The sequence below is a fragment of the Perissodus microlepis genome, chromosome 14 (assembly GCF_051167445.1).
Source record: "Perissodus microlepis isolate ML-2025 ecotype Zambia chromosome 14, ASM5116744v1, whole genome shotgun sequence".
Lineage (NCBI taxonomy): Eukaryota > Metazoa > Chordata > Actinopteri > Cichliformes > Cichlidae > Perissodus > Perissodus microlepis.
In genome coordinates, this window is record NC_140474.1 from 27,598,852 (window position 1) to 27,650,544 (window position 51,693).

The following is a 51,693-nucleotide window of genomic DNA, read 5'->3' on the forward strand; positions in this document are numbered from 1 at the left end:
TTTCTTTCCAAGCTCCTTTGACTATGATGACCTGGATGACTGAGAACCTTCACAGACATACCCACCTCCTTCACTGCTTACCTTTATGTTAGTCCCTTCAAACCCCCTAGACTAGCCAGGGGACGTAACATAAATTGGGCGCTCATCCGGGATTAAATCCTGTTCAATCCATTTTTAGATGGTGAATGTTTGGAGTTGTTTGTTTCTGCTGGTGTATTTGCAGAGGTAGTTAGTATGGCAACTGGTGTTTTTTTTTTTTTTTGCTGTTTGGAATAGAAAAATTAAAAACATAAACATGCACAGGTGAACACCAAAAATTTATATATTAAAAGGTTATTGCAGGCCAAAGGGGTTCTAAAGAAAGAAGGAAGTCGACGCAGACTGCTCCCTGTCCTGGAATCTTTGCTAGTTTGGCAGCTTTTCTTAGAAACAGGTTTCAGTGTTGCTTTTGTGCTGGCTCCTCCCCTTCAACTCAACTCACAGAATGCTGTGAGTTGAGTTGATATATCTGGTGATTCACTGCTGTTGAGAGGAGAAATGGCACAGAGACTAAATCAGTTGGATTCAGAGAAATTCTCTTGTTCAATCTGTTTGGAGCTACTGCAAATTCCAGTGACTATTCCCTGTGGACACAGCTACTGCTTGAACTGCATTAAAACCCACTTTGATGAAGAGGACAGGAAGCAAATCCACACCTGCCCTCAGTGCAGGAAGACTTTCACACCAAGGCCTATCCTGGAGAAAAACATCTTGTTAGCAGAGCTGGTGGAAGACCTGAAGAAAACTGGACCCCAGGCTGTTCTGGCTGATCACTGCTATGCGGGACCTGAAGACGTGTCCTGTGATGTCTGTACTGGGACTAAGCTGAAAGCCAGCAAAACCTGTCTGGTCTGTTTAGTTTCTTACTGCAGGAAACACCTACAACCTCACCGTGATGTTGCCCAACTAAGTAAGCACACACTTGCTGGGCCATTCAAGAAGCTCAGAGAGAACATCTGTTTTCGCCATAATGAGGTGATGAAGATTTTTTGTCGTACTGATCAGCAGACTGTCTGCTATCTCTGCTTGCTGGATGAACATAAAGGCCATGAAACAGTCCCAGCTGCAACAGAAAGGACAGAGAAACAGAAAGAGCTCGAGGTGAGACGACTAAAAATCCAGCAGAGTATCCAGAACAGAGAGAAAGATGTCAAGCTGCTTCAGCAACAGGTGGAGACCATCATTAGCTCTGCTGATAAAACAGTGGTGGACAGTGAGAAGATGTTCACTGAACTGATTCGTCTCATTCAGAATAGAAGCTCTGATGTGAAGCAGCAGGTCAGATCCAAGCAGGAAACTGAAGTGAATCGAGTCAAAGAGGTTCTGGAAAAACTGGAGAAAGAGATCGCTGAGCTAAAGAGGAAAGATGCAGAACTGGAGCAGCTCTCACACACTGAGGATCACAACCAGTTTCTACACAACTACCCCTCACTGTCAACACTCACTGACTCTACACCCTCATCCAGTATAAGCATCTGTCCTCAGAGGTACTTTGAGGATGTGACAGCAGCTCTTTCAGAGGCCAGAGATAAACTACAGGAATTTCTGAGAGAGAAATGGACAAATTCCTCACTAAAAGTCACTGAAAAGGATGCTCTGCTCTCACCACCAGAGCCAAAGACCAGGGCTGGATTCTTAAAATACTCCAGTGAAATCACACTGGATCCAAACACTGCATTTCCACATGTGTTATTATCTGAGGGCAATAGAAAAGCAACAAGAGTGAAACAAAAACAGGCTTATTTTCATCATCCAGATAGATTCAGTGTATGGGAGCAGGTCCTGAGTAGAGAGAGTCTGACTGGACGTTGCTACTGGGAGGTGGAATGGAGAGGGGGAGGAGTCGGTGTAGCAGTTGCATACAAGAATATCAGAAGAATAGGGAAGTCATATGAATGTTTATTTGGTTTCAATGACAAATCATGGGCATTATGTTGTGACACAAACAGTTATGTATTTTGGCACAACAATGTACAAACTAAGCTCTCAGGTCCTCGGTCCTTCAGAGTAGGGGTCTACCTGGATCACAGTGCAGGTATTATGTCATTCTACAGCATCTCTGAAACCATGACCCTCCACAGAGTCCAGACCACATTCACTCAGCCTCTCTCGGTTGGACTTTGGCTTTGGGTAGATGGAGTCACTGCAGAGTTGATTCGAATCAGATAGAAGGACAAGTTCATTTTGATCCCTGATCATTATATATACCTCTAAATGAGGCTTTTTCTGAAGCATTCAGTGGTCGACAGATCTGAGAATAATTTTGCAGTGATTACAACTGTACTTATATTTATATAAATCAGAATTTGCTATTATAGCTAACATGAGTTAATGTGAGTTTAAATTATGCTACTTTTTATATTCAGCATACTTTAAATCATTAATCTGTCTACTTTAGTCTGGTTTGTGGTTTTATTCTATTATTGTAACCCTAACCCTTTTTTTCCCCAAATGTACAGATACACACATCTACACATTAACATAGACTGTGCAGATGTGTCATTTAGGTTTTACTTACCCTTTAATTTACACTCTATAATGTAAAAAATAAAGAAAGAATTAAACAAAAAAGACAACAGAGTCAGGACATTTATCAGAATTTGTTAAAGAACACTTAATTACTGATCACAGCAAAATCTCCAGTGTTAAATTGGAATATTTCTAACATTTTGAGTTATTTTCCAGTGTTAGAAAATCAGCACTGCTCAGTGTTAGCCATTGTTAATCTTCAAAACTGACTAGGTTACTTTTAAACATATAACACTGTCAAAAGTGTTAATGTAACACTCAACAGTGTTGTATTTAACACTCAGAGGTGTGGACCCATATAGACACTCTCTAGTGTTAATTTAACACTGGAGATTTTGCTGTGATGTGTTAAAATACAAATAGAAAACAAATAGTATAAAAGTATTTAAATGTACATCACTGTCACCTTTCTAATCCAAATCTTGATTTCTTGTAACAAATACTTTAAAGTCAATGTCATTTTTTGCTTTTGGATCATCTGAACCACACTCAGATATTCTGCTCTTAAACGTATCATTGTACTTCACATTCATCTGTCTTTATCTTTAAGGAAAGCAAATAACCATGAAAAAAACATTAATCTTAGGATGTAATTTCTTCACATCATACTAAGTTTCTGGAGTCTTACAGCAGGTTAGACTATTACTACAATATTTAAACTATATTTAAATCTACATGTTGATAAACACCACCTATATTTAATCATTCAAGTTTGGACACATTGACTCATTAAAGGGTCTTTTTCATTGTTTTTACTCTTTTGTGCAGTTAAGAAGAAAACAGCTCTTTATTGAAGGAGCTACATGTAGATATACGACCTTCTATGAATTGTAATAGAATCACATATTTAATATATTACATTTCTAATTATTTAATAATTTAAAAAAATTCACAGGAAGGAATTGTTTGAATGCCTTTAGTGGCTGACTAAGGACACAGCCAGTTACAGCAACTATCAAACAGCAAAGAAATACTGCAGCAAATGTGCAGTAAATGTTCGACATTTAACATTTAAAATCAGCTCAAATACTAATATGTTTGTTTCTTTGTTTTGATTATCAGAAATGCACATGTGTGTAGATGTGTGTTGTCACTCAGCTTCTACTTACCTGGAGCACCACGTAATGCTATGTAAAAAAAAAAAAAAAATCAGGTTTAAAGTTTACAACAAGCTGAACAAATTAGAGAAAAATAACAACTGGCATTACCACAACCTCCATCTTTTAAATTTATTAATGAACCTTAAACAGGTTGAGGTTTTCAGGTAAAAAGCTCCACTTTGGGACACAGCCCATTACAAAGGCTATTAAAGCAAATACTGCAGCTATTTGCATTTAACATTTCAAATTAGTTCAAATACAAATGTGTTGGTTTCTTTATTTTTATTCTACAGAAATGCACGTGTGTGTGTGTGTGTGTGTAGATGCGTGTTGTATCTCAGCTTTAACTTACCCCACCCAAGTGGAGCCAAACTTGGCACTATGCAAAAAAAAGAAAAAAGAAAACAAGAAAAAAACAAAACAGGCGGAACATATTAGAGAAAAATGAAAACACCACATCCAGCTTTAAAATGTATTAATCAACCTCAAACAGGCTGAGGTTATCAGGTAAAAGTCTTCACTTTGGGACAAAGCCCATTACAAAGGCTATCAAAGCTATATACAGTATTGAGCTCCTTACTATGTAAACGATAAAAAAAACAAAACGGTCCTGGATATGCAAATACAACACAAATAGTACAAACACCTATAAATATACACAATGTTTATCTGTTTAGTCTGATTGTTCCATTTTCATGTCATAACCAGAGATGGACAGTAACAAGTTACTGTAATCTGAATACTTTTTTCAAGTAACGAGTAAAGTAAGGGATTACTATTGCAAAAAAGGTAATTCGATTACTGATACTTTCCCATAAGCACGCTGCGTTACTAAAACCGTGATTTTTTTTTTGTGAGTGTCTCATGACAATGACGTAAGCGAGTGTGACGTTCGTGGCAACAGCTGTGTGCAGATCAACAAGGGATAATATATCAAGTGCGGGAGAGAGTATAAGCGTGCAGTGTTTAAAATGTGGAAGTACTGACCTTACTTTGAGTTTGATTCCGTAAAAAGTGACAAAAACATCAGTGTCCCTGTTCACTGCATGGGAAGAAACCTAATCTTCTTTTTACAGCGAAAAAACCCCTAAACTTCCAAGCAAGCAACGAGTACGCTACCACGGAATGGGAAATTCACAGAGAAAGTCCCCGATTCTTCAATTGACATGACCGCTGCGACACACCTGCACCAGGGCAAACTTCCGCCTGCCCCACTCCTGCTATACAGGTGAAAATAAGAGCAACAGGATCGCTAGTCCTTGATTTTACTCATTTTCTGCTGTGTTTTACTTGCATCTATTGAAAGAGTGAGTGTAAACACAAAAAACCTTATTTTATGTGCTGGAATGTGCAGAAAATAGGTTTAAATGTTAAACAAATTTCTTCCAGTCAGAGAATGTTGCATGTAATTTAACTTTTGCTTGATGCATAAAGTTAAAAGATTAAAACTCATAAAACAAGTTTTTTTTGTTTTGTTTTTTTTAAAAAGAGAGTTTTCCATTTGATTACATTTTGTATGATGGATTATGCAGAAAAAGTAGAATTGGGCTGAAAGATCTATCGCTTTATCACCTATTCAGGTTGTAAATCATGTTTTTAAAAAGTAACTAAGTAACTAATTACTTTTGAAATTAGGTTATCAGTAAAGTAACAGGATTACTTTTTGGGGGAAGTAATGAGTAATTAGTTACTGATTACTTTTTTCAAGTAACTTGACCAATACTGGTCATAACTTTCCTGACATGTCTGCCAGTAAAGTTTCCTCACCTGCATCCTGTTCTCTGATTGGTCCCTGCTTTATGTATACATCATGCTTAAAACTCTAGTTTATGTAATTATCAATTTCTAATGTGTTCTCTAGTGTTTTTTCTTTCCACGTGGACATGATGCATTAAGCACTGTCTGCCACAAAACCACTCAGCCTCGGATCATAATAATAAAAAAAAAAAATCTCCCCACAGGAACAGATAACAAAAATAAATAAACTGGTAAAAATAACTAAATAATTCTAATATTAATGCAGTGCCTCACATGTAGTATTATAAGTAGTATTTAAAGTGTAAAAGATGTTCACCAATATTCAGAAACTTAAACTCTCATGGAGTCCAGATGAAACATATGAGGTTAACAGTTGCATAAGAAGTTGAGTATTGACTTATTCACATTGTTTAGTTTTAAAGAAAAATAATATAAATACTACAAACAGTATTTAAAATATATAAGATCTTTTTGTGTTTAATCTGGTTGTTCTGTTTGCATGTAAGACAAAATAAACTACTACTGGATTGTGATATTACCGCAATGCCTCACAGGTTAGTAGCATTTAAAGTATAAATGATGTTCACTAATATTCCAAATATAACAACAGCAACATTTTGACCTAGGATACAGCCCATTATAATGACTATCAAAACAACTACATACATACGCAACTGTACATGCAATATTTATTATATATCATTTTGAAAAAGTTAAAACAGAAATTTATTTTTAGAAATGCATAGATGTGAAGATGTGCATTATACTGATATTCAGCTTCTACTTACTTGCACGTGGTGAACCCTTTAAATATGGGAAAGCACCTGGGATGTAAAAAAAAAAAGTCAAAATATTTCATTAGAATTTGTTAAAAGGAATGTTATTTTAGGGATGTAGACATAACACAAACACTACAAAGAATATTTAAAGGTTGATATGATATCATCCTCTATTCAGACTGGTTGTTCTGTTTTCATGCCCTAACTCCTCCGTCATTTCACAGCTTACTGCTCTCACCTCTTCACCTGAACTTCTTCTCCACTTAACTGCATCCTCCTGTCTTATTCGTCGCTGAAGTATTTATGCGACTTGTTCATTATCCTTTACATGGCCTACTCTTAATTACTCATTGCTGCTCGGGCACACATTGGCATGGATTTACACACTATTATTTAACCTCCAAAGACTCGAACTCTTCCACGGCATGCATTTTTAATTTCTCTTTGATATTTGGGCATATTGGGGCCCAATGAATGTAAAAAGAAAGAATTACCAGATTTTTTTTTTACCTTATTTTTGTTTTTAAGAAAAATGAGAGCCACGTATGAGGATATTCATTTAAAATTTTGATAGAATATTAGCAGTATAATGTCCTCATAAGTGGATATCAGGCCCTTGTAGAGCAAAACTGAATATTTTGGTCTAAATACCCCAAAATGTGACACCAGGTCCTAGGAGGTTAAAGAAAGGAAATGTAATTTATTTTAACCACCCCCCCAAAAAAAAACAAAAAACAGAATAGGTCAAGGTATTTATTTTCTTAAAAAGAACAAATAGAGTATTCACTTTGAACATTATTAGAGTGATATACAAATACTACAAACCGTATTTTTTGTTCTTTCGTGTTTACCGTTTTTTCTCCTATCGATATCTCGATTCCTTTTTTCTACTAAATCTCACGTTTTGCTTTAACCAATTTTTCATAGTATTTTTATTACAACTGGATCCTGTGAACTGACTCTGTTAATCTGCTATTTTTCTCTTCATTCAAGTTCAGCTATCTCCATCTTCAAACTTTGGCTTACAAAGTTTTAGATTTTTTATTTAAATAAACTCACGGGCTGTTGGAATATTTCTGCGCACAAGAGGTCCTTGAATCACTTTGCTGTTGTCTTTGTTGACAGCAATGAAGGCAGTGAAAGAACTGCTCACTCCTGATTGGACACTGAGCTGCACCACTTTCTCCTTCACTCCTCCATCTTGCTGTCCTCTGTGATCTCTCGCTTCCATCTCCATGGAGCGAATCAGAGTCAGAGCACCCAACCTGTGGACTGTTAGTCTGCAGAAAAGAAGGAAAACATTACGGAGTCATAATGTTTGTCATTTTGCTAAATTACATTTTGTTAACTACATTACATTTTTGTTACACTCTGGGTTTTACCTTTGACACTGGCACCCCAATAGATTCTTCCATATGCTAGAAAAATGCATGAAAATATACTACTCAGTGCTTTTGCACAAAACTATAACGATTTCCTTTCTAGACAGGGTCTAAGGTTTCATCACTTTGATACAACAACAAAGTTTACAAACAAACAAGTTAAATGGTCCGCCTCCGTCTCTTGCTATATCTATCTATCTATATAACACCCATCTCGCCCCTGCGGGCGGTTTATCCTTCAAGCTCGGGTCCTCTACCAGAGGCCTGGGAGCTTGAGGGTCCTGCGCAGTATCTTAGCTGTTCCTAGGACTGCGCTCTTCTGGACAGAGATCTCCGATGTTGTTCCCGGGATCTGCTGGAGCCACTCGCCTAGCTTGGGAGTCACCGCACCTAGTGCTCCGATTACCACGGGGACCACCGTCACCTTCACCCTCCACATCCTCTCGAGCTCTTCTCTGAGCCCTTGGTATTTCTCCAGCTTCTCGTGTTCCTTCTTCCTGATATTGCTGTCATTCGGAACCGCTACATCGATCACTACGGCCGTCTTCTTCTGTTTGTCTACCACCACTATGTCCGGTTGGTTAGCCACCACCATTTTGTCCGTCTGTATCTGGAAGTCCCACAGGATCTTAGCTCGGTCATTCTCCACCACCCTTGGGGGCATCTCCCATTTTGACCTCGGGACTTCCAGGTTATACTCGGCACAGATGTTCCTGTACACTATGCCGGCCACTTGGTTATGGCGTTCCATGTATGCCTTGCCTGCTAGCATCTTGCACCCTGCTGTTATGTGCTGAATTGTCTCTGGAGCATCTTTACACAGCCTGCACCTGGGGTCTTGCCTGGTGTGATAGACCCCAGCCTCTATGGATCTTGTACTCAGAGCTTGTTCTTGTGCTGCCATGATTAGTGCCTCTGTGCTGTCTTTCAGTCCAGCTTTGTCCAGCCACTGGTAGGATTTCTGGATGTCAGCCACCTCCTCTATCTGCCGGTGGTACATACCGTGCAGGGCCCTGTCCTTCCATGATGGTTCCTCGTCTCCCTCCTCTTTCTTGGGTTTCTGCTGCCTGAGGTATTCACTGAGCACTCGGTCAGTTGGGGCCATCTTCCCAATATATATATATATATATATATATATATATATATATATACACACACATACACACACACATAGTCCAAACACAATAGTGTTTTGGACTTGAATTCAAGACCGCCTAAACCAAGACCAAGACAAGAGGGTATCGATATGGGCAGATCATGGCTAACGCGGCTCATCTCGTTGCCGGTTCGAGCCCTGGCTTGGACAGTCTCGGTCGTTGTGTCCTTGGGCAAGACACTTCACCCATTGCCTACTGGTGGTGGTCAGAGGGCCCGGTGGCGCCATTGTCCGGCAGCCTCGCCTCTGTCAGTGCGCCCCAGGGTGGCTGTGGCTACAATATAGCTTGCCATCACCAGTGTGTGAATGGGTGGATGACTGAATGTGTAAAGCACTTTGGGGTCCTTAGGGACTAGTAAAAGTGCTATACAAATAAAGGCCATTTACCAAGACAAGACCGAGTCAAGACCAAGACAAAGTCGGGACGAGAACAAGACAGAGACAAAAAAGTCTTTGAACTGCAGCCAGATGCTGCTTCGTTTACAGGTGTCGGGCATATTTATGTGTTTTTGCGATGCACTCGCACAGCCCTCCTCACCGTTGTCTACTGTCTCACTCACTTACTGAGAGTGTACACTTGACTGTCGCGTCTCTCACCCTTTGTTTTTCACATAATGACATTACCCTATATCCTCGCATGCGATTGGCCACAATATGGAGCGATTGGAGCATAGCTGAGCCACTGTGTGAGAGCTGAGCAGCGAAAGGAAATTAAGTGAGGAGCCGGCTCTTGCCCAATGGGAGTCGACTCTTCTGATTCACTACAAAGCACTCTAAGCACGGCTCTTAGAGTTGATGCTTTTGCGCATGACACATTATCAAACGTTACGTTGTGTGTCATGGATACTGTTGACTCCAAATCTCCCGACCACTATTTCAATCTGAGACAGCAAGACCAAGACAGTGAGACCAAGACAAGACCAAGACCAAAGTCCGTCGAGACCAGGACGAACTCTACAATGTCGCCTTTATTTCTCACAAACAGCAGACTGAGATTACTCTGTCACGTCTAATATGTTTGTGATCAGTAATGATATACTATTAGATGTTATGATACCCCTAATCCAAGAAATAATCATTAGGAAAAAGTGAAACATGTTTAAAACTAGACACACAGCATTAGGCTTGGGTATTATTAACTGTTTTCCAGTAAGTACAGTTATGTTTCTGAAACTACTGTTTTGAATTCAATACGTGGAAACTCAATTTAAAACAGAAGTGTTGTTTGTGTTAAACTGTTTACCCAGTGTCCTCTGCAGGTCTGAGACTGAAGTGCAGCTGGTTCTCAGAGCGATGACCTGCCAGGCTGTACTTCAGCGTCACACAGCCCTCTGCTGCCTCTGAGCTCTGACACAGAATTACAGTGTTAGAAGTCACGTTAATTACTGTCATCAATTACTGACAGACACTTTCTTTGGTAAATCCCATGTGACTGAGATGTCGACCACAGCTGGCTGCAGAGCAAATCGCAGCGACTGCATCACCTGAAAAATAATGAAAAACTCGCCAAATATACACAAACAGCTGGAACAGACATTTTACTCACTGCAGGTCTGATCTTAGTGAGTATCTGCTGCTGCTCTAATTTTTAACTTGAAAAGTTATTACTATTATTATTATTATAAATGTATAGAACTTCATGGTTTGAACAAGAACCAAATATTAAAGATAAGCATACATGTTTAAACATACGTGCACATAATCATGGGGCATTAAAAGAAATGGTCTGTGTTAGAGTGAATTGTTAAATGTTGTCATTTTTATGCTTGCCAACTCTGCAATTCCACTGTCCTTCCCCCCAGATTCTCGAGGTTCTGGGTGGGGGGTGGGGGGCTGTAGTGTTTTATTGTAGATACATCCTATCTGGAAGATCTGTTTCTTGTGTTGTAAGCTTCCTGCTTTTATGACCCTTTTGGTCAGCAGGAGGTCACACAAACGCACCCCCATGACACACACACACACACACACTCTTATGCCATGTTATACCCCTAATTAAAGATTGTGAAATCATTATGTAGTTTTAGTTTGCATTATTCTCCTGACTTAGAAGAAGGTGATAACTATTACAGTTATTAAACTGATTTGTATTACATTAGACTGCTGATTTATTGTGAATGAATGATATTGTTTTATGATGCATGCTACTGCTGAGGTATAAGAAATACTGTTTTCAGAGAGTCATTGCCTTATTTGTCTGATTAGAAAAGAACAGAACATACTGCACGGGTAGCCAAGGTCATAACTTAGGCTCACTGAGAGAGAGAAAGAATGTGGATGTTTAGGTTTTATGACTTTGGAGGGGGGCTGAAGGTATAAGAATATGAGAAACGCTCAGACACTACGAGATCTGGCGGACACCCTCCCGCGCTCATCTCCCCTCCGGATGGTTTATGCTCAAAAGTGTTGTATGGAATAATGAGAATTGTATGGAATAAAATGATTGTTGATTGAGCATTTATACACCGAGTGTTGTCCTTCCTTCAGCCCAAAGATCAAAAGAACTGGAGATTTTAACAGCATCAAACAAAAACCTTGGATTAGGTTTATTACCAATAATTAAACCAATAAAATAAGATGATGTAGTATCTTTTATGAATTTGTTAAATATGGTCCTTCATATTCATATTATTCACATATTCATAATTGTGTTTAATGTCTTACTTTTGGTTGCATCCTGTCAGTCCCTGTGATGAACTGAGTGTGACCTCCTCCTTCCTTGGCCATCCCATTAATGAGGGCAGAGCTGGCCCCTTCCCCAATCCCAAAAGAGAAACACCTGCAACACAACATGTCTGTGAAGGTTCTCAGTCATCCAGGTCATCATAGTCTAAGGAGCTTGGAAAAAAAGCACCTGGTCTTCTTTACGTTTGTTTAAGTTTTCTTGAGGATGTTTCACAACTGACAAAGCTTCTTCAGTTCTAAGAGAAATTGCTCTTAGAACTGAAGAAGCTTTTTAGCTTGCTTTTCTTTCCAAGCTCCTTAGCCTGCAAATACAACAGTTTTCTTTAAATCCACAGAGGACTCTTATTCTGAGAACTGTGTAGATATTGTTGTGTGTTTGTGGTTTCACCTGTGAGAACCTGAGTTCTGTGATGAACTGAGCGTGACCTCCTCCTTCCTTGGCCATCCCATTGATGAGAGCAGAGCTGGCCCCTTCCCCAATCCCAAAAGAGAAACACCTGCAACACAACAGCTGTTTTTAAAACACACAGGCTTGGTACACAGCACATGTCATCATCTTTTTCTTGTTTTACCTGTGGGAGCCTGAATTGTTTTTCACCAGATCGATCACTTCTTTGGTGTTCCCCACCTCTCCATCAGTAAAGACAAACAGCTAGAGAGGAGAGTTGGCACATAAGGACATAACATGAAAAAAAAAAAAAACATCTTTTCTATGTCAAAGTGGTTTTTATCTAGCTAATGTTTCTTTTTTTTTTTTTTTTTTTTTTTTTTGCCTGTCCCGTTTGGCTCTTTTGCCATCAGAATTATTGTCTAAAGGCGAAGAAAGATGCCCAACGGATTTACTTTACCAAATTGACCATCCCAGCCTTGCCGTAATGGTCCATTTGATTCACTTTTTATTGTTTATTTTATTTTCACTTGCTGAATACGGGACAGACTTGACTGGGGGAAAGAAGGGGAGAAAGAAAGAGGGAAAGAAAAACAGCTGAGAAGAGGGACGGGGGAGAAGGGCAAAAAACAAAAACCAACAGAATAAGCAGAAAAAAAAATGCATATATCGATCACCTGGATCACCTGTTGAGAAAGAAAAAAGAAAACAAGCAGAAGAAAACGAGAGTAATAGAATAAACAACAGCACAATGATATATGGGAATATGACAGTAAATACTAAATATTAAACATTATTGTGCAGCACGTAAGATCGACAGCACACAGTGTGCTTTGAGGTAGGAGCCAAAAAGGGTGTAGTTTTGTGTGTGTGATCACCCGTGTGTACACCTGTGAGCATGGACGCGCTTGTTTTTTTAAAAGGTTCCTTCATGTAATGATCTGCTAGAGGGTGTGGGGAGCCACTGCCCCGTCCTCCAGGGCATGAAGCAGGTATGGAGGAGATCAAAACTCCAGACATCCAGAGGCCCCCAGAACACAAGAGACCAAGGAAGACCAACAGAGGGGCAGCCGCGCCACTGTCCCAGAAAGAGCTGAGGAGAGTCCCAGATGAGGGGTCACTCAGCAGCCGCGGAGCAGAAGCCAGGGGGGGTTGCAGTGACGGGCCCGTGAGCTCCGCCGGCAGCCAGCTGTGCCTGAGTGACCGAGCCCCAGGCCGAGAGGCCGGGGGCACCCCACCTCCGAAGTGGCCCGAGCGAGCCCCAGGCTCCAGGCCCCGATAAGCGGCTGCCAAGGAGTGAGCCGGTGTGCACCTGGACGCCCATCCCCGGACACAAAGAACCACCAACGCACCGATGTCTGAGGGAGTCCGCCACCGGCAGGGGAAGTGGTGGGGGGAGATAGGCCTCCAAACCTTGGAGGGCCTGAGATGTCCCCAGAGAGGTGGCGTCTGATACCCAACCTGACATATAGACACAGACATACAGGCACACACAGATACAAACATCCATTCCCACCCTCATGCTCTCATATGCACTTACTCCACACTCAACCAACGTGGAGACAGACATAAAGAGACGCTGTACACACAATCACACTCCCCAAGCGTACTCTACGAACCGGGTCTAGGTACCCTTGCCCCTGGAGGGGGGAACTGCACCCAGACCCAGGTGGTGTTACCCTTTTCCCTGCGGTGGGGAGAAGCAGACCACCCCGACTCCGCAGCAGCAGGGAGGCCCCACATTCCAGACCCCAGTCGGATGGCCAACTCCTCCTCCTAGCCCCCCGCTCCAGCAGGCCGCAGAGAACGGGGGTGAGAGAAGACTCCAAACCTCCCTCCACCCGCTCATTGTAGTGTTGATGCATGTGTGTTCTAAGGTGCATTTAAAACCCAGGAGGGCATGGAGCTACCTGCCAGAGAGCAGCAGGTAAGCGCATAGCCCCTCCTGCTAGCCCTCAATGTCTACGTGTATTTAAAATTGAGAGGTGGGCAACGACGCCAGGGGTGAGGTGTACACCCTGATGGTAGTTTGGATTCCGTGTAGCATGCCCACCCCCAAGATCCTATATGTATGTGTAATGAGAGTGTGAGTAATGTGAATGTCTAAGTTGTGGGATAAAATTGAGGCAGAGGCAGCCAGAAGGGGACAGGGACCAGGGTGCAGCCTCCTCTGCACCCTGGTGACACACCCCTACTCCAAGGCCCTGCATGTGTGGGTGGTTGTGGTGGAGCGGGAAGAGGGAGGCAGCTGGAGATGGGGAGGGAAGGAAGGGAGGGGCAAGTGACCCCTCCCTGGGGCCAGCTCCCCCGCTGACCCCAGTAGGCACCCCCATACTCCGCGACCCGCCAGGGAAAGGGGGCCCAGGCCCATCCGGACCGGGGCCCAGTGCAGCAGCGCCGCCCGGCCCCACAGAGCCCGGGACAGTCCACCCAACCCCACCACAGAGAAAACTGCACCCACCCCATCATCCACTCATCTTCCAGACTACATAAGACAATAGACGCCCAGGCTGAGATCTTCCTCCACCTCTCCTGTATCTCCCCCTCCTGCAGAGAGAGTTCCTGAAGAGAGGAAAGCTCCTGCAAGATGTGACAACCTCCCCCACCAGTTGAAGAGCCCCCCAGGTGGCTCGACGCACCGGCGGCACCCTGCGCCAGGGCTGGGCCCCCATACACCCACCCGCCCACAACCCCGGCAACACACCAACCAGGACCCAAGCCCCCGAGGCCCGGCCAGGGCCCCAGCCCAGAGCCGGAGCGCCCCCAGAACCTCACGCCCATCCCGGACCCACCCAGGGGCAGCCAGGCTACCAGGTCAGTAACCCACGTCCGTCAGCACAGACCCTCCCCTAGCCCCGCTGCACGCAGCCACGAGGAAACCGTCACCTAAGAGCCAACAGGGCCCCTAATTGGCCATGACCGCTACCCCGGGTTGAGCCCCCCAAGGAAGATGCCTCCGGGGAACCCCCTGACGCCCTAAGCCTGTCCCTACCCCCACACCAATCACAACAGTGAAGGCGGGACCAAACTATGACCCCCCACCCCCACTAGGTGATGGAGCTGATCAAAGGAGCCCAGAGCAATTGATCTGATGTGGTGGCAGAGGCTGTATCAAGACTAATGTAATCTAATAGATAATTTCTATATTGGTTAGAATTAAGATTATTTTTATTTTTCCAGTTCATGAGGACTGTTTTCTTGGCTATGCATAGGGCAGTGAAAACCATATGGGCTATATTCTTTTCTGAAGTGACATTATCTAAGCTGCCCAACAAACACACTAAAGGGGAAGTTGGAATGTTACATTTCAGACACTTTGATAAGTCTTCACATATCTCGCGCCAAAACTTCTGAACTGGTGGACAGAACCAAAGAGCGTGGATATAATTGTCCGGTGAATTGGTTTGGCAGTGTGAGCAGTTGTTGGTAGACGTAAAGCCCATCTTGAACATCCGATGACCTGTATAGTGCACTCTATGTAATATTTTGTATTGAATTAATTGAAGACTGGGATTTCTGATTAGATGAAAGGTTTTTAAGCAAATCTGAGACCAGAAGTTTTGGTCTAAGTTAACTGATAAATCCGCTTCCCATTTTGCAATAGGAAGTGATATTGATTCATCTGTTTTAGAAAACATTCTGTATATTTTGGATAGTAATTTGGGGGTTTTAAGAGTAAGAAATTGAACCACACTTGGTGGTGTTTGTAGTTCAACTTGACCCGGTTTAAATTTCTTTTTTACTATGGATTTAATTTGTTGATATTCTAAAAATCTTTTCTTGTTGATCCCATATTGTGTAGCTAGTCTGTCAAATGAAATAAATTCTGTTCCTTCTAGTATATGTTCTAAATATTTGATTCCTTTACCACTCCAATCTGAAAAGTTTATCATATTATTGTTTTGTAATATGTCAGGGTTGTTCCAGATAGGTGTACGTTTGCATGGGATTAATGAAGACTCCGTCGATTTTAGAAACTCCCACCATGCTGTCAGAGAAGAGCTGATGTTGATGCTTTTAAAGCATTCATGTCGTTGGATGTTTAAGCTGATAAATGGTAAATCTGAAATCTCTAGATTATTGCAAAGTGCTTGTTCTACATCTAGCCAAGGTTCATCTAAGAGGGTATGTTTTAGCCATCCTGAGATAAACTGAAGCCTGTTGGCTAAGAAGTAGTGCTGAAAGTTAGGTAGTTCTAATCCTCCTTTATCCTTGGTCTTTTGTAGTGTTTTTAAGCTTATACGTGGGGGTTTATTTTTCCTAGACCGGATCTTAACAAGTCCATGAAAAGTTCAGGGGGTCGACCCGGAGGTCGACAGAACAAGAGCCAAAACAGTTCAGGAGGCCAACCTCGACACCTATGATGCCCAACTAGAGGCCTGGAAAGCGGCCGGCAAAGACGAGGTGGTACAAGCCGAGCTGGATCTGATGACGGTGTAGCAACCGCGGGACCAGGCAAGGTGGAACCAGGCGAGGCAGGACCAGGCGAGGCGGGACCAGGCGAGGCAGCGGCAGGACCAGGCGCTGTAGGGAACAGTGTGGTGATGCTGCAGACGACCGTGTCGAAGTTACAGGTGGTGGAGCAGGCGGTGGCTGAACAGGCTCCCCAGAACGTCAGCAGAGATGAGGATGTGCTGGCTGGGTTCTCCTGAACCCCCAGCTGACAAAGCTTGATGCTGGCCAGGCTCTCCAGAACCCCCAGCTGACAAAGCTTGATGCTGGCTGGGTTCTCCTGAACCCCCAGCTAAAACAGAAAATGCGTGGACGGGCCTCCTGGGCCCTCCAGCAGAGACAGGCAACTGAACGGGCCCCTCAGACCCTTCAGCAGAGACGGACGGCTGAAACAGTTCTCCAGAACTGCCAGCGGAGACTGACAGTGACGTGGGAGCCGCGACGTGCTGGATTGGCTCACTCGAGCTTCCAGCAGGGCGTGATTCAGGACCAGAAGGAATTGAGATCCCTGGCTGAGGGTGTAGATGAGTGGCTGACTGGATGGGTGAAAGCTCTAGAGCCTGAACTGATGACAAAGCTAATGATTGTGCTACCAACTGAGTTACTGACTGAGCAATGGACTGTAACAAAGGTTGTAGTAAGTGTGGTTGTGGTAGTGACTGAGCTACGGGTAGCGGGGCTGAAGACTGAGCTACAGGTAGCGGGGCTGATTGTGGTGGAGGTGAAGACTGAGCTAAGGACTGCAATAAAGGTTGTAGTGATGGTGGTTTTGATGGTGACTGAGCTAATCCTCCTGAGCCTCCTGAACACGAGAAAAACTGCTGGACGGGCTCACCTGAGCCTCCAGCGGACATAGGAATGGGTGCCAGCACCAGCTGAACACCAGCCCCTCCCACCCGAGGAACTGAAACGGGTGGAGGGGAACGCTGGGCCCGAGCAGCCCCGGGAGCAGGAACAGGAGGAGAGAGAAGCTCAGGAACAGTCTCAAAATGCACAATATTGCCAACTGGGTCTGGGCATATAGTCTTTGGAAAGTGGGCAACCTCAGAAACATCCAACTGGGACGCAGAACAGTCCCTAGAAGGAGCCACAATCTTAATAGACTGTAGCAAGGGGCAACTAGAGTCCTTAAGTGTCCTTGGGGAACAGACAGCCTCTTCCTTCAGAGAGCCTAAGTTACAGCCTGCAATCTCCGTCCCTATCAACTGCCTGTGCCCCTGCTGAAAAGTACATGGCTGAAAGGCTGGCTTAGAAACATTAACCACCTTCCTTTCAGCTGACTTGGAAACAGAACTTGCAGCCTCCGGAAATTTCACAGCAGTCTGAATATTTTTTCCCTCAGATTTGAGGACAGTAGTCTTGGTCATTTTAACACTGGGTTCAGATTGTACAGAATGAAAACAGGTTCTTAAATCCTCAGAGCAGGAGTTCACAGGGGTTGGATTTATTGTTTGTTACGTTCATGAGTTCAGGAGGAGCATGAGAAAAACAGTCTTTGTTGCTCACCACTGCTGATTGTCCAGACAGGGCTCTAGACTAACTTTTTGCCATGGGCGCACCGAGGCGCACCGGCACAAAAGTTAGGCGCACTCAGATTTTTCAACCGCATCGCTTAACACTGCAGTTTTACATGTGCACTTTTTTGGGGGGGAATTGCAGTCCATACAGATAATATTCATTTCTAAATTATAAACTAACAATCTTGTGCTTAAAGTGCTTTGTCAATATTGTAGAAAATGTTAAACTTAATCATCATCTCGTCCTCCTCTGACGACCTGTTTGCTGTTGCATGCTGCTGAAAGGCAGTGGGGAGAAGGGACACTTGGGCAGTGCATTTATTGCAGCATATAATGTGTTTTCTGGATACACTGTGCTTTTTCGGCATTCAAAGATTGATGGCACCGTGTCAGAGCACTGGCTATGAATTTCAGACGGATCAGGCTTTAACTTAACAAAAAAGTTATCAATAGTTATTTTCATCTTTTCTTATTACCCACAGCTACATCCACTTCTGTCGGGCCTAGGCTGCTCACTAGGGCTGGGTATCATCACTGATTTCTATAATCCATTCGATTCCAGTTCTCAAAGTCCTGATTCGATTCAATTTAGCCTCAGACAGTTAGAAATATTATAATTCTGATCATTTATCAGTACGGATACATGTCAGACTTCATCAGAATTGTGAACATCACAGCACATGCCTTTGTGTCAAAGTAACTGAGAATAAAACACAGAAAAACATGAAGGAGATTTTTCTGGCCTGGCTTTTTATAGCAGATAACCTTAAAAATATTCTGCAATATTCTGCAATTTTGCATAATTTTAAAAAGTTTAAATTTCTTCAGTATTGAACAACAGAAAAAAATTGGCTTTCTTGTCCGAGGTCATTTAAGTGAAAAATAGAAAAAAAAAAAGACAGTGGCCGACAGTGCTGTAAACAACTGTAGACTGGTGGCTAATAAGCAAATGAATAATGCAGAAAACAGAGATTTGAGATGGGAAACTGTTCCTGAAGTACACACAGAGAGAGAGCTGTGCATGAAGTGTGATTTTTATCGTGGTGGAAGCAAAACAGTAAAACTCAGAGGGAATTCATGACGACATTGATCAAATGTGAAGCGCAGTTTGCTGCTTCTTTTGCTGCTGGCTCGGTGAATTTGGTTGGAGAGAGACAAAACCTGCAGCTCAGAATCTAGCGCAAAAAGACGTAAACACTGCGCGGACCCGACGCATCAGAATCGCTGAGCTCCGACAGTGTGTCCGTCTACGGGCCGTCGGGTGAGAAAGCCGAGAAAGACAAAGCTGATTCTGATGCGTCGGGTCCGCTCTGTGTTTATGTCTTTGTGTGGAATCCGTGTACCTGCTCTCATTTGCTGTTTGGTGGCTGTTGAAATAGTTTTGTGAGCTTTAATCTGAGAATCTTGCATTTCTGGCAAAACACAGTTATATTTAAAAGTCAATTCAGGATTTATCTGCTGCGACCGGTTGGGGTGAGAGAAGGAAGACAGGATAAAGACATGCTGTGGGAGACAGAGATTAATAACAGATATGATTCAATGCAGAGAGGTCTATTAACACATAGTGAGTGAGAAAGGTGACTGAAAAGGAAAAACTCAATGCATCATGGGAATCCCCGGCAGCCTACGTCTATTGCAGCACAACTAAGGGAGGATTCAGGGTCACCTGGTCCAGCCCTAACTATATGCTTTAGCAAAAAGGAAAGTTTTAAGCCTAATCTTGAAAGTAGAGACAGTGTCTGTCTCCCGAATCCAAACTGGAAGCTGGTTCCACAGAAGAGGGGCCTGAAAACTGAAGGCTCTGCCTCCCATTCTACTTTTAAATACTCTAGGAACAACAAGTAGGCCTGCAGAGCGAGAGCGAAGTGCTCTAATGGGGTGATATGGTACTACAAGGTCATTAAGATAAGATGGGGCCTGATTATTTAAGACCTTGTATGTGAGGAGCAGGATTTTGAATTCAATTCTGGATTTAACAGGAAGCCAATGAAGGGAAGCCAAAACAGGAGAAATATACTGTCTCTTTCTAGTCCCTGTCAGGACTCTTGCTGCAGCATTTTGGATTAGCTGAAGGCTTTTCAGTGAGTTTTTTGGACATCCTGATAATAACGAATTGCAGTAGTCCAGCCTGGAAGTAATAAATGCATGAACTAGTTTTTCAGCGTCACTCTGAGACAGGATATTTCTAACTTTAGAGATGTTGCGCAAATGCCGCTTTGCCGTTGCCACAGTCGCCCCGCAAATGAGACACACGCATGAATCTTTCACAGTGGTAAAAAAGAACTCTTCCTCCCATTCACTGTGAAAATGATATATTTTCTTTCTTTTTTCCGCCATGTTTTCCTCATCTCTTCACCTTTGCTGGTCTTCACGGCAACTGTTTCCATGGAGACCAGCTAGTGTTGATCTAATATTTAATAATAAACATTTTATATATATATATATTATCTCTAACAAATTGACCCCAATGCAATTGTGATTTAAAAAAAAAAATAGCAAGAAAAAATAAAAATAGATGCAGCTAACTGGTAAGTTGTTATGGTGAGCTATTTTTAGAACAGGCCCGCGGGCGACTCATGTGGTCCTTGCGGGCGACCTGGTGCCCGCGGGCACCGTGTTGGTGACCTCTGACCTACAGCATGTTCTAATCGCTCTAATAGGATATTATGGTCAACAGTATCGAACCACCAACGTTCTGCCCCCACTGCTTTCCAACATAAAATGACCCCCTTTCATATGGATTTCTATTCTTTTAAAGAAACTGAAAATAAATACATATATTAATGAAACATGTCCCATAACACGTGTTTTACACAGAATAATATTAATGTGGCCATTCCCACTCTGGGATCCCACAGTAACATCAGCATAGAAGAAATGGCTTTGATTTTGCCACCCTATTTGATTTCCATGCCACCCTCTTTCTGTAGACAGGATGTGTGAAACAGGAGTGTATGAACACACACACACACACACAGTGTTGAAAGTGCTATGTTGGGTGGGTGTATCGGGGAGTGCGAGTGTACAGAATGAGTATGACTGTATGAAAACTAGAGTGCTGGTAAAATATTTTGACTATGGTGCACTTTTTTTCCTGCAACATTTTCTCCCTCTGCTGTTCACTGAAGCTGAGAACAACTCTAAAGGTAATTCGCTGTGGTGCTCCTTCAAACCAACAGATCAAACAACAGAACAAACTCTTATAACCTTCCCTGACCTCATATAGACAGATATTTATCAGGAAAGAAAATTTAAAGCAAGGTACCTGTCTTATCTGTTGAAATGTGCAAAATATTACAGTTTCTTTTGTTATTTAAAAAAAAAAAACTCCATCAGTTACACATATTGATGTTATCTATTCTCCCAGAGTCGGGGGGGTGTAATTTATGAAGGTAGTTCAAAAAGACCCCCTTTCACAAGTGTAACAACTGTGATTGGGCCCAGGACATTATTTCTGGGCCATTTCCACCTGGAGCAAATACAGCTTCTCACAGTCTTTATCACCTCAACTGTATTGGTAAAATAATGCATACCAATAATCAATACTGTCAGTAGATTCTTTCCAGCTTTTGATCAGCACCATGGACAGCAACCACAGTCAGAGGTCAGGGGAATGGACACATTTACTCACACCATCGTCTTCAACTAGGAGGCCACGAGCCCTAAACAGATTTAATCTTGGTAACATAACAGAAAGACAATTGTAATGTTGATAAGCATGAAAGAGAAGAGAGAAGCCCATTAGACGCAGGTCCTCACAGATAGAATGAAAGGGAGTGATAATATAAAACAAGAGAATTCCTCACTCACAGACACACACACACATACACACTAGGAGTGAAGATTTCAACATACAAGTGGTAACAAAGTTTCGCTCCTTTACAAAAAAAAACACTCACTTTTGTTCAGCAAAACATTGACAATCTTCCTCTTTTGTGCATCTGTTCTTTCTCCTTTGACTCATTAAACAAAATTTAAAATGCAGCTGTGCTAACTAGCTCCTAGCTGATAAACAAATTGCTTCATAGATGATACCAGCAGTCAAATATGTCAAGTACACTGTCAAGAGGACACATCCTCCAAAGTAAAGAAGTATTTGTACTTTGTTAATTCCTGCCTCTGGTAACATGTTTCTCTCAATCACAACACTTACATTATCTAAAATTAAATAAATAAACAGATAATAGTAATAAAAAGAAGAAGAAGATGAAGATGAAGATGAAGAAGAAGAATATTCAAACCTCGTTTTTTCTGGGTTTTAATGATAAGATACTAATAATATACCCATCGTGAAAAAAAAAAGACTGATCGGATTAAAGGGGTGTGACTTGAATGAAAACTGTGATGATGGTTACAGATTGACAGAAACTGTAACATAGAGCTCCTCACACCTGTGCTCTCAGGAGCGGTCCTAGCCTGTTTGGTGCCCTGGGTGTACAATCCCTCTGCCTTTTTTCTAAACTGAGGACCTGATGGCTTTGACCTTTTCTTGTCCATCTTCCATCAGTAATTTTGGACTCCAGTATCAACACCGAACCCCACAACATAGACTAACAGACTAATAGACCCACACCTTGTATAGTTTTTTTCTTTCACACGACCCAGGAAAATAATTAATACATAATGGGCTTGGATTGACAATGTTATGAATGAAATGTTCACTATTTGGAAGCAGCCCGCCCCCTCCCCTTTCCACAGGTTGTGTGTGAGACTTCAGCACAGAAGCAGCAGCAAGCATGCGCACCGAGGGCTCTGGCGCTCAATTTTCGAGTATAAGTGTGTGATAGAATTTAGAAAACACATTGGTGCAAATTACAAGTCTATATCATGATGTCTTCAGTTTTTGTGTTTGTTGTAGGCTGTCAACATTAACAGGCTAACGCCGTCATCACGATGAAATTTTTTTTTTTAACGCAATCAACCTATCTGGAGTGCAGAATGGACAAATTTTGGACAAACTGCCCAAAATCCGTTGCCAGAGACATTTCAGGGATTTTGAGTCATTGTGTGCCAGTTGACAGCCCTAGTTTGTTGGGTTGTTTTTTTTTTTGTTTTATTTTGGGAGCCCCCCTCCTCCCTGTGTGGCAAGCACAGGCACGAGTGTGCGAGCAACTTTTTTTTTGCCGATGCCATGATGCCGCCCACTCTGGACAACCGCCCATGTTGCGCATACCTAAAACCGCCTCTGTAGTGATGGGATTTCCGTCTCTTTTTAGAGAACCGGCTCTTTCGGCTCCCAACCGGCTCTTCAGATTGTTTTGTTGCTTTAATTAATTTATTATTAACAACAATATAAAATTATACACAAAAGGAATTACTAATGTAAAAAAAACAATGTGGTTTTATTTGTATACGTTTATATATAAATATGTACGGTGGCCCCTAGAGACAAAGCACGTACAAACTCCAAAAAGCATGTACAAACTCCAAAGCATGTACAAACTCCAAAGCATGTACAAACTCCAAAACTCCATTTACTAGGTAACAAAAGCTCAACACTGCCCCTAACATCCTGTTGTGTTTTGGAGTTTGTACGTGCTTCGGAGCTTTTACGTGTTTTGGAGTTTGTACGTGCTTCGGCGTTTGTACGTGTTTTGGATTTTGTTTGATTTTGCTTTGTCTGTAGGGGCCAACGTAAATATACTTTTATTTATTTATTCCACATAAAATGTAATAAATAAATCATATAATACAAAAACCAACTATTTACATTTCAACTTTTAACTATTTAAATTTTCAGCTGTTTCCTTTTAAACAAATTTAAAATGAAACAACACAAAACACTGCAAACCACAACACAATTAAATATAAATTAAAATATGAAAACAAAAAGAAGATGCACATTCTCTGTCATATAGGCCTGCATGAATAAACTTTCTGAATCCTTTATCGTCTGCAATTGAAAATAGTTGTGGATGATCACTATACCTTTCTAATGTGACGTTGTTGTCCCTGGCTCTCTTTCTCTCCTGTGGTCAAAGGAGCTTGCAAAGAAAAGCGTCTGAACTTCTTTAAGTTGCTTGAAGACGTCTCACCTCTCATCCGAGAAGCTTCTTCAGTTCTAAGGTCAAATGGCAGAGAGTCCCAGATTTAAACCCAGTGGGAGTATCCCCCCAAAGAGGGACACTCCCACTGTATCCCCCCAAAGAGGGACACTCCCACTGGGTTTAAATCTGGGACTCTCCGCCATTTGACCTTAGAATTGAAGAAGCTTCTCCGATGAGAGGTGAAACGTCTTCAAGCAACTTAAAGGAGTCCAGACGCTTTTCTTTGCAAGCTCCTTTGACTACAATGACCTGGATGACTGAGAACCTTCACAGACATATTCTCTCCTGTGCTTTTGCCGCCCCTCCCCCCTCTTCCCAGCGCAAACCACAAGGGTCGCATGCGGAGGGAAGTGGAAAAAAGTGCCAGAGAGATGGTGAGAGAAGGAAAAAAAAAACAGGACTCCCAATAAGGACCCGGCTCGCGTCGTTCACTTCAAAGAATCGGCTCTAAGAACCGTTTCGTTCGCGACCGACACATCCCTACGCCACTGGGTGCTCTCGTACAAGAAAATCGAGCATACCCGGTGGCAGTCTTGTTTCAGTTAGGTCAGTGTTGTTATCGAAAACATTACGTGTTTTAACACCATTCTTCACGTATTTAGAGGAGGGGGCTGCAGTAAAACTGTACCGGAAACATCAGTACATTCTTTGAGGTAAGTCTGTCCGTTATTTAAGCAGCTCGACTGACAGGAAAACCTGAAAGCTTATCGCTGTCATGTGGGTGCTGTCACACAGACGTTCCGCACTGTTTATGTGTGTATACAGTCATGCAGTAGAGAAAGTCCACAAAGTTATACAACAGACTGCATGTTTAATGTGAAAGTGAAAGTCACGGTCAGAGGGACGCTTGGCTGGTTATAATAATAAACAAGACTGCAACAAAACCCGAGGCCTGTACAAAAAACCCTGATTAATGCGTCAGCGAGCTGTTCCCGACAGTGACTCTCCTTTTAGCTGCTTACATCACCAAAGCAACTTGTACTCAAAACATAAATCGGTCAGGAGCAATTTGTGTTACGAGTTTCGGTTAAAAATCGACCAGAAGCGCCATGTTTACAGTGATTCCTTTATTTAATGAATGTTTTTTTTAGGCACAGAGCCTAAAAAAGAAAGTAGTTAACGGAGAACATTTATTCCCACGGTCGACATACCCGTTATCTCTGACTGCGGCTATATGTTTTGAATGTTCCGTATTTGTAAAGTGTAAAATGTATAGTTTCAGTATTAAGTGTTCTTCTTTTACAGGTAAGATAATGGATTGCTGTGGTCTGCTAACTCTTCAGAAGGAACCAGGTACTGATGGAAAAGAAGTTAATTAAAACAACTTCAAATGTAGATTTTGTTGTTGTTGTAATGGCACATAATAATACCCTGATGTATGGTTTGTATTTATTCTAATATTATTTTCTATCAGTTCCTCTGAAGAGCGTTGAGGTGGAGCTGGAGGTGAGGGACCATGTGGCTACAGTGGTCTCCACTCTGAACTATGAGAACAAGGAGGACAAACCATTAGAGGCTGTTTTTGTCTTCCCTCTGCCCGGAGATGCTGCTGTCTGTCATTTCAGCGCTCAGATTGGACAGACACAAATTGTAGCTGAGGTGAAGGAGAAACAGAAGGTGAGCTGGACAGTAAATATAACCTGATTATAAGTGAGCTTCAAAATAAACACAGTGAATGTCATTGACATGTGTCACCTGTGTTTCAGGCTCGTGAGGAGTATGATGATGCTCTGAGCTCCGGTCAGCAGGCCTTCCTATTGGAGGAGAGTGATGAGAGTCCAGATATATTCTCTCTGAGTGTGGGCAGTCTGCCTCCAGGAGAGAGCGCCTCCATCAGGTTGGAGTACGTCACTGAGCTGGCTGTGCAGGCTGATGATGGTCTGAGGTTCTGTCTGCCTGGTGTCCTCAACCCTCGATACCAACCTCAGGGTAGGACAACTTCAGAATACTTGGACCAGAAATGCTTCAACTATATCAGTGAAAGTGTTGAACCACCTTCCAACCTTCACACCACTGACAGAACACAAAAAAAAAAACGTCTTCCAACTTTGCCAGTTACTGTAAGGTGTGAACACAGAACCAGATATGCAACTGTTGCCACATACAGGAAAACACATACCGTGAGAAAGATCTGGAAGATAATTAGGTCAAGTTTCAACTTGATTTTCTGCAAGAAAAAGGATTCACTTCTCATCACATTGTGATTGCCAAATATAAAAAGCTGTGAAAAAGAAATGTTCCAGTCCAGTGAAAAGTTTTAGTGCATCCTCAGAGAAATTACAAAAAGCCCAAAAACTGTATCTCAGACTCTACAGGCCTCAGCTAGCATATCAAATGTTAGATTTCAAGGTATTAGAATAAGACTGAGCAAGTGTGGCTTATTTTTTAGGGGTTGCAGGAGAAAACTTCTTTTCTCAAAAAGACATTGGCAGCATGTTTTCAAAGTTGCACCTGTACCAATCACAAGACTTCTTGAAAGATGCCCTTCTGACAAACAAACCCAAAACTGGAGATATTTGACCGTAATGCATAGCGTCACAATCAGAGAAAACCAACCCCAACGTATCAGCACAAACATCTCATAAAACCTTGTTGGGACTGGTGTGTTTAGTTTTGACAGGACAGCATTTGTCAGATTATAATTTTTTTTTTTTGGAAGTAGGTTGATGCAGTGTGCAAACACAGACTCTCCCTCTCGTCATGATTTTATATCAGTAAATGGTTTTAACTGAGTGTGTTTATATGGAGTTTCCCTTATTTTTTCCAAAAGTTAGATCATAAAGAGGTTTATATACTTAACACTATTTAATTCTCGCTGACATTAAATTTTACATCACCCTAACAGATTTTTTGTTTTTTCTGAAGAAGGAATAGGCAAAAAATGATGTTTGTGTTTTCCTCATCATACCGATATGGTTCATTATACCATCCTTAGGTCATAAAAGTCAAGTTATTCCTTTTCTGTCACTTTTTCATTGTTTTGAATTAAAACAGCTGTAAAGTAGTTTTGTTTTTCCTGAGCAAAATGCTTATTTTCCTCATTTTATCTGTACTATCATGTGAACCAGAGAGTCTTTACAGCCTAAATTATTTGATTGTATTATACCTCATTAATTACAGCATATTTTACCTGATGCTGTGTGCAGGTAGTGAAGGTGCAGGGGTCCAGGTGACTTCTGTTCCAGCCTCTCTGGTGCCCTACAGTCTGTCTTTTTCTGCCCGAGTGTCCTCTCCTCGTCCAATCTCTCAAGTAGAGTCCAACTGTTCCCTGGACCCTCTGCAGTACCTCAACACTGATCAAACCCAGGCCACGGTAGGTAGAGTGCTGATGTGTCTGCTGTGTGTGGTTGTTACTTCTTACTGATGAATAAATATGAATGTGTTTGTGGTGTGCAGGTCAAGCTGGCTGCAGGACACAAGTTTGACAGAGATGTTGAACTGCTGATTTATTACAAAGACGCCCACCAGCCCACTGCTGTGGTGGAGGCAGGACAGGCCTCTGCTGAGCCGGGTGAGAGCAAATGAGAGAAGTCATTAGTTTGCAAATAAAAATTAGTGTTCTTTTTCAACCTAATAGTTAATTGTGTTGGAGCTATTATAAAATGTAAACTTGACATATTTCTGTCCCTTTCATGTGTTTCAGGCTCTCTGATGGGTGATCCAGTGGTGATGGTGAGTCTGTACCCTGAGTTCCCCCAGTCTGTGATGTCTTCAACGGCTTCATGTGGAGAGTTTGTGTTCTTAGTGGATCGATCTGGAAGTATGGACTGTGCTACAAATAACACTGAGCAGCAGGAAACTCGGATCAGCAGTGCCAAGGTATTTATGATGTGGTGTTATAGTTGTGAAACATTTCCTCAAATCTTTCATAAAATTGTTCCTCTCACACAGTGGCCTCACCATCTTTTCTCTCTTCCCTACAGGATACTCTGCTGCTCCTGTTGAAGAGCTTACCAATGGGCTGCTATTTCAACATTTACAGTTTTGGGTCCAGTTATGAACACATCTTCCCGTGAGTTGTATTCATATGATCTCAGTGATATCACTTTTCGGTCACTTTTTACTGTAAATGTGTCATGCGTTGTAGTAGGACTCAGGCGCAGAGCAGAGTTCAGTGGAAACAACGTTTATTTAAGTCACCAGGTGCAGATATATACAGTGAGGTGATAGTGGGGGTCCTGGGTCCAAAAGGGAAGTCCGGGAAGGGAATCACATACACGCTAGCTCCTCTTCTTTACAAAGGTTCAAACAACGGGTTGGTCACAGGTCCGGGGAAACTGTGCACAGGAGAGAGTGGGGTTACGCAGAGATCACAGCAAGTTCACAGAGCTTAAAGATACAAGGCTGAGGTTCACTGACGTGTCTAGCACAATCATCCAGTGATGAGGCTGTCTGCGTCCTGGCCTTAAGAGTCCAACCCATAATTAGAGCCTGACAAGAAGCAGGTTTGTGTGCCAAGGGCGGGAGCCTGCAGTGAGCTCCACCCTGACGGGGAGGAGAGAGGAGAATGTACACAAAAACACATGTGGCCTTGTGGAGCCGGCCGGGCAGACATGGGGACCATGACAAAATGTGTGATAAGATATCTTCCCTGCTGTTAGTCAACATGTTGCCTTTGGATGATTCTGCAAAACTCCAGGTTATGTTTGATCTCACTTGTGTGTTTCTCATGGCAGTAAGAGTGTAGAGTATGGTGAGAAGACCATGGAGGAGGCCCTGAAGAAAGTTGAGCAGATGGAGGCTGATCTCGGAGGAACAGAAATCCTGGAGTCGCTCAAACATATTTACAGCCAGCCCTGCATTCCCACTCAGCCTAGACAGGTAACACACACACACACACCTTGATGTCATCCTTTTGTCCTTCCTTTTTTCTCATTCATTACTCCAACATGTAAGTTGACCATGAACCAAGCTCTGTATCAGTCGTAACATATCTCATATAATCTACTAATTATACATGAGTTGATCTGTTGAGTGGTTCCTACTGCATACTTGATTACATATCAGAGAGTTGTGTTTCAGCTCGTGTAGACGAAAAACTGTGTGTAAACTCTCCTCTCTAGCTGTTTGTCTTTACTGATGGAGAGGTGGGGAACACCAAAGAAGTGATCGATCTAGTGAAAAACAATTCAGGCTCCCACAGGTAAAACAAGAAAAAGATGATGACATGTGCTGTGTACCAAGCCTGTGTGTTTTAAAAACAGCTGTTGTGTTGCAGGTGTTTCTCTTTTGGGATTGGGGAAGGGGCTAGCTCTGCTCTCATCAATGGGATGGCCAAGGAAGGAGGAGGACACGCTCAGTTCATCACAGGGGCTGACAGGATGCAACCAAAAGTAAGACAATGACTCATAACAATTACAGTAAAAAAAAAATTGTGTTTTTAGTTTGTTTTATTTATTTTTAATTTGGATGGAAGATATGATTTTGGTTTTTATACTCATCAGGTGATGCAGTCGCTGCGATTTGCTCTGCAGCCAGCTGTGGAAGATGTTTCTGTTACATGGGATTTACCAAAGGGATCAACTGTCACTGTCCTCTCTCCACCAATCACAACCATTTTCCAGGGTAAAAGGTCACTGATTTATGCCCAGCTTACTGGACAGGTAGGAACAGCATCTTCTCACAGTGAACAATCTCTGTGTTTATGCTTGTCATGTTTTGAAATAAAATGAAATTGGTTTAACACTGTAATTCTGTGTCAGAGCTCAGAGGTAGCAGAGGGCTGTGTGACGGTGAAGTACAGCCTGGCAGGTCATCCCTCTGAGAACCAGCTGCACTTCAGTCTCAGACCTGCAGAAAACTCTGGGTAAATGAGCTGTTAATCCACTGGTACAATTACATATTTACTTTACAAAAGTTTACTTTTTATGTCTGTATGATCTAAAAAATATTGGTCATTGTGACCATGTCACCATACCAATATTTTCTCTTGTCTGTAGCTTAATAGTCCACAGGTTAGCTGCTCGGACTCTTATTTGCTTGCTAGAGATGGAAGCAGAAAACAATGAGGAAAAAGAAGAAGTAAAAAAGAAGGTGGTGCAGCTGAGTGTCCAATCAGGAGTGAGCAGTTCTTTCACTGCTTTCATTGCTGTCAATAAAGACAACAACAAGGAGATTCAAGGACCTCTTCTGCACCGAGATATTCCAAGTATAATGAGCAATCCTATCTACTTCATATTGTTATGGGGGCATTCTTATCTTATCTTATCTTATCTTATCTTATCTTATCTTATCTTATCTTATCTTATCTTATCTTATCTTATCTCATTTTATTAGTGGCTGGTCTAATGAGATTTGCTGCTACCCCTTGCTGTCTAACAGCTGATATTTCCGGTTTTTCACCTGGTGAGTACAAGGTTTGTTACCTTTGCAAACACAGTGTGCGTACTTCTACAAACACAGGTGTGTGTTTGTGTGTGTGTGTGTGAAAAAGAATAATTAGTTATAAGAACAAATTGGAGACTATTAAATACATATGACTCAAACCACTTCAATGCACTTTTTTAAATGCCTTTTGTATACAATAATACAAACAAAATGAGAGAACTTCGACAATCATACGACCCCTATGAGCAAGCGCTTTGGTGACTGGGAGGAAAAACGTTTTAATTTTTTCAGAAATTTCATGAATTCTGTTTTCATGGATGCCTGGGTGTTAAACTTAATTGTTACACCTGGAAAAGCAGCAACGCTGATCATTTTATTAAGAATGAAAGCGTTCAGGCAGTTTTTAGCTCTCAGTGATGCTGCAGTCTTCATTTGACTTTGGGACCTTAAGCGGACAGAGTTTTGGACCCAGATTACTCCGCGAGGCTCCTGACTACAGTAGCCGTAATGCTCCGACAATCCATCAAGCAGTGCGGCTTTGTAGGTTACCAATGTCGCACGAAGACATTTTTGACTGATTTTTGAGCCGTGTAAAATCAGTTCAAGGTCGGTAAGCACAACCAGAATTCATACATAAGGCACACTGCCGATTTTTGTGAGAAATTAAACGATTTTAAGTGCGCGTTAGATTGTGGAAAATACGGTAAAGTTCACTGGATGAAGCGTTTTCAGTGGGAGTAATGTTTGATCACTCATCCAAGTGACTTCTTCAGTCTGGGGTGGGTTTTTGTTTTCTGGTAGTTAGTTTTGGGATTGCTGACACAGACCGAGTTAGTCTGAGTTATATAACGTCAGATGATTTGCTCATGCTGACAAATTCTCATCAGACAAGTAAAATGAGATCCCACATCAGTTAAGCTTTTACTAAATTTTGCATGCAATGAAAGAAAAATGTTTACTTGTGTTTTCATTGGGAGTAGAATTATAAGTGTGTGTGCTCACTGTTGCATTTCCTTTGAAAAAGCAGGTGTACAGTACTATTGTGCAATGGATGACTCTGAAGGTATTTGTTTTGACTTCTTTGCTTTAAATGGACACACTTGAATATGTACTGATTCTTTTCCAAGTGTAATTTCGATTTTTCTACTATTAATTTTAACTTTCAAAATTTTAATAAACAGAGGTTTACATTTTGTTAAGTGTTGAGCATGCTACTACATTCAGTGTGCAATGAGGGGAAAAATGTATTAATTTTGATTACAACTTCAAGTGTGTGTGCTCAGTGTTGAATTTCCTTTGAAAAAGCAGATTGTTAGATTAGATTAGATTAGATGAAACTTTATTAATCCCTCGGGTGGGTTCCTCCGGGAAATTCAGTTTCCAGTAGCAAAGCACCGAAAGAAGTTGCATGTTACAGATACATTAAGGGGAATGAGAGTAAGGATATAAGCATAAATACACCATATATACACATATACACATATATAGATACAGAATATACAATATGGATAAATAGGATTGCTCATTTGAGTGAGTATATTGCACAGTCAAATATAAGAAAAAAGACAAAACAAAAACAAAAAACAAATATTGCAAATATTGCACAGTGTAGAGAAGCACCTACAGCTCAGTTGTTCCCGCCCTCCCTTGTCCCCCTGTTTCTCCTCCCTCTCCCCTCCAGTGAGGAGTTGTGAGGTGGATTATGGAAACCCTCTAGAATTCGAAGACACGTACTGTTACAGAGGTATCTGTTTTGACTTCTTTGCTTTAGATAGACACGTTTATCTTTAGTTGGACATCAAAAGTCATCTAGACCTTAATATCTTTAAGTCATTCCTGTAGTTTAATTAGTTTGTGTATTTGTTGTGACTTCTTTGCTTTAAATGGACACACTTGAACTTGATTCTTTTCCAAGTGTAATTTCGATTTTTCTACTATTAATTTTAACTTTCAAAATTTTAATAAAGAAGCATTTACATTTTGTTTTAATTAAATGTTAAGCATGCTACTGCATTTAGTCTGCAATGAAGGAAAATGTTTTAATTTTGATTACAACTTCAAGTGTGTGTGCTCAGTGTTGAATTTCCTTTGAAGAAGCAGATTGTGAGGTGGATTATGGAAACCCTCCAGAATTCCAAGGCATCTGCTGTTACAGAGGTATCTGTTTTGACTTCTTTGTTTTAGATAAACACGTTTATCTTTAGTTGGACATCAAAAGTCATCGAGACCTTAATATCTTTAAGACATTCCTGTAGTTTTAATTAGTTTTGTATCATCTGGTTTCATGGGTTGAGAGTCATCTGCAAAGCAATGCAAAAGAGTTCAGTGTTTTCTAATAATACTGCCTAAACAGGTGTGACATAAGAAGTATTGGTCCTAGTACAGAACCTGGTGAAATTCATAAAATACCTTTTGTATACAGTAATACAAAAAAGAGAGAAATCCAACAATCATATGACCCCCTATGAGCAAGCACTTTGGTGACTGTGGGAAGGAAAAACTCCCACTGTTCTTGAAGCGAGAGAGAGAGAGAGCTGTGCATGATGTGTGGTGGAAGCAAAACAGCAAAAGTCAGAGGGAATTCATGACGATGTTTTTGTGAAGCTTAGTTTGGATCTTCTTTTGCTGCTGGTTCGGTCAATATTGTTTGGAGAGAGATAAAACTAACAGCTTTAGAATCAGCACAAAAAGGGCGTAAACACAAAGCGCGGACCCGCCGAAACATCGGAATCAGCGAGCTGTCGGCTTTCAGCCCCGACCGTGTCCGTGCCGTCAGGTGAGAAAGGCGACATCTCACTGATTCTGATCCGCGGGTCCACGCTGTGTGTTTACGTCTTTGTGCAGAATCCGTGTTCCTGCTCTCATTTACTGTCCTAGCTGTTTGGTGGTTGTTGAAATTTTGAGGTTTCACCAGAGATTCTGGCATTTCGGGCAAAATAAATTTATATTAAAAAATCGATTCAGGATTTTAATGAATCGATTTCACGTTATCCAAGCCAGAATCAATTTTAATCGATAAATCGATTATAAAAACCCACCCCTAGTTTTTAACATAGTCTTAAAAGTACAGACGGTGTCTGTCACCCAAATCCAAACTGGGAGCTGGTTCCACAGGAGTTAAACACAAGTACAGCTCACTCAGAGAGCGGCTGATACGATACTATAAAGTCTTTAAGATAAGGTGGAGCTCGATTATTCAACACCTTGTATGTGAGGAAAAAAAGATTGCAACATGTGGATGCTAACCGAATCAATGGAACTATTTTCTTAATTAACTAAACTCTTTTTCTAAAATATTGCTCTGTTAATTCCCCCCAATTAAGATGATTTTATTAACTAAATAGAAGGAGAGTGATCAGCATAAAAACTTTATGAATGTACTTGTATTTAAATTTCCCCTTTAGCACTGCCGGCTGAAGAATTTACACCTGTTAAGAAGCTACTCAGAGACCCTTTGCTGCTGTTAGTCTCCCTCCAGAAGGCGTCTGGCTGCTGGCTGCTTGATCCAGCTCTGGCTGCTGAACTGGGAAAGACCAACGAGGAGGTGGAAAAGTCAAAGCCTGAAAAGGTGGGCTATTAAATAAATAATAACACAGTAATAGTGGGTGTTTGTAACATATTCATTAAAATGGTTTCAAAAGTGAATTTTCAAAATTACACACTCATGTTAACGAACATCTGCATGCTGCCTCACTTAATTTAATATTTAACTACATGACTTCTGATTCTATACACTAGGCCAGCAGTGAAGTGTGGGCCACCATTCTGGCTCTGATCTGGCTTCATGGTTTCAAGATGGATGCAAAGGATGAGTGGGAGCTTCTGGCTGCAAAGGCTGTATCATGGCTCAGTGCGCAAAAAGGTAGTAAACACAAAAATAAGCATTCAGTTTGTGATGGCTATACTGAGTTGCTACAGTCGTTAAGATTAATGCTAACTGGTTATTTTGTTTTGTGTGTTCCTTTTTTTTCCAGCACCATCTGTGACAGAGTGTGTGGAAGCTGGAAATATGTTGTTGGGTTGCAGTGTGCAAAAAACTGCCCTTGGCCTCTGAGGTTTTTATTAAACTAACAACTTCTTTACGATTCATACACAGAAGCAGATTTACTTCATACTTCATCCACATTAATCTTTGCATCGTCCAACTTTATTATCTAATGTGCCTTATTTTATGCTGCATGTGTCCAAAGTCAGCTTTGTAAGAGGACCAGAGATTATTGCTTTTCTATTCTAACTTTAATGTTGCTGTTTGCTTGAAAGCATCAAATATTAAACAAATAAAAACACACATGAGTTTGGACCCATCATTCCTTCTAATGAGTCACCATGAAAAAAATAAATAATTGAATTTTAAAATATTTAAAAAGACCAACACACCTGGCCAGTTCTGTCTTTCAACACATTTTATTTAATCATGGTTGAGGAAAATATGCAGCTTAAATTCAAAGTCATAGTGAAGCAAAATTCTTCCTTATTCCAATGCATATCTTTCATTCTTTAATTCATGTCATGTAAGTAAACAGCTGGACATAATTTCCACTAACAAATGAGACCTCATCATCAGCCATGTCTCACAGCGAGTGAAATCAAGGCCAGCAGAGGGAATGCATAGCTAGATTTGTTCTGCAGTCATGAGCCATCCATCACATACTCTTAATACAACCACAAACAAACTATAATTTGTTCATCTGAGTAATGGCTGCTACAAAAAAGCTATTTTTAAACCTCCATGTTTTACATTTTGAAACCAGGAACCTTTGCCCAGAAGGTAGAAACTGAAACTCACTATGCAACAGGTGTGAGCCATCAAGACAAATTAAACCAGCAAAGTAACGGTCTGGTGTACAGGGATGCTCGGCTCAGCTGTGGATCAGCCTGCTCAACCACTTAACAATTTGATCGAGTGAGTTTCTGTTTTTTACAGATAAGTATCCAACCAATGACCTTAAATAAAGATCAAACGGATTCAATGAAAGCACAATAAAATAAACTCATCACGGTTGTATCAATGTGGAAATGAGATCAGAACATGGTTTCTTAACGGAGGGCTGCAGGCCTGGAAGGGACAAAAAAATCAGCCCTGATATTTTAGGTCCAGGCGTTAGCATGTTCAGTCCAAAATGAAAAAAACAAAAAAAACAGATGTGACACGTGTAATGTGATCATCAGAGAATGTGATTTTTATAAAACATTTATTATTATTTTATAATGTTTTTCTTACACTGTGCTTAGCTCCTTGTATGAATGTGTAATCACATATCTTTGAGAAATAAAATATTTAATCTTGGATTTGTGTAATTTGTGGCTATTGAATAAAAGTTAGTCATGTATCCACTGATAAAAACAGATGGCTGAAAGAAATGTTTGATGTAAAAAGGAAACAGTGTTGTGCTGTTGAACTGTGAGTTTCTAAATCACCAATGTTTAAATGCCGAGAGGAGACTAGCAGCCCTGAGTCTGCGTGTAAAACATTAAACTCCATAGCAGTGATACCTGTTCTTACACAGGTATGCCTATTCTTTCTTATGGGACTTTACTGTCCCAATGAAACAAGAAGATCTTGTTTTAAAGTACATTTTTTGCCATCCCATAATCTCAAGAATGTTTATGTTAGATTCAGTTTTTAATCAGGTTGTGATCTTAGAGTCAATCTCATAGCACTCGGCCTGTGCTTCAAGGATTCTGATAGTTAGTATGACTCCGGGGTTTTGACTCATTTAAGTCGGTGTTTTGCTGGGAGGAGAGAAGAGAGGCATGTAAGACTGCAAGTCTGCTTCTTGGTCCCAACTCTGGATAGTCATGTTTTTAATATGTGTTTAATAAATTTTATTTAGAAATAAATTTCTAGAAATGAGAGCTGCTCCATCTAAGGAATGTTGTCTCTCCTAACAAGACCGGGTTTCCTCTGGAAAGTTTCCCAATTATCTATGAAGCTCACATCATTTTTTGGACACCACTCAGACAGCCAGCAAGGAGAACATGGGGCTAAATATGTCACTCCTGGTCTAACTGGGGAGGGGACCGGTGAAAACTACAGACTCCAATATTGTTTCCAAAGTTACACACCGATTCAATATTCATTTTGGTGACCTCCAATTGACGTAACCGGGTATCATTACTGCCGATGTGAATTGTAATTTTACTGAATTTATGTCACGATCCTGGGTCTTATGACCCAGTGTTTTGAGTTTAGTTTATTTGGATGTTTATAAAATTAAGCTCATGAGTTTTTCTAGTTCTTTGTTATTAGATTCCCCCTGTGTCTTCCAACCCCTGTTAAGTCTCCCTTGCCCTTCATGTGTTTCATGTCTGTTATGTTGTCAAGTTCATGTAGTCATGTCTGCGTTTCATTATGTTCCCTATTTTATTTTGAAGAGATCTTGTGTTTTTATATTATGGTTTATGATTTGAGTCCTTTGTTGTACTGTTTCTTGTTTCCTTAGGTTTCAGTTATGGTTATCATAGGTTTAGTTCTTTGGCTTTGTAATATGGCTTCCCTGTGTTCCATGTTGTGTCTACTGTGACCTTTTTGTACCATGTTTCAGGTTCCTATGTTCTGTCTCCCCAGTTGCTGTTAAGTTTACATGTCTAGAGTTCAGTCAGTGTGTTTCCTGTTGTACTTTGAAGGTCCGTGTCTCATGTCAGTGTTTCTAGTTTTGCTTCCCTTTCCGTCCAGCCTGATTACTTCCAGCTGTGCTCTCCTTCTGTCTCTCATTCCCTCGTTATCCCTCAGTGTATTTAAGCCCTGTGTTTCTCTTTGTCAGTGTCGTAGTCTCCCTCATGGCTGTGTTTCCGTGCGTGTCAGTTTATCCATGTCCCAGTTTAGTTTAGTTTAGTTTAGTTTAGTTTAGTTTAGTTTTCCATTCTGCAATAAAGCAGCTTTTTGAGTTTAATTTTGTTGTCGTGAGTTTTGCGTTTGGGTCCTTCTCCTGCGTGTACACAGCCGAAATTTACGTTTACCCTTGGCCAGCAGTTTTAAATTTTCCTCAATGTCACCTTCTCTGGCCCCTGGAAGACAATTGACCATGGTTGCTGGTGTCTCTAACTTCACATGTCTCAGAACAGAATCGCCAATTAAAGAAGTATAAAAGTTAAGTTTCCTCAGTTAGAATATACAATTTAATCAATTGGTAATGGAGTAATGCTTAGTTAAAAAGCTGAGTTAAATAAATGTGTGGTGAATAATTGTTTAAATTATGTATCTTCAGTTGCTGCAACTCTGTTATTAGTACATTCAAATGATGATGAATTACCATCACCAACTGGTAGAATATGGAGATGAAGCTCATCAGCTATTATTTGAAATAAAAACTCACAAAGTTTTGATTTTAAACAGAAAAAAAGAATCACTGCTTAACCTTCATTTTTTTTTTAGGTTTTTACTTCCCATCTCTGCTGATATCAGATATCAGTCCACAAAATAATAATATAAAAAAAACATCTGACATCAAGTCAGTATCTGATTGGTGCTCTTATAAAAACCTTTCCCTAAATATTAAAAAACAAAAAGAAGTCATTGATTTCAGGCGACAGAGAGGGGCGCTCAGGCCACTGGAATCTGGAGGTGAGGAGGATGAGGGGGTGCTTGCTTTATATTTCTGGGAGTTGCCATCAATGAGGTCCTTAAATGGACAACGAATGGTGCTCCTATTATAAAACAGGCACAACAGGGACTTTATTTCCTCAGAATACTGAAGAAGCCCCACCTGTCTGCAAATCTATTAGAGCATTTCTACTCTCAATATAAAGCATCCTGTTGTACTGTATAACTGTCTGGTTTGGGAACAGTTCAGCAGCAGACAGAGAAACTCTCCAGAGGGTGATAAAAACTGCTCAGGACATCACTGGCCAGCCTCCGCCGCCTCTGGAGGACATCCACTGGTCTCTTCCCTCTGCCCCCCTCTAGGCAAACGGCACAGGTTACTGAATTCACCCACTGCCAGATGAAAGAACAGCTTCTATCCAACAGCTATCACTCAACTGAACCTTTTATCCCACACAGGATAAACCTTCTGTCATGTCAGGTTCCATGAAGCACCAGGAGTACAAACACTTCCCTTGACATATGGTATTTATCACAACCAAGGCTCAAGCTGGACCCAGAAAGCAGACCCAGACAAGCAATAAGAATATTAAAATGTTTATTTTCAACACACAAGAAAAGATTAAACAGGACAGAGGACTAGAAGAGACTGGCTTAAACTGAAAAACATGGAAAGTGGAATGGATCTCAGCAGCAGGCAACTTTGACCGTACAGCAACAGGACTGATGATGTTTTCGATCTAAGAAGGACCTGAGAATCAGGGAGCCAGTTTCTTAGACATGCACTTCAAAGCAACGTCCGTAGAGGACAGCCAGAACCTCTGACCTACTGTGAAACAGAGCTGAGGACCCCCTTTTGTCAGCAAAGTGGTGGTTGTGTTGAGCAATGTGAAGGAGGGCTGATTTCGTCTGCCTCCAAACCCTGCAGCAGTGATCGAGGTGCACAGGAGGTACAGCGATCCCCTTCTAGAGTCAATTTGAGGTGTGGTGCTTGCATTTAGAAGGTTTTGCTGTGAATAGACAACATGGGGTCAAAAGAGCTCTCCATGCAGGTGAAACAAGCCATGCTTAAGATGCCAAAACAGAAAAAAACAAAAAGAGAAATGGCTACAATATTAGGAGTGGCAAATTCTACACTTTGGTACTCCTGAGAGGCAGTGTGGGCATGGCTGCCAGTGGCCCTGAGACTTAGTGTTTATTGATGATGATGTGACACAGGACAGGACAGAAGCAGCTAAATTAATTCTGAGGTGTTCAGAGACATACTATCTGCTCAAATCTAGCTAAATGCAGTCAAAGTGATTGGGTGGGTTTCATAATTTAGACGGACAATGACCCAAAACATATAGGCAAAGCAACCTGGCAGTTTATTAAAGCAGTGAAGTGGAATATTCTTGAATTACCAAGTCAGTCACCTGATCTTAACCTGATTGAGCATGCATTTCACTTGCTGAAGACTAAACTTTGGACAGAAATGCCCTCAAACAAACAGCAACTGAAAGCCGCTGCATTAAAGGCCTGGCAGAGCATTAAAAAAAGGAGGAAACTCAGCATCTAGTGAAATCTATAAGTTCAAGACTTCAGGCTGTCGTTGCCAGCAATGGTATTTCAACCAAGTATTAGAAAAGAACATTGTTTTATTCATTTTGACCAAATACTTTTGAGCCCCTGAAATGAAGTGTTTGTGTTAAAAAGTCCTTGGTTCCTCATATATTTATGCAATCTTTTAGTTCACTAAACTAAAATAAAGTTGAGAGTCTGCACTTCAACTGCATCTGAGATGTTTCATTTAAAATTCATTGTGGTAACGTACAGAACAAAATTAGAAAAAAAATTGTCTGTGTCCAAATATTTATGTACCTAACTTTAACTCTCTCACCTGCTCCACTACAGGCCTATCTCCCTTTGAAGGATTTCTAGGGTAAAATGGTAAATGGCCTGTACTTGTATACTGCTTTACTTAGTCCCTAAGGACCCCAAAGTGCTTTACACGACATTCAGTCATTCACACACTGGTGATGGTAAGCTACATTGTAGCCACAGCTGCCCTGGGACACACTGACAGAGGCGAGGCTGCCGGACACTGTCGCCACCGGGCCCTCTGACCACCACCAGTAGGCAACGGGTGAAGTGTCTTGCCCAAGGACACAACGACCAAGACTATCCGAGCCGGGGCTCAAACCAGCAACCTTCCGATTACAAGACGAACTGCCAACTCTTGAGCCACAATCGCCCCAGCCACCAACCACCACTCTTCCAATCCATCTAAGCCAACCTCACCATGCCATCCATTCAGCATCACGTACAACGGAGCTGGCGGATTAGGTCCTCTGTCCTGGACTACGAGCCTGGGAAAAAAGGTATGGCTCTCAGCTAAGGACATACCCTTAAAAATCTTTGGCATGCACCATGCCTCATTGGACCTCATAAAATCGACTACATCTGCCCTTCTCTAGTAAAAACTCAAGCTACCTTCATTCCTTCACATCCACCCGATGTTTCATGTTTCCAATACAACAAACCCACTCCTTCCAGCTCATTGCCCTTCCTGCCTCTCTGCTCATCTTAAAACCCTGCAAAAGGTCACAAACAATCAGCCTCTTGGATCATTCTCAGCACAGTTCTCTCTTTCACCGTCCTGCTAAACAAGTAAGAAAATCAGTTGCTGTGCTTCACCTTTGCTTCACTTACCACTTACCTTTGAGTCACTTACCTCTGTGTCAGTACTTACCAAAATATTGCCTCTTGCCCCTCTGACAGATGACCTCGCCTGAGAAAACAAAATAAAACAAAAAACCTTAAAATGGCTGCAACTGCTGTGCTCCCTAAATTAGTACTTTAAAAAAAAAAAAAAAAAAAAGGAGAGTGGGCATAATAAATATTACAGTTAGATTTTCTTAAACTTTCACTCTTACAAAGCATTCTCTTTTAAAGTGAGCACTTCAAAGACATGATGTTTGTGCAGGTCTCCACTCCTTCCTTCTCATGTTAGCCAACCAATGGTTCAGTCTTGCTCCTCCATCATAACCTTTAGTAAAACGAGAAGCTCAGAAGCAACAAGAGTATTGTGTGAAAAGAGATCTGAATTAGGGCTGTGCAATATGACCAAAATCTCATATCCCGATATAAGAATTCTATCATCCCGATAACGATATAAATCACAAAAATGTAACATTTTCTGTAAATTCTGTGAATCTCGGGCAGCTCGTCTTGCGGGAAGTGTTTCCAGTTGCGCGCCATGTAGCTGAAGTCGAGTGTTTTAACCGATGCATAAAACTATACACCAAGTCCAGCACCAAGCAGGACAGACGAGATCTGCAAAGAGTGGTGCGCTCAGCCGAACGCATCATTCAATCAGAGCTCCCTGACCTGCTGTCCATCTACACCAAGCTGTGCAAGACCAAAGCTAGGAAGATTATGATGGACCTCTCCCATCCCAAATTTCTGAAAATACCACACAGAAATGAGCAGCCTTCAAAGTGGTTTCTTAATTTGAATGCTGCTCATGTGTGCTGTGCGGCTTACCCGTGTCTGTTATTTCTGAAATTTGCCTCCGAGTCTTCTTTCCACCTCACAGCGGGATTTATCCGAGACGCTTTCTTCCCACATCTTTCTGAAGTTCCTCTGTTCGACCAGGTCTTTTAGGATGGCCTTTCCATGAGCTCTGCAGAGAGAAGCATTTTTAATCAGCACTTTATTTTCTAAGTAAATGCAGAGAATTTATCAAAAGAAAGTCAAAATAGAAATATCAGCCTATAATTGTTAAAAGTTCACACTGACCTGACTTCAGAGGAAGCATCCTGACACAGTTCACTGACAGCCAACAGGAAGCATTTGGTGAAAATCTGTCCTGCAGACAGAACGTTCTCCGCTTCCATGAATTCATTGATGATAAGAAGCCCCAGTGCGGCACCAGCTCTCACGAGAACGCTCTTATGTCTGAGGAAGGAAACACAGACAAATCCACTCAGTGTGTTTGATTTTCACCTGATCTGATTGTGATGCTGGGGTCACAGATACCCTTCACAGGTGTGAACTTACTTCAAACCCACAGTCACCAGGCTGTTTAGAAAGCGACTCGGGCTGCAACCGTGAACCAGAGCTGTCAGAGCTTCCTTGGCATGCTGCTGAATGAACACATTGGCATTTGCCCTTGCAAACACCTGGAGTAAACTCTCACAGGTCCATTCAGCCTCTCTGTCCATCCTCTCTTTGAGGTGAACACACAAATATATTACGGTGTCCAGTGCCGCACAGGACACACAAGAGACATTGTTTTTAATCTAAAGAATCAGAGGAAATTTCAGCAGTTAGAAATCAAACTTGTTACAAAGCTGCATGAGACAGGGCACGCTTGCAAACATGGACAGAAGAGGGTGGCAAAAACACAGATGTAGAGAAAAACAGCTGGTATACCTCTTGTGTCACCCCCAAGCAAACTGTACGGAGGTTTAACTCCAACTCCTCTGGGTGATGCCGCGCCAGGGTGCGGATGTATCGCAGCCCCTCTATCTTTTTCTTCCTGTAGGAACATGAAATAGTTTTAAAACTCATATCCTCAGATTAAATTGAAAATAATTAATGATAACAGTAGAAAATCATTTTACCAGTCGTCCTGACTCAGCAGGCTGAGGCTCAGCCGGAGAGTCTCTGAAGGATCAGAGACTGGCTGAAGCTCCTCCCCTAACTTTTTGTCAATTGACAGGAGGTACCCCACGATAAGCCCTTTAAAGTCAACCTCTGGAGGGTGTCTAACAACCCTTCGAAGTTTTCTACTTTCTGGAGCTGGAGCTGGAGTTCGAGCAGGGGCTGGAGCTACAGCTCCTGCTCGAACTCCAGCTCCTGCTCGAACTCCAGCTGCTCCTCCTGCTCGATGAACTGGAACTCGAGGGGGAACCGGAGCTGGAGTTCCAGGAGGAGCTGGAGCTGGAGGAGGTGCTGGAATTTGAGGGGGGGCCGCAGCTTGAGCTCCAGGAGGAGCTGGAGCTGGAGGAGGTGCTGGAACTCGAGGGGGTCCGGAGCTGGAGCTCCAGGAGGAGCTGGAGCTCAGGAAGGAATTAGCCTCCGACGAGCTGCAATGGTTTGGGGCAGAGAGGCATCCACAATTTTTTTAATTGTTTGCTCCAATGCCTCAAACATATGTTGGGCTGTCACCAGCCTCACAACACCAGCAACTTCTTTGTCTGCACAGATTAGATAATGAAATATTTATTACTCACATTTCTGTTTGTTTGCAGCTGAAAATGAACAAGACTAAAGTGCACTTTAAAGGGGAGAGCAAACCATTTATGTCTATAAGTGTTTTTATTTAATTACATTTTTCAAGTTTTCAATTCATCATAATCAGTCTTAATTAACCATTTACCAAAATTTGTATTCAAATAAAACCAAATCACAGGCTGGATAAAAAGTGAAGCTGAAATGTCAAATTTTTCACCTCTACAGATATTTTACCATGGCAACACCTTAACATTAAATGTGTTTTAGCAATGTGTAAACTCTGGTTGGAGGGTTTATCTCTCACACAACAGCTGATTAAAAGTCTGAAGAGTTTAAATGTCTGACATTCTGACTTATCATTACGTCGATTTAAGAACTGACCTGTGACCTTCAGAGTGACCATTGAAAATCCGGTCACGGATCCGTTTTTCTAGGTCTTCCACAGGTCTAAGAATCTCATCAATTCGAGAAAGACCACAACCAATACAGCCTTCATTCGAACAAAATCATACAATTGATTGTCCCAAAAATCAGAACAGAATTGGGGGAAAAGGTTTTAAATACGCTGCCCCTGCTTCCTGGAATAATCTGCAGAAGGAACTGAAATTATCAGAATTGGTTACCTTGGGAGAGTTTAAGTCTGTCTTAAAGGAACAAGAGAACAGCTCTTTTGCTCAGTGTGATTGTTTTTAATGTACTCTTAATTTGATCTGTTATTGTATATTTTACACATGTTGGTATGGGATATTGTATTTGTTTTAAATGTTATATACCTATGTGGTATGTAACTTTTGTTGCCATGATGCCAGGTCTCTCTTGGAAATGAGATTTTTAATCTCAATGAGATTTTTTTTACCTGGATAAATAAAGGATTAATAAAAAAAGAGTGTCCGTCTTTCTCTCCATCTTCAAGCTGGCCAAACGTCATGATTTTATATCAGTAAATGGTTTTAACTAATTAAGAAAATGTTATGTGGAGTTTCCCTTATTTTTTCCAAAAGTTAGATCATAAAGAGGTTTATAATTACTTAACACTCACTAACTCTCGCTGACATAAAATTTTATTTCACTTTAAAGGTTTGTTTAAAAAAAAGAGAGGCAAAAATGATGTTTTCCTCATTATACTGATATTTGTCATTATACCATCCATAGATCATAAAAGTCAAGAGCATATTTACAAAAACAAACATATTCCTTTTCTGTCACTTTTTATGGTTTTAAACTAAAATAGCTGTAAAATAGTTTTGGCTGTCCAGTGATGTTTCTTCGGTCTCCCCTCCTCATCCAATCTCTAAAGTAGAGTCCAACTGTTCCCTGGACCCTCTGCAGTACCTCAACACTGATCAAACCCAGGCCACGGTAGGTAGAGTGCTGATGTGTCTGCTGTGTGTGGTTGTTACTTCTTACTGAGAACTAAATATGAATGTGTTTGTGGTGTGCAGGTCAAGCTGGCTGCAGGACACAAGTTTGACAAAGATGTTGAACTGCTGATTTATTACAAAGACGCCCACCAGTCCACTGCTGTGGTGGAGGCAGGACAGGCCTCTGCTGAGCCGGGTGAGTGAAAAATAAGTGAAGTCATTAGTTTGCAAATAAAAATTCAACCTGGAATTTAATTGTGTTGGAATATATTAGAAACTGTAAACTTGACATTTTTCTGTCCTTTTCATGTCTCTGATGTGTTCAATGGCTTCATGTGGAGAGTTTGTGTTGGTAGTGAATCAATCTGAAAATATGAGTAATACTCGCATCAGCAGTTCCAGAGTATTCATAAAGTGGTGTTAGAGTTACAAAATCTTTCCTCAAATCGTTCCTCTCACACAGTGGCCTCACCATCTTTTCCCTCTTCCCTTCAGGACAATCCTCTGCTCCTGTTGAAGAGTTTACCAATGGGCTGCTATTCAAACATTTACAGTTTGGGGTCTCGTTATGAACACATCTTCCCATGAGTTGTATTCATGTGATCTCAGTGACTTAAAGTGATATCACTGTAAAACACCATGTTGCCTTTGGATGATTCTGCAAAACTCCAGGTTATGTTTGATTTACTTGCTAAAACAGATTACTGAAAGCATACTTGTATACCTGTCAAAGAGTTGAGTTTTTGCTTGTGTAGATGAAAAAACTCTCCTCTCTTGCTGTTTGTCTTTACTGGTGGAGAGGTGGGGAACACCAAAGAAGTGATTGAGAATTCAGGTTCTCACAGGTAAAACAACAAAAAGATGATGACATGTGCTGCGTACCAAACCTGTGTGTCTTAAAAACAGCTGTTGTATTGCAGGTGTTTCTCTTTTGGGATTGGGGAAGGGGCCAGCTCTGCTCTCATCAATGGGATGGCCAAGGAAGGAGGAGGTCACGCTCAGTTTATCACAGAGGCTGACAGGATGCAACCAAAAGTAAGACAATGAGTCATAACAATTATCATGATAAGGCAACATGATATTATTATTTGAACAGAAGACATAAATTCCAAAAACATAAATGTATATTTTTTCAGGGTTTTTCATTATTTTTCAGGTGATGCAGTCGCTGCAGTTTGCTCTGCAGCTGACTATGGTCGACATCTCAGTCACATGGGATTTACCAAAGGAAGCTAATGATTGTGCTACCAACTGAGCTACTGACTGAGCTATGGACTGTAACAAAGGTTGTAGTAAGTGTGGTTGTGGTAGTGACTGAGCTACGGGTAGCGGGGCTGAAGACTGAGCTACAGGTAGCGGGGCTGATTGTGGTGGAGGTGAAGACTGAGCTAAGGACTGCAATAAAGGAACTGAAACGGGTGGAGGGGAACGCTGGGCCCGAGCAGCCCTGGGAGCAGGAACAGGAGGAGAGAGAAGCTCAGGAACAGTCTCAAAATGCACAATATTGCCAACTGGGTCTGGGCATATAGTCTTTGGAAAGTGGGCAACCTCAGAAACATCCAACTGGGACACAGAACAGTCCCTAGAAGGAGCCACAATCTTAATAGATTGTAGCAAGGGGCAACTAGAGTCCTTAAGTGTCCTTGGGGAACAGACAGCCTCTTCCTTCAGAGAGCCTAAGTTACAGCCTGCAATCTCCGTCCCTATCAACTGCCTGTGCCCCTGCTGAAAAGTACATGGCTGAAAGGCTGGCTTAGAAACATTGACCACCTTCCTTTCAGCTGACTTGGAAACAGAACTTGCAGCCTCCGGAAATTTCACAGCAGTCTGAATATTTCTTCCCTCAGATTTAAGGACAGTAGTCTTGGTCATTTTAACACTGGGTTCAGATTGTACAGAATGAAAACAGGTTCTTAAATCCTCAGAGCAGGAGTTCACAGGGGTTGGATTTATTGTTTGTTACATTCATGAGTTCAGGAGGAGCATGAGAAAAACAGTCTTTGTTGCTCACCACTGCTGATTGTCCAGACAGGGCTCTAGACTAACTTTTTGCCATGGGCGCACCGAGGCGCACCGGCACAAAAGTTAGGCGCACTCAGATTTTTCAACCGCATCGCTTAACACCGCAGTTTTACATGTGCACTTTTTTGGGGGGGAATTGCAGTCCATACAGATAATATTCATTTCTAAATTATAAACTAACAATCTTGTGCTTAAAGTGCTTTGTCAATATTGTAGAAAATGTTAAACTTAATCATCATCTCGTCCTCCTCTGACGACCTGTTTGCTGTTGCATGCTGCTGAAAGGCAGTGGGGAGAAGGGACACTTGGGCAGTGCATTTATTGCAGCATATAATGTGTTTTCTGGATACACTGTGCTTTTTCGGCATTCAAAGATTGATGGCACCGTGTCAGAGCACTGGCTATGAATTTCAGACGGATCAGGCTTTAACTTAACAAAAAAGTTATCAATAGTTATTTTCATCTTTTCTTATTACCCACAGCTACATCCACTTCTGTCGGGCCTAGGCTGCTCACTAGGGCTGGGTATCATCACTGATTTCTATAATCCATTCGATTCCAGTTCTCAAAGTCCTGATTCGATTCAATTTAGCCTCAGACAGTTAGAAATATTATAATTCTGATCATTTATCAGTACGGATACATGTCAGACTTCATCAGAATTGTGAACATCACAGCACATGCCTTTGTGTCAAAGTAACTGAGAATAAAACACAGAAAAACATGAAGGAGATTTTTCTGGCCTGGCTTTTTATAGCAGATAACCTTAAAAATATTCTGCAATATTCTGCAATTTTGCATAATTTTAAAAAGTTTAAATTTCTTCAGTATTGAACAACAGAAAAAAATTGGCTTTCTTGTCCGAGGTCATTTAAGTGAAAAAAAAAAAAAAAAAAAAGACAGTGGCCGACAGTGCTGTAAACAACTGTAGACTGGTGGCTAATAAGCGAATGAATAATGCAGAAAACAGAGATTTGAGATGGGAAACTGTTCCTGAAGTACACACAGAGAGAGAGCTGTGCATGAAGTGTGATTTTTATCGTGGTGGAAGCAAAACAGCAAAACTCAGAGGGAATTCATGACGACATTGATCAAATGTGAAGCGCAGTTTGCTGCTTCTTTTGCTGCTGGCTCGGTGAATTTGGTTGGAGAGAGACAAAACCTGCAGCTCAGAATCTAGCGCAAAAAGACGTAAACACTGCGCGGACCCGACGCATCAGAATCGCTGAGCTCCGACAGTGTGTCCGTCTACGGGCCGTCGGGTGAGAAAGCCGAGAAAGACAAAGCTGATTCTGATGCGTCGGGTCCGCTCTGTGTTTACGTCTTTGTGTGGAATCCGTGTACCTGCTCTCATTTGCTGTTTGGTGGCTGTTGAAATAGTTTTGTGAGCTTTAATCTGAGAATCTTGCATTTCTGGCAAAACACAGTTATATTTAAAAGTCAATTCAGGATTTATCTGCTGCGACTGGTTGGGGTGAGAGAAGGAAGACAGGATAAAGACATGCTGTGGGAGACAGAGATTAATAACAGATATGATTCAATGCAGAGAGGTCTATTAACACATAGTGAGTGAGAAAGGTGACTGAAAAGGAAAAACTCAATGCATCATGGGAATCCCCGGCAGCCTACGTCTATTGCAGCACAACTAAGGGAGGATTCAGGGTCACCTGGTCCAGCCCTAACTATATGCTTTAGCAAAAAGGAAAGTTTTAAGCCTAATCTTGAAAGTAGAGACAGTGTCTGTCTCCCGAATCCAAACTGGAAGCTGGTTCCACAGAAGAGGGGCCTGAAAACTGAAGGCTCTGCCTCCCATTCTACTTTTAAATACTCTGAGAACAACAAGTAGGCCTGCAGAGCGAGAGCGAAGTGCTCTAATAGGGTGATATGGTACTACAAGGTCATTAAGATAAGATGGGGCCTGATTATTTAAGACCTTGTATGTGAGGAGCAGGATTTTGAATTCAATTCTGGATTTAACAGGAAGCCAATGAAGGGAAGCCAAAACAGGAGAAATATACTGTCTCTTTCTAGTCCCTGTCAGGACTCTTGCTGCAGCATTTTGGATTAGCTGAAGGCTTTTCAGCGAGTTTTTTGGACATCCTGATAATAACGAATTGCAGTAGTCCAGCCTGGAAGTAATAAATGCATGAACTAGTTTTTCAGCGTCACTCTGAGACAGGATATTTCTAACTTTAGAGATGTTGCGCAAATGCCGCTTTGCCGTTGCCACAGTCGCCCCGCAAATGAGACACACGCATGAATCTTTCACAGTGGTAAAAAATAACTCTTCCTCCCATTCACTGTGAAAATGATATATTTTCTTTCTTTTTTCCGCCATGTTTTCCTCATCTCTTCACCTTTGCTGGTCTTCACGGCAACTGTTTCCATGGAGACCAGCTAGTGTTGATCTAATATTTAATAATAAACATTTTATATATATATATATTATCTCTAACAAATTGACCCCAATGCAAATGTGATTTAAAAAACAATAGCAAGAAAAAATAAAAATAGATGCAGCTAACTGGTAAGTTGTTATGGTGAGCTATTTTTAGAACAGGCCCGCGGGCGACTCATGTGGTCCTTGCGGGCGACCTGGTGCCCGCGGGCACCGTGTTGGTGACCTCTGACCTACAGCATGTTCTAATCGCTCTAATAGGATATTATGGTCAACAGTATCGAACCACCAACGTTCTGCCCCCACTGCTTTCCAACATAAAATGACCCCCTTTCACATGGATTTCTATTCTTTTAAAGAAACTGAAAATAAATACATATATTAATGAAACATGTCCCATAACACGTGTTTTACACAGAATAATATTAATGTGGCCATTCCCACTCTGGGATCCCACAGTAACATCAGCATAGAAGAAATGGCTTTGATTTTGCCACCCTATTTGATTTCCATGCCACCCTCTTTCTGTAGACAGGATGTGTGAAACAGGAGTGTATGAACACACACACACACACACAGTGTTGAAAGTGCTATGTTGGGTGGGTGTATCGGGGAGTGCGAGTGTACAGAATGAGTATGACTGTATGAAAACTAGAGTGCTGGTAAAATATTTTGACTATGGTGCACTTTTTTTCCTGCAACATTTTCTCCCTCTGCTGTTCACTGAAGCTGAGAACAACTCTAAAGGTAATTCGCTGTGGTGCTCCTTCAAACCAACAGATCAAACAACAGAACAAACTCTTATAACCTTCCCTGACCTCATATAGACAGATATTTATCAGGAAAGAAAATTTAAAGCAAGGTACCTGTCTTATCTGTTGAAATGTGCAAAATATTACAGTTTCTTTTGTTATTTAAAAAAAAAAACTCCATCAGTTACACATATTGATGTTATCTATTCTCCCAGAGTCGGGGGGGTGTAATTTATGAAGGTAGTTCAAAAAGACCCCCTTTCACAAGTGTAACAACTGTGATTGGGCCCAGGACATTATTTTTGGGCCATTTCCACCTGGAGCAAATACAGCTTCTCACAGTCTTTATCACCTCAACTGTATTGGTAAAATAATGCATACCAATAATCAATACTGTCAGTAGATTCTTTCCAGCTTTTGATCAGCACCATGGACAGCAACCACAGTCAGAGGTCAGGGGAATGGACACATTTACTCACACCATCGTCTTCAACTAGGAGGCCACGAGCCCTAAACAGATTTAATCTTGGTAACATAACAGAAAGACAATTGTAATGTTGATAAGCATGAAAGAGAAGAGAGAAGCCCATTAGACGCAGGTCCTCACAGATAGAATGAAAGGGAGTGATAATATAAAACAAGAGAATTCCTCACTCACAGACACACACACACACACACACTAGGAGTGAAGATTTCAACATACAAGTGGTAACAAAGTTTCGCTCCTTTACAAAAAAAAAAACACTCACTCTTTTGTTCAGCAAAACATTGACAATCTTCCTCTTTTGTGCATCTGTTCTTTCTCCTTTGACTCATTAAACAAAATTTAAAATGCAGCTGTGCTAACTAGCTCCTAGCTGATAAACAAATTGCTTCATAGATGATACCAGCAGTCAAATATGTCAAGTACACTGTCAAGAGGACACATCCCCCAAAGTAAAGAAGTATTTGTACTTTGTTAATTCCTGCCTCTGGTAACATGTTTCTCTCAATCACAACACTTACATTATCTAAAATTAAATAAATAAACAGATAATAGTAATAAAAAGAAGAAGAAGATGAAGATGAAGATGAAGAAGATGAAGAAGAAGAATATTCAAACCTCGTTTTTTCTGGGTTTTAATGATAAGATACTAATAATATACCCATCGCGAAAAAAAAAAGACTGATCGGATTAAAGGGGTGTGACTTGAATGAAAACTGTGATGATGGTTACAGATTGACAGAAACTGTAACATAGAGCTCCTCACACCTGTGCTCTCAGGAGCGGTCCTAGCCTGTTTGGTGCCCTGGGTGTACAATCCCTCTGCCTTTTTTCTAAACTGAGGACCTGATGGCTTTGACCTTTTCTTGTCCATCTTCCATCAGTAATTTTGGACTCCAGTATGAACACCGAACCCCACAACATAGACTAACAGACTAATAGACCCACACCTTGTGTAGTTTTTTTCTTTCACACGACCCAGGAAAATAATTAATACATAATGGGCTTGGATTGACAATGTTATGAATGAAATGTTCACTATTTGGAAGCAGCCCGCCCCCTCCCCTTTCCACAGGTTGTGTGTGAGACTTCAGCACAGAAGCAGCAGCAAGCATGCGCACCGAGGGCTCTGGCGCTCACTTTTCGAGTATAAGTGTGTGATAGAATTTAGAAAACACATCGGTGCAAATTACAAGTCTATATCATGATGTCTTCAGTTTTTGTGTTTGTTGTAGGCTGTCAACATTAACAGGCTAACGCCGTCATCACGATTAAATTTTTTTTTTTAACGCAATCAACCTATCTGGAGCGCAGAATGGACAAATTTTGGACAAACTGCCCAAAATCCGTTGCCAGAGACATTTCAGGGATTTTGAGTCATTGTGTGCCAGTTGACAGCCCTAGTTTGTTGGGTTGTTTTTTTTTTTGTTTTATTTTGGGAGCCCCCCTCCTCCCTGTGTGGCAAGCACAGGCACGAGTGTGCGAGCAACTTTTTTTTTGCCGATGCCATGATGCCGCCCACTCTGGACAACCGCCCATGTTGCGCATACCTAAAACCGCCTCTGTAGTGATGGGATTTCCGTCTCTTTTTAGAGAACCGGCTCTTTCGGCTCCCAACCGGCTCTTCAGATTGTTTTGTTGCTTTAATTAATTTATTATTAACAACAATATAAAATTATACACAAAAGGAATTACTAATGTAAAAAAAACAATGTGGTTTTATTTGTATATGTTTATATATAAATATGTACGGTGGC

At 41.5% G+C, this 51,693-nt stretch overlaps 5 protein-coding genes across 8 annotated transcripts; 2 read left to right on the plus strand and 3 right to left on the minus strand.

Annotated features, from left to right (window-relative positions):
• The first annotated feature begins 510 nt into the window (after nt 1–510).
• On the plus strand, nt 511–3,379 carry LOC146374092 (tripartite motif-containing protein 16-like). The gene has a single exon (XM_084951560.1). The coding sequence runs from the start codon at nt 538–540 to the stop codon at nt 2,206–2,208; it is 1,671 nt and encodes a 556-aa protein (XP_084807686.1). The 5' UTR covers nt 511–537; the 3' UTR covers nt 2,209–3,379.
• A 211-nt stretch (nt 3,380–3,590) lies between these two features.
• Nucleotides 3,591–10,221, minus strand: LOC146374093 (von Willebrand factor A domain-containing protein 5A-like). Its single transcript, XM_084951564.1, has 5 exons — nt 9,987–10,221; nt 7,265–7,485; nt 6,215–6,250; nt 4,021–4,047; nt 3,591–3,695 (listed from the first exon to the last, which is right to left on the minus strand). The coding sequence occupies exons 1-5, from the start codon at nt 10,133–10,135 to the stop codon at nt 3,670–3,672; spliced, it is 459 nt and encodes a 152-aa protein (XP_084807690.1). The 5' UTR covers nt 10,136–10,221; the 3' UTR covers nt 3,591–3,669.
• Nucleotides 10,222–11,410: 1,189 nt separating this feature from the next.
• Nucleotides 11,411–23,824, minus strand: LOC146374094 (von Willebrand factor A domain-containing protein 5A-like). Its single transcript, XM_084951567.1, has 4 exons — nt 23,711–23,824; nt 11,998–12,077; nt 11,814–11,922; nt 11,411–11,519 (listed from the first exon to the last, which is right to left on the minus strand). The coding sequence occupies exons 1-4, from the start codon at nt 23,822–23,824 to the stop codon at nt 11,472–11,474; spliced, it is 351 nt and encodes a 116-aa protein (XP_084807693.1). The 3' UTR covers nt 11,411–11,471.
• A 473-nt stretch (nt 23,825–24,297) lies between these two features.
• Nucleotides 24,298–34,444, plus strand: LOC146374095 (von Willebrand factor A domain-containing protein 5A-like). 4 transcript variants are annotated; one of them, XM_084951551.1, is made up of 21 exons: nt 24,298–24,482; nt 25,075–25,122; nt 25,244–25,446; nt 25,536–25,758; nt 26,976–27,142; nt 27,226–27,340; nt 27,473–27,648; nt 27,753–27,841; nt 28,506–28,650; nt 28,893–28,972; nt 29,048–29,162; nt 29,274–29,432; nt 29,532–29,635; nt 29,769–29,977; nt 30,106–30,174; nt 31,181–31,219; nt 31,838–31,900; nt 32,251–32,313; nt 33,561–33,724; nt 33,895–34,018; nt 34,131–34,444. In XM_084951551.1, exons 2-21 carry the CDS (start codon nt 25,083–25,085, stop codon nt 34,208–34,210), a joined length of 2,427 nt encoding a protein of 808 aa, XP_084807677.1. In that variant the 5' UTR covers nt 24,298–24,482; nt 25,075–25,082; the 3' UTR covers nt 34,211–34,444. The 4 variants fall into 4 exon arrangements, with proteins under 4 accessions (XP_084807677.1, XP_084807680.1, XP_084807678.1 ...); XM_084951554.1 differs by having other exon boundaries at nt 33,624–33,724; XM_084951552.1 differs by having other exon boundaries at nt 24,299–24,482; nt 31,184–31,219.
• A 6,185-nt stretch (nt 34,445–40,629) lies between these two features.
• On the minus strand, nt 40,630–42,001 carry LOC146374096 (TOG array regulator of axonemal microtubules protein 2-like). Its single transcript, XM_084951995.1, has 3 exons — nt 41,741–42,001; nt 41,480–41,638; nt 40,630–41,363 (listed from the first exon to the last, which is right to left on the minus strand). Exons 1-3 carry the CDS (start codon nt 41,902–41,904, stop codon nt 41,234–41,236), a joined length of 453 nt encoding a protein of 150 aa, XP_084808121.1. The 5' UTR covers nt 41,905–42,001; the 3' UTR covers nt 40,630–41,233.
• Nucleotides 42,002–51,693: the final 9,692 nt, after the last annotated feature.

Coding starts and splice junctions, on each gene's coding strand:
- LOC146374092 (XM_084951560.1), top strand. CDS start 538: ATGGCACAGAGACTAAATCAGTTGGATTCAGAGAAATTCTCTTGTTCA.
- LOC146374093 (XM_084951564.1), bottom strand. CDS start 10,135: ATGACAGTAATTAACGTGACTTCTAACACTGTAATTCTGTGTCAGAGC. Junction 6,251..7,264: donor CAGAAATATTCCAACAGCCC/GTGAGTTTATTT, acceptor TTTACATCCCAG/GTGCTTTCCCATATTTAAAG. Junction 4,048..6,214: donor AAAGGGTTCACCACGTGCAA/GTAAGTAGAAGC, acceptor TTTTTTGCATAG/TGCCAAGTTTGGCTCCACTT.
- LOC146374094 (XM_084951567.1), bottom strand. CDS start 23,824: ATGAGAGGTGAGACGTCTTCAAGCAACTTAAAGAAGTTCAGACGCTTT. Junction 12,078..23,710: donor AACAACGTCACATTAGAAAG/GTATAGTGATCA, acceptor TCTCCTCTCTAG/CTGTTTGTCTTTACTGATGG. Junction 11,520..11,813: donor CAGAACTCAGGTTCTCACAG/GTGAAACCACAA, acceptor GTTGTGTTGCAG/GTGTTTCTCTTTTGGGATTG.
- LOC146374095 (XM_084951551.1), top strand. CDS start 25,083: ATGGATTGCTGTGGTCTGCTAACTCTTCAGAAGGAACCAG. Junction 28,651..28,892: donor TTCCCACTCAGCCTAGACAG/GTAACACACACA, acceptor TCTCCTCTCTAG/CTGTTTGTCTTTACTGATGG. Junction 28,973..29,047: donor AACAATTCAGGCTCCCACAG/GTAAAACAAGAA, acceptor GTTGTGTTGCAG/GTGTTTCTCTTTTGGGATTG.
- LOC146374096 (XM_084951995.1), bottom strand. CDS start 41,904: ATGGACAGAGAGGCTGAATGGACCTGTGAGAGTTTACTCCAGGTGTTT. Junction 41,639..41,740: donor CTGGTGACTGTGGGTTTGAA/GTAAGTTCACAC, acceptor TTCCTTCCTCAG/ACATAAGAGCGTTCTCGTGA. Junction 41,364..41,479: donor GATGCTTCCTCTGAAGTCAG/GTCAGTGTGAAC, acceptor TTCTCTCTGCAG/AGCTCATGGAAAGGCCATCC.